A 72089-nucleotide genomic window follows, 5' to 3' on the forward strand; every position below is an offset into this window, starting at 1 on the left:
CACACAGCTGTACATTTCAATGAAACATGGTGAAGCCCCAAAATTACCCTTGCTAGAAGCATGTGTTTCAGACAAGTGGATGGCTGCAAACTTTCTACTTTTAAACTCGGACAAAACAGAGATGCTTGTTCTAGGTCCAAAGAAACAAAGAGATCTTCTGTTGAAACTGACAATTAATCTTAATGGTTGTACAGTCGTCTCAAATAAAACTGTGAAGGACCTCGGCGTTACTCTGGACCCTGATCTCTCTTTTGAAGAACATATCAAGACCATTTCAAGGACAGCTTTTTTCCGTCTACGTAACATTGCAAAAATCAGAAACTTTCTGTCCAAAAATGATGCAGAAAAATTAATCCATGCTTTTTCTCACTTCTAGGTTAGACTACTGCAATGCTCTACTTTCCGGCTACCCGGATAAAGCACTAAATAAACTTCAGTTGGTGCTAAATACGGCTGCTAGAACCAAACAATTTGATCATATTACTCCAGTGCTAGCCTCTCTACACTGGCTTCCTGTCAAAGCAAGGGCTGATTTCAAGGTTTTACTGCTAACCTACAAAGCATTACATGGGCTTGCTCCTACCTATCTCTCTGATTTGGTCCTGCCGTACATACCTACACGTACGCTACGTACGGTCACAAGACGCAGGCCTCCTAATTGTCCCTAGAATTTCTAAGCAAACAGCTGGAGGCAGGGCTTTCTCCTATAGAGCTCCATTTTTATGGAACGGTCTGCCTACCCATGTCAGAGACGCAAACTCGGTCTCAACCTTTAAGTCTTTACTGAAGACTCATCTCTTCAGTGGGTCGTATGATTGAGTGTAGTCTGGCCCAGGAGTGGGAAGGTGAACGGAAAGGCTCTGGAGCAACGAACCGCCCTTGCTGTCTCTACCTGGCCAGTTCCCCTCTTTCCACTGGGATTCTCTGCCTCTAACCCTATTACAGGGGCTGAGTCACTGGCTTACTGGGGCTCTCTCATGCCGTCCCTGGAAGGGGTGCGTCACCTGAGTGGGTTGATTCACTGATGTGGTCATCCTGTCTGGGTTGGCGCCCCCCCTTGGGTTGTGCCATGGTGGAGATCTTTGTGGGCTATACTCAGCCTTGTCTCGGGATGGTAAGTTGGTGGTTGAAGATATCCCTCTAGTGGTGTGGGGGCTGTGCTTTGGCAAGGTGGGTGGGGTTATATCCTTCCTGTTTGGCCCTGTCCGGGGGTGTCCTCGGATGGGGCCACAGTGTCTCCTGACCCCTCCTGTCTCAGCCTCCAGTATTTATGCTGCAGTAGTTTATGTGTCGGGGGGCTAGGGTCAGTTTGTTATATCTGGAGTACCTCTCCTGTCCTATTCGGTGCCCTGTGTGAATCTAAGTGTGCGTTCTCTAATTCTCTCTTTCTCTCTCTCTCGGAGGAGGACCTGAGCCCTAGGACCATGCCCCAGGACTACCTGACATGATGACTCCTTGCTGTCCCCAGTCCACCTGGCCGTGCTGCTGCTCCAGTTTCAACTGACCTGAGCCCTAGGACCATGCCCCAGGACTACCTGACATGATGACTCCTTGCTGTCCCCAGTCCACCTGACCGTGCTGCTGCTCCAGTTTCAACTGTTCTGCCTTATTATTATACGACCATGCTGGTCATTTATGAACATTTGAACATCTTAGCCATGTTCTGTTATAATCTCCACCCGGCACAGCCAGAAGAGGACTGGCCACCCCACATAGCCTGGTTCCTCTCTAGGTTTCTTCCTAGGTTTTGGCCTTTCTAGGGAGTTTTTCCTAGCCACCGTGCTTCTACACCTGCATTGCTTGCTGTTTGGGGTTTAAGGCTGGGTTTCTGTACAGCACTTTGAGATATCAGCTGATGTACGAAGGACTATATAAATACATTTGATTTGATTTGAAATAGGAGACACAAGCGAGTTGAGTCATCTACTTTATGAAATTACAGCCTGATGAGCTTGCATCTCTGAATTAAACTTCAATTGCGCTGCTTTCATTTGTCTTGTTTAAGTATACAGACACATGCCACCGTCCACCGGCATGTCTACTAGGCTACTAAAATTTTGCAGTCTGGCTTCCTTTTTGAAAACTTGACAATGACTAACCAAAAAAAAGAAACCTGCATCAAAACACAATACAAAGGAGAAACATGTAGGCCTATTACAGAACTATTTTAGCAGTAGCCTTGGCTGGCTAGTGTTAAGGGTTCCGTCAATTCGAATCTGGTATCAGAACAAGTATGACACTTGTTTGAGGAATTCTAAATTCCTATATGTTTTGTAGCCAAAACCAAATTCGCACTCTCTCTATTTCATTAATAAGTTGTACATTTATTAATTATGCATGAAATAGATCGAGACCAGTCTTAAAAGTCAGGTAATAGCGTTTAATTCAAGTGAGTACTGACCCAAAATACAAAGAGCATTTGATTTTAAAGAGAGAACATAAAATGACGTCATCAGTTTCACACACTCTCTCCGATCCCCACAATAACGCAGTGTCTTCAGGTCTGGAGATCTTCTTCTACTCCCCTCATAAAACAAACATTCCAACCTGTCTAAAAGATATACTTTTCTCCACTAATGGAAACTCAAACAAACATTCTTATCTGTCTGAAAAGATATATGCCCTCCTTTCTCCCTTAAACCCGCAAGGTACAGACAATTAATTTGTTTTACTTACATTTTCAGTAACAGCTTAACCAAGAACCCATACATTTCATACCATAACATAATAGTATTAAAATAAATGGTTCTTAAAGAAATGTATACATAATTAATCATTTCAACTATAATTTCCTCCAACACACTGAGTCACCGATTGTATACTATGTACTTTTTATTAGCTAAGCAATAAGTGGTAAATGCGGATTTCGTATATATGGGCTCTCTGTCACACCTCGCAGGACAAACAGAGAACTGGCCAACACCCTAACGGTATCTTCTTTAATACATGGACAGAAGTAGTTCCTGCTTCCAAGCTGGCCTGTCAGGGTTGGGTTTAACATGGTAAGAACTTTCCAGTATACACCTCCATCCTTCCCCCTTTCCCAAGGCAAATGGATGAGTAGCCAATACAGGCCTAGCATGGCCACAAATAATACAGTCCTTCCTTTGTAATGTCTTGGCAGTATATCGCATGTATGCCAATCACATATTTTCCCTACCGTCATATCCAGTTTCAGTACGGCAATTGGTCACTATCTGTGATATCCTTAACATTAATTACCTGGATAGGGTTTGGTATTTTGGTTGGTGGAGGCAGGGTTGGGCCTGGAGTGGTGGAGGAGTGTTTCTGGGTCTGGCTCTGGTTCGTCTGGGACCGCTGTGGCCTCGGCAGCACCAATTCTAATCTGGTATCAGAACAAGTATGACACTGAGTCACCGATTGTATACTATGTACTTTTTATTAGCTAACACACACAGACACCCTCATGATAGGCCGAGCATATTTTCAACCCTCACAATAGTCAATGATATTTTGAGTGCACCATAAAAAACGAAACCTGCATCAAAACACAATACAAAGGAGAAACATGTAGGCCTATTACAGCACTATTTTAGCAGTAGCCTAGGCTGGCTAGTCAATGATATTTTGAGTACAATGTGCATTCAACCGCATCCGGTGATCCATGCGGTGCAAGAAAATATGTTTAAATGGTACAACAAACCCATTTCTGCGTTTTTGTTATTTGGAATTATTAAATACTTTTCGATTAGGGTCGCAGCATATTATGCACTGCAAGTGTAACAGTATGGCTTCTGTCTCTCTCCTTGCCCCAACCTGGGCTCGAACCATGAACCCTCTGTACACATCAACAACTGACACCCACAAAGCATCGTTACCCATCGCTCCACAAAAGCCACGGCACTTGCAGAGCAAGGGGAACCACTAGTTTAAGGTCTCAAAGCGAGTGACGTCACCGATTGAAACACTATTAGCGCGCACCACCGCTAACTCGCTAGCCATTTCACATCGGCCACACAAGCATAGCAGCAAAGGTTAAATGCTATATACAGCATCCTATGTGCATAAGTGGGCATTATAAAGTGTCATATTTTTCTAATAAAACAATAGCCAGTTATGGGTCACAGTTGCACGTTTCTTTGTAAAACAAATAGGTTATGTCTGGTCTGCAATTTTTTTTTCTCAATGTGGCCCCTGGCTGATTGAGTTTGGCACCACAGGGCTAGTGTATCTATTTATGTAGCTAGCTATTTAGCCTAACGTTAGCTAGCTAGCTGCTGGGAGGATGTCATGTCATTGGAGGATTGGGTGAGTGACCAACTTTTTACCCTTTTCGTTTTTTGGTGGCTACAGCTAGAGATGCAGGTGTCATTTGGTGAGCTAAGAGGAAATGTGAATCGCTTTGCTAGCTAGCTATACTGAACTTGAATGACTTATCCACAGTTGGCATATCTAGTTGTCAATCAAATATATTTGAAAGGCAGGCAAGTTCCCATTCAGTTGTCAAAACGTGGGTTGGTACAAGAATGTATTGGCAGGCAAGCTGCAGAAGGATGAGCAGGCTACTTTTCCCCATCGTTTATCAGAGTGATTTTTGACAGCCAACTAGCTGAAAAAGTCTGAGAGGGTTAATATTAGAATTGAGCTCATCTCGCTCTCATTAGTTGTTGATCTTGTTGTTGTTTGTGCATATGCTCCCTCCCCCAGTTGCCTATCTTTTCATGGTTGTTTGATCAATAGAACTGAAGTTCCCAAATGTAAGAGAACTCCTGTTCTATTTACATATTTGCAGGAATCCATTCGGTGTTTTTGGCGAATGCGCTCTAATGATCTAAAGTCGCGCTGTTGCTACTGCCTGTAAACCCACAGTTTAGTTCAATGTGAATGATGGCAGTCCCATGTGGCAAATTGCATATAGGCCTACTGTAGCTCTGATTGGCAATGACGCACTGGTCTGTGTAAACTTCGATCCTGGACAATACAGATGTTTTTATGAGGTTTTATTTACTGTCTATTCATTTTTCGAACATACGGCTGTTTTCCCATTCTATATTGCTAGAGAATTTTCACAAATTCCTTAGTATACGTAATTCCCAAAAATTCTATGAAGTTATGAAAGTGTGAAGTGCTCACTTGACAGAAAAAAAGTAAGATTCTTCCTGGGGGTGTATATGAACAAATTTTAATAAGATTTCATGTTGCTAAAATGCTGTCAGATCCATTTTAACTGACTCTTTCTATTACATTACACATAATGCTGCCTACAGTTTTCGAGAGCTAGACCAGAGCTAGCTAACAAGCTAGCTAGCTAACAACCTTGTGTGTGCAGAGCGGCATTAAAATAAAAACACCTTACCTTTTTGTAGTTAATAAATCCAATTTGAAACGTGATAATTATAGTATCCTTAATTAGTATTGAAAAAGTGAATCCATTGTTCAATAATAAAATAATCTCTCACTCTAATTTCTGAATCAGCCCTGTAATGTTAGTAGCTACAGTAGACTATGCATGCTTTGGAGGGAGGGGAGGGGAGGGGCATTTTCTTTTGTGGGACTGGTAAAATATCGATTAACCGGTTCCCGTGCTTTTAAAATAACAATTCTGTTCCGGAACAGTATAAATCCCTTTCGTTCTCAGTTCTGGTTCTGTTCCAACCACTGCATTAGATGAAACATTAACTGTTATTACATTAAAGCTCAGGTTTTAAAAACTATTGTGGTCATGTTGCCTCTAACATGTGAACTCTTGTTCCTGAGGCATCTGTGAGGCCTCTGCAGTGGCCTCGTGAAAGGGGTTTGGGAGTTCATTGTCAAAGCAGCTCCATCTGGCCTCTCCACTCTTCCTGCAGCACGAGTATGTCAGGTGGGATGGAGAGTGTTGCTGTACAGCTATTTTCAGGTCTCTCCAGAGATGTTCAATCGGGTTCAAGTCCGGGCTCTGGCTGGGCCAGTCAAGGACATTCAGAGACTTGTCCCGAAGCCACTCTTGCATTGTCTTGGCTGTGTGCTTAGGGTTGTTGTCCTCTTGGAAGGTGAACCTTCACCCCAGTCTGAGGTCCTGAGCGCTCTGGAGAAGGTTTTCAACAAAGATCTCTCTGTTCTTTGCGCCGTTCATGTCTCCCTCAATCCGGACTAGTTTCCCAGTTGCTGTTGCTGAAAAACATCCCCACAGCATGATGCGGTCACCGCCATGCTTCACCGTAGGAATCGTGCCAGGTTTCCTCCAGACGTGACTCTTGGCATTCAGGTCACAGAGTTCAATCTTGCTTTCATCAGACAAGAGAAACCTAGACCAATTGTTGGTGTATTGTGTCCTTTGTTGGCAAACTCCAAGCTGGCTGTCATGTGCCTTTTACTGAGGAGTGGCTTCCATCTGCCACTCTACCATAAAGGCCTAATTGGTAGAGTGTTGTAGAGATGGTTGTCCTTCTGGAAGGTTCTCCCATCTCTACAGAGGAATTCGGGAGCTCTATCAGAGTGACCATTGGGTTTTTGGCCACCTCACTGCCCAAGGCCCTTCTCCCCCGATTGCTCAGTTTGGCTGGGCAGCCAGCTCTAGGAAGAGTCTTGTTGGTTCCAAACTTATTCCATTTTTGAATGATGAAGGCCACTGTGTTCTTGGGGAACTTCCATACTGCATAAATATTTTGGTACCGTTCCCCAGATCTGTGCCTCGACACAATCATGTCTTGGAGCTCTACGGACAATTTCTTCGACCCCCATGGTTTGGTTTTTGCTCTGACATGCACTGTCAACTGTGGGACCTTTTTATATAGACAGATACATGCCTTTCCAAATCATGTCCGATTAATTTAATTTACCACAGGTGGGCTGCAATCAAGTTGTAGAATCATCTCAAGGATGATCAATGGAAAAAGGACGCACCTGAGCTCAATATCGAGTCCCATAGCAAAGGGTCTAAATTCTTATGTAAATAAGGTATTTCTGTTTTACATTTTTAAGAAATTAGCAAACATTTCTAAAAACCTGTTTTCAATTTGTCATAATGGTAGTGTGTGTAGATTGAGGCCATTTTTTTATTTAATCTATTTTAGAATAAGGCTATAATGTAACAAAATGTGGAAAAAGGGAAGGGGTCGGAATACTTTCTGAATCCTAAAACTGAACAAAAATATGAAAGCAACATGCAACAATTTAAAAGATTTTCCTGAGCCACAGTTCGTATAAGGAAATCTGTCAATTTAAATTAATTCATCAGCCCCGAAGAGAGAATACAGTATTCGGCACGGGTCAAAAAGTGATTGAGGTATTTTATGGGTCATGTGGTTATGCCCGTATATGTACATCCTGTCCGGAAGTTCTCACGGTATCGATTGAGTGTTTATGTAACCTGATAGTGCAACTGTTTATGTTAAAGCCTGTGTTTAAAGCTGTCAAGGTGATTGATGGGTAGTGACCTTGTTGAACTGTGGAATGTGTTTGAACATTTAATGCATCTGTTTAGGGTAAAGCCTGTGTTTACATTAAAGCTGCCATAATGAGTTCCATCGTTTCAGTTAATTAACAGAAGGAAAAAACGTATCTTATGTCCAGACCATTTACTCATGTTTGGGGCCACCAATAATATTAAAATGGTGTGTCACTCAGGGCTTTATGAGGTGAAGTAGCAAGAATAAAGTCGGCCAATAACTCCATGAATGAAGTGCAAAGTCAGCTGTGGGTGAATAATAGCCAGTTATGTGTCACGCCCTGACCTTAGAGATCCTTATTATTCTCTATGTTTGGTTAGGTCAGGGTGTGACTCGGGTGGAAAATTTGAAAATGTTTTCTATTTCTTTGTTTTTGGCCGAGTGTGGTTACCAATCAGAGGCAGCTGTCTATCGTTGTCTCTGATTGGGAATCATACTTAGGTAGCCCTTTTTCCCACCATTAGACAGACGGCGTACACATCACAGACAAACTGAATTGGTCCACCCACACAGACAGCATGTGAAGAAAGCACAGTAGCGCCTCTTCAACCTCAGGAGGCTGAAGAAATTCGGCTTGTCACCAAAAGCACTCACAAACTTCTACAGATGCACAATCGAGAGCATCCTGTCGGGCTGTATCACCGCCTGATACGGCAACTGCTCCGCCCACAACTGTAAGGCTCTCCAGAGGGTAGTGAGGTCTGCACAACGCATCACCGGGGGCAAACTACCTGCCCTCCAGGACACCTACACCACCCGATGTCACAGAAAGACCATAAAGATCATCAAGGACAACAACCACCCGAGCCACTGCCTGTTCACCCCACTATCATCCAGAAGGCGAGGTCAGTACAGGTGCATCAAAGCTTCTATCTTAAGGACATCAGACTGTTAAACAGCCACCACTAACATTGAGTGGCTGCTGCCAACACACTGAGTCAACTCCAGCCACTTTAATAGTGGGAATTGATGGGAAATTATGTAAAATATATCACTAGCCACTTTAAACAATGCTACCTAATATAATGTTTACATACCCTACATCATTCATCTCATATGTATACGTATATACTGTACTCTATCATCTACTGCATCTTTATGTAATACATGTATCACTAGCCACTTTAACTATGCCACTTTGTTTACATACTCATCTCATATGTATATACTGTACTCAATACCATCTACTGTATCTTTGTAGATCCAGAGCCTATGCCGCTCTGTATCATCACTCATTCATATATCTTTATGTACATATTCTTTATCCCCTTACACTTGTGTCTATAAGGTAGTAGTTTTGTAATTGTTAGCTAGATTACTTGTTGGTTATTACTGCATTGTCGGAACTAGAAGCACAAGCATTTCGCTACACTCGCATTAACATGTCATCAATAAAAAGATGATGTACGCCTACCACGCTGCGCCTTGGTCCACTCTTCCTACCACCAACGAGAGCCATTACACTGGGGGAGGTTGCTGTGCACAGCACAGAATTACACGCTCTATGGCCCACCTATAGCGTTAGTCAGTCGAGCATTCCTTGACTTCATTCCAAGAATATTCAGTCATTATACGCCTAGAACAAAACAAAATGTGCACTTTGTGCCAAAATGCCCAGTTTTCTATTGTACCATGACAACTTTGGTAAGCACACAGGCTATAGCTTAAACAAGCACTAGCATACTCACTCACTCGCACACTCACATGGTCTCCATGCAGGCAGTATCCAACAGGCCTCATTCAGAAACTGACATCCTGGCAAGAACACATAATGGCATCAGTAAATGTTTCATTTAAAAAAAAAAGTTACCGGTATTGCAAACCCAAATATTAATGCTGAACTGTATTATGAAAGCACATTGTGATTTAGCCTACTTGTTAGAACTTTGTATCAAAATACAAATAAATAAATCATGTTTTATTGTCACATACACCGGAGAGGTGTAGTGAAATGTGTTTTAAATGTTTTACCTGTCCATGTTGAATTTCCTAGTTATCGTAGTTCCATCTGCAACTGGAAACAGGCGTTTATTTATAAGATGCCGGTGCCTTCCAACTCTAGAATGAAGGATGTATCTCCAAGTAAAGGTAGGCTGAAAGTGTTCCCCCATCCATAACCCATCCTACGCTAGAACCCTTTACAGAGTAGTCCTACAGGGATCTAACTAGAGCTAGAGGTTCATTTGGTGGGTGCTATATTTTTTTTCTTCTATTTCACATGTACAAGTGTGTAATTTATGTTAGTTTTTTTTCATTTCCCACTCCCTGAGACACCCTCAGAGAGTGGGGTCACAGCCAGGGACTGCCATTGTGGATGGTGAAATTAGGGTTACGGTTAAGTGTCTTGCTAAAGGGCACAGATTTTTCACCTTGTCACTCTAACCACTAGGTGTAGTGAAATGTGTTTTAAATGTTTTACCTGTCCATATTGAACTTGCAACCTGAGAAAGTAGATCATGATTGCAGTAACTTTCTCTGTTATCAACCTAATATCTGTGAAACAATGAAATGTGTGTTCAGCACAATGTTAATCTTTCCTTTTAACAATGTCAAACAATCTCCATCCATTTGATAATTTGTGTGTGTTGGGTTTAAAGTTCCTGTAGGGTGTGTCTAAAACAATGTTTTCATTCACCACCCTGAATATAAATACTGTAATTGTTATTCAATAGCATCACATACAATTTACTCAGCAGCTAATGAGCTAAAAACCATGAGTCACATCTGTCTATGAAGACCAGCTCAGAAAACCAATATGTTTAAGGTGAAAATAGTCAGGAAACATTGCAGAAAATAGAACCAAACATTGGTTCCACATCCTTTGAAATGAATGCATATTACAGTAAGAGATGTAACCATTACATTATTATGTTTAACAACACATTTGTGAGCAGATGCATTGTGGAAATTGTGGTAAGCAAGTTAGGTCTAAAATATTTAGTATACAAGCATGTGGACACACCTTAAAATGAGTGGATTTGGCTACTTCAGCCACACCTGTTGTGTATTATATCGAGCACACAGCCATGCAATCTCCATAGACAAATATTGGCAGTAGAACAACCCGTTCTGAAGAGGTCAGTGACTTTCAATGTGGCACCGTCGTAGGATGCCAAATTTCCAATAAGTCAGTTTGTCAGATTTCTGCCCTGCTAGAGCTGCCCCGGTCAACTGTAAGTGCTGTTATTGTGAAGTGGAAAAGTCTAGGAGCTACAACGGCTCAGCCACTAAGTGGTAGGCCACACAAGCTCACAGAACGTGACCGCTAAGTGCTGAAGTGCGTAGCGGTTGCAACACTCACTACTGAGTTCCAAACTCCCTCCGGAAGCAACGTCAGCACAATAACCGTTAGTCGGGAACTTCATGAAATAAGTTTTCATGGCTGAGCAGCCGCACGCAAGCCTCAGATCACCATGCGCATTGCCAAGCTTTGGCTGGAGTCGTGTTAAGCACGCCTTCATTGGACTTTGGAGCAATGGAAATGCGTTCTCTGCAGTGATTAATCCCACTTCACCATCTGGCAGTCCGACAGATGAATACAGGTTTGGCGGATGCCAGAAGAACGCTACCTGTCCAAATGCATAGTGCCAACTGTAAAGTTTGGTGGAGGAGGAATAATGGTCTGTGGCTGTTTGTCATGTTTTGTGTGAAGGGAAATCTTAATGCTACAGCATATAATGACATTCAGGACGATTCTGTGCTTCCAACTTTGGGAAGGTCCTTTCCTGTTTCAGCATGACAATGTCGCCATGCACAAAGCGAGGTCCATACAGAAATGGTTTGTGGAGATCGGTGTGGAAGAACTTGACTGGCCTTCACAGAGCCCTGACCGCAACCCCATCAAACACCTTTGGGATGATTTGGAATGCCGACTGCGAGCCAGGCCTAATCGCCCATCATCAGTGCCCGACCTCACTAATGCTTTTGTGGCTGAATGGAAGAAAGTCCCCGCAGCAAAGTTCCAACATCTAGTGGAAAGCCTTCCCAGAAGAGTGGAGGCTGTTATAGCAGTGAAGGAGGGACCAACTCCATATTGATGCCCATGATTTTGGAATGAGATGTGCAACGAGCAGGTGTTCACATACTTTTGGTCTAGTAGTGTAACTCAACCAAAGTAGATCGTTTTAAGACTGTTTTATACATCAGTTGGGGTCTCTATAAGCTGCAATATGAGGTCCTGAACCTAGCATGAAAGTGAATCCTTGTAGCTGTGTGGGCTAATATAGTCAAAAAGGTTGCTTTGGGGTAAATTGTGCCATTTGGCGAGGGGCAAGTTGAGCCAATGGCTAATCATGCTTACCCTGTCCCTATGCTCAATTTACCTCATGCCCAAGGTAAGTTGCACCAAGAGACCACTTTTTTTGGGCAAGCTATGTTTTTAAACTGTCATATTAGCTGCTGGACGTCTTGCATGTCCAAAAATCTTTGAAGGAAATAGTGATTTCTAAGCAATGCGGCCACATGTAGAAGAAGATGACAGCACTTCAGTCACACAGCGCGGCCATAAGAAAGATATACACACATACAAGAGGCATTTCTCACTCGGTACAAAAAGTGGATTTAATGTCTTTCTGATTATTTCCTAGTTATCGTCGTTCCATCTGCAACTGGAAACAGGCGTTTATTTATAAGATGCCGGTGCCTTCCAAATCTAGAATGATGTATCTCCAAGTAAAGGTGGGCTGAAAGTGTTCCCCCATCCATAACCCATCCTACGCTAGAACCCTTTACAGAGTAGGCCTACAGGGATCTAACTTAGAGCTAGAGGTTCATTTGGTGGGTGCTATATTCTTTTCCTTCTATTTCACATGTACAAGTGTGTCATTTATATGTGTTTTTTTTCTCCATTTCCCACTCCCTGAGACACCCTCAGAGAGTGGGGTCACAGCCAGGGTCTGCCATTGTGGATGGTGAAATTAGGGTTACGGTTAAGTGTCTTGCTAAAGTGCACATAGACAGATTTTTCACCTTGTTACTTGTCACCACTAGGCTAACCCATTTCATTTGTGAAGACAGGCCACTTTCAGCAGTTTGATGATGGTAATACATAGGTCTACACTTTACAATAATCAATTTCACCTAATGTCATAAGGATGCTGGATGACCAACTCAACTGCAATCTATTTGTTGGGGATGATATGCCATTAGATATTACATCTACTGAATATTACAATACCATTTCACAGAAGCTACCAAATGTCATCAATTTATCTATTTTTCATATTTATCAGTATGTTTTACTTAAACGCCCAATGCAGTCAAAAACGTGATTTTCCTGTGTCTTATATAATGGCCAGTTTATTAGGTACACCACCCAATTCACACAAATGCTTTGCTCATGTGGCCGTGGCATGCTATATAAAGCAGTCAGAAAGGCATCAAGGCATTCAGTTACTGTTCGATTGAACGTTAGAATGGGCAAAAGGAGTGACCTAAGCGATTTTGAGTGTGGTGTGATCGTCGGTGCCGGGCGTACTGGTATCTCAGAAACAGCCGGCCTCCTGAGCTTTTCACAAGCTAAGGTGTCTAGAGTTTACTGAGAATGATGCGACAACCAAAAAACATCCAGCCAGGGACAGTCCTGTGGGCGAAAACAGCTTGTTGATGAGATGGCAAGAATCGTGCAAGCCAACAAGCGGGCCACAAACAGGCAAATAACAGCACAGCACAACAGTGGTGTGCAGAACGGCATCTCGGAAAGCACAACTCGTCGGTCCTTTTCAGAGATGGGCTATTGCAGCAGACGACCACACCAGGTTCCACTCCAATCAGCTAAAAACAAGAAGCATTAGATCCAGTAGGCAAGCCATCACCAACACTGGACAATTTGAGGAATGGAAAAACATTGCCCGGTCCGACAAATCCCGGTTCCTGTTGCTGATGGCAGAGCCAGAATTTGGCATAATCAGCAAGAGTCCATGGGCCCATTCTGCCTGGTATCAACTGTACAGGATGCTGCCGGTGTTGTAATGGTGTGGGGAATGTTTTCCTGACACATGTTCGGTCCCTTGATACCAATTGAGTAACGTTTCCATGCCCTGAAGAATTCAGGCTGTTCCGGAGGCAAAGGTACTAGATGGGTGTGTCACGCCCTGGTCTTTGTATTTTGTGTTTTCTATATTTATTTGGTCAGGCCAGGGTGTGACATGGGTTTATTTTGTGTTGTGTTATGTATGGGTTTTCTTTCGTAGGTTTTGGGATTGTGGCTTAGTGGGGTGTTCTAGCAAAGTCTATGGTTGCCTGAGGCGGTTCTCAATCAGAGGCAGGTGATTCTCGTTGTCTCTGATTGGGAACCATATTTAGGCAGCCATATTCTTTGAGTGTTTTGTGGGTGATTGTTCCTGTCTCAGTGTTTTGTCATTTCACCAGATAGGCTGTATAGGTTTTCACGTTCCGTTTGTTGTTTTGTATTTTCGTGTGTCATCTTCATTAAACCGTATTAACCACGCTGCATTTTGGTCCGACTCTCCTTCAACGGAAGAAAACCGTAACAGGGTGTACCAAATAAACTGAGTGTATACTTCCACACTTTGAAATGGGAATAAAATCGTGAAATTGTTGATAATGCCTTTTTAGTGTAAGAGCTGCTTGAAAAGACGGTCTGAAATTTCAGCCTGTGGCATTTTTTGCCAGCCTGGTGTCATCACCAGGCAATAAATTAGTTATTAGTCCAATAAGAAATTGTATTTCTGACCAATTTAATTGAAAACAATGACAGTAAAGTACTTAATTGGTACCCAGAAATGATTTGATATTGAGATAAAAATGGCTGCATTGGACCGTTAAACTCTGCATTGTTGTGGATACAGCAAATGGTTTTGAGTTGCTAATAGAATACACATTAACAGCAACCAAGCATCCGGACTGTGTGGGTGTATGTCTATATAAGATCTGATCAGTGATAAGATCTGGACAAAAGGGTTTGTCATGTACAGAGGTGACACCTGTCTTGGCAGGTGGCACCTGATAAAGGTACTGCTCTGTACTGATTGGCTGTAATCTGGAAGCCCAACCAAATATAAGGCATGCACCCAGGAGCCCAACAAGCCAATCATCCAGGTAAGAGATTTCAAATTTAAAAAAAAAAAGTTTTTTGACTAGTAGGTCTAAAAAAAAATCATTGTATTACTAATTTCCCTTGACAATACTATGTTTGGGATGTTTCTGAAGTTATGTATTCTACCATATGTAGAATCCATTTGGCATGCCCTTTAGATGTTTTACTGCTTATACATTCCTGTCAATCTCACAAAGGTTGTTATGTGGTGTCAGGGGATAACCATTTGTATTTGTTTTTGGCCGTAAGGATGAAGGGGTCGCTGCAATGTTTCGCGGTTCTGCTGCTTAGTGGTAAGTACTAGATAGTAAGCAAGCTATTTTTTGTGGACATGACTGTACGATACTGTATTATAAACTGGGAGGTTCGAGCCCTGAATGCTGATTGGCTGAAAACCGTGGTATAGCAGACCGTATACACAAATGACAAAATATACTATTTACTGTTCTAATTACGTTGGCAACCAGTTTATAATAGCAATAAGCCACATCGGGGGTGTGTGGTATTTGGCCAATATACCATGGCTAATTACTTTATCCAGGCACTCCGTGTTGCATTGTGCATAACAACAGCCCTTAGCCGTGGTATATGTAAGGGATAATCAACGAGGGGTTCTACGAGAGGTCCTACGAAAAATAATTAACAACATTATTTTCCAGATTGTTTACCGTGCAAATATACAGTGCGTTATAGGGAAATATTGCATGCTCTAGAATGCCCTTCAAGCCAATCAGAAATAAGTATTCAACAATGCCATGGTAATAATCAAATATATTTTTGAACTATCTGTGGCTTAATGGTCATATACCACACCCTCTCGGGACTTATCACTTAATTATACCATGGAATTGTGGCATACTTTTTCTGATTGGCTTGAAGGGCATTCTAGAGAATGTATTATTTACCTGTATATTTGCACAGTAGAATTCAATGGCCATAGTTCATTTTTACAAGTTTTGTTTGAGCTGCTTTTGAAAGCAAAAGTCGAATTGAAAACAGTATTGGTATTGTTGAATAGATTTTCATAATAGCACGCTCGGTCTGATGGTTTTGGTTAACTAAACTAGGAAGTCTGTTTGGTTGGTTACCTTGGCAACTACTGTAGGTAGTACACTTGCTAGTTACTTCAGTGGATGTTGAACACATTTCTACTGGCAAATGTGGTAAATTATAGCCATGATGTAAAATGGATCATCAACTCGGGGAGAACCTCTGCTACCTGAGAATTCCTGAGAAGACAATTCAAACTTTTGCAAAGAGTGTTGAGAAGAAGAGTCACTTCGGGGGCTGCCCTACAGCACTAGATGATCGAGGGATACTACAGTGTGTAGTATAGTATACTACAAATTAGATAGTAAGGGACAGATTGCTATTTCCAAATCAAATCAAAGTTTATTTGTCACGTGCGCCGAAAACAACAGGTGTAGACATTACAGTGAAATGCTTACTTACAGGCTCTAACCAATAGTGCAAAAAAGGTATTAGGTGAACAATAGGTAAGTAAAGAAATAAAACAACAGTAAAAAGACAGGCTATGTACAGTAGCGAGCCTATAAAAGTAGCAAGGCTACATACAGACACCGGTTAGTCAGGGTGATTGAGGTAGCATGTACATGAATGTATAGTTAAAGTGACTATGCATATATGATAAACAGAGAGTAGCAGCAGCGTGAAAAAGAGGGGTTGAGGGGGGCACACAATGCAATAGTCCGGGTAGCCATTTGATTACCTGTTCAGGAGTCTTATGGCTTCGGGGTAAAAACTGTTGAGAAGCCTTTTTGTTCTAGACTTGACACTCTGGTACCGCTTGCCATGCGGTAGTGGAGAGAACAGTCTGTTACTGGGGTGGCTGGGGTCTTTGACAATTTTTAGGGCCTTCCTCTGACACCGCCTGGTGTAGACATCCTGAATGGCAGGCAGTATAGCCCCAGTGATGTACTGGGCCGTACACACTACCCTCTGTAGTGCCTTACGGTCAGAGGCCGAGCAAATACCGTACCAGGCAGTGATGCAACCAGTGCTCTCGATGTTGCAGCTGTAGAACCTTTTGAGGATCTCAGGACCCATGCCAAATCTTTTTAGTTTCCTGAGGGGGAATAGGCTTTGTCGTGCCCTCTTCACGACTGTCTTGGTGTTTTTGGACCATTCTAGTTTGTTGTTGATGTGGACACCAAAGAACTTGAAGCTCTCAACCTGCTCCATTACAGCCCCACGATGAGAATGGGGGCGTGCTCAGTCCTCCTTTTCCTGTAGTCCACAATCATCTCCTTAGTCTTGGTTACGTTGAGGGATAGGTTGTTATTCTGGCACCACCCGGCCAGGTCTCTGACCTCCTCCCTATTGGCTGTCTCATCGTTGTCGGTGATCAGGCCTACCAATGTTGTGTCGTCTGTGAACTTAATGATGATGGTGTTGTTTACTGAGGGGGGGGGGGGGGGGGGGGTTTACTAGCATGTTCCTCCCCTTTATCAAGGTGTTTAGTACTTTCCTTATGCTTTTCCATGTGCTAACTTTTACTATACCACAGGTCACTATAGTCTACCTATCTAATGGTCTATCCTCAAATCAAATCAAATTTATTTGTCACATACACATGGTTAGCAGATGTTAATGCGAGTGTAGCGAAATGCTTGTGCTTCTAGTTCTGACAATGCAGTAATAACCAACAAGTAATCTAGCTAACAATTCCAAAACTACTACCTTATAGACACAAGTGTAAGGGGATAAAGAATATGTACATAAAGATATATGAATGAGTGATGGTACAGAGCGGCACAGGCAAGATACAGTAGATGGTATCGAGTACAGTATATACATGTGAGATGAGTATGTAAACAAAGTGGCATAGTTAAAGTGGCTAGTGATACATGTATTACATAAAGATGCAGTAGATGATAGAGTACAGTATATACGTATACATATGAGATGAATGATGTAGGGTATGTAAACATTATATTAGGTAGCATTGTTTAAAGTGGCTAGTGATATATTTTACATAATTTCCCATCAATTCCCATTATTAAAGTGGCTGGAGTTGAGTCAGTGTGTTGGCAGCAGCCACTCAATGTTAGTGGTGGCTGTTTAACAGTCTGATGGCCTTGAGATAGAAGCTGTTTTTCAGTCTCTCGGTCCCAGCTTTGATGCACCTGTACTGACCTCGCCTTCTGGATGATAGCGGGGTGAACAGGCAGTGGCTCGGGTGGTTGTTGTCCTTGATGATCTTTATGGCCTTCCTGTGACATCGGGTGGTGTAGGTGACCTGGAGGGCAGGTAGTTTGCCCCCGGTGATGCGTTGTGCAGACCTCACTACCCTCTAGAGAGCCTTACGGTTGTGGGCGGAGCAGTTGCCGTACCAGGCAGTGATACAGCCCGCCAGGATGCTCTCGATTGTGCATCTGTAGAAGTTTGTGAGTGCTTTTGGTGACAAGCTGAATTTCTTCAGCCTCCTGAGGTTGAAGAGGCACTGCTGCACCTTCTTCACAATGCTATCTGTGTGGGTGGACCAATTCAGTTTGTCTGTGATGTGTACGCCGAGGAACTTAAAACTTACTACCCTCTCCACTACTGTTCCATCGATGTGGATAGGGGGGTGTTCCCTCTGCTGTTTCCTGAAGTCCACAATCATCTCCTTAGTTTTGTTGACTTTGAGTGTGAGGTTATTTTCCTGACACCACACTCCGAGGGCCCTCACCTTCTCCCTGTAGGCCGTCTCGTCGTTGTTGGTAATCAAGCCTACCACTGTTGTGTCGTCCGCAAACTTGCGTGGCCACGCAGTCGTGGGTGAACAGGGAGTACAGGAGAGGGCTCAGAACCCACCCTTGTGGGGCCCCAGTGTTGAGGATCAGCGGGGTGGAGATGTTGTTGCCTACCCTCACCACCTGGGGGCGGCCCGTCAGGAAGTCCAGTACCCAGTTGCACAGGGCGGGGTCGAGACCCAGGGTCTCGAGCTTGATGACGAGCTTGGAGGGTACTATGGTGTTAAATATCGGGCTGTAGTCGATGAACAGCATTCTGACATAGGTATTCCTCTTGTCCAGATGGGTTAGGGCAGTGTGCAGTGTGGTTGAGATTGCATCGTCTGTGGACCTATTTGGGCGGTAAGCAAATTGGAATAAAATTTAAATATGTCCGTAAACACACCAGCCAGCTGGTCTGCGCATGCACTGAGGGCGCGGCTGGGGATGCTGTCTGGGCCTGCAGCCTTGCGAGGGTAAACACGTTTAAATATTTTCCTCACGTCGGCTGCAGTGAAGGAGAGTCCGCATGTTTTGGTTGCGGGCAGTGTCAGTGGCACTGTATTGTCCTCAAAGCGGGCAAAACAGTTATTTAGTCTGCCTGGGAGCAAGACATCCTGGTCCGTGACGGGGCTGGTTTTCTTTTTGTAATACGTGATTGACTGTAGACCCTGCCACATACCTCTTGTGTCTGAGCCGTTGAATTGAGATTCTACTTTGTCTCTATACTGACGCTTAGCTTGTTTGATTGCCTTGCGGAGGGAATAGCTACACTGTTAGTATTCTGTCATGTTTCCGGTCACCTTGCCCTGATTAAAAGCAGTGGTTCGCTCTTTCAGTTTCACTCGAATGCTGCCATCAATCCACGGTTTCTGGTTTGGGAATGTTTTAATCGTTGCTATGGGAACGACATCTTCAACGCACGTTCTAATGAACTTGCACACCGAATCAGCGTATTCGTCAATGTTGTTGTTTGACGCAATACGAAACATATCCCAGTCCACGTGATGGAAGCAGTCTTGGAGTGTGGAATCAGATTGGTCTGACCAGCGTTGAACAGACCTCAGCACGGGAGCTTCTTGTTTTAGTTTCTGTCTGTACGCAGGTAGCAACAAAATGGAGTCGTGGTCAGCTTTTCCGATAGGAGAGCGGGGCAGGGCCTTATATGCGTCGCGGAAGTTAGAATAGCAATGATCCAAGGTTTTTCCAGCCCTGGTTGCGCAATCGATATGCTGATACAATTTAGGGAGTCTTGTTTTCAGATTAGCCTTGTTAAAATCCCCAGCTACAATGAATGCAGCCTCAGGATATATGGATTCCAGTTTTTCAAAGAGTCAAATAAAGTTTGTTCAGAGCCATCGATGTGTCTGCTTTTGGGGGAATATATACGGCTGTGATTATAATCGAAGAGAATTCCCTTGGTAGATAATGCGGTCGACATTTGATTGTGAGGAATTCTAAATCAGGTGAACAGAAGGACTTGAGTTCCTGTATGTTGTTGTGACAACACCACGTCTCGTTAACCATGAAGCATACGCCCCCGCCCCTCTTCCTACCAGAAAGATGTTTGTTTCTGTCGGCGCGATGCGTGGAGAAACCAGCTGGCTGCACCGACTCCGATAGCATCTCTCCAGTGAGCCATGTTTCCGTGAAGCAAAGAACGTTACAGTCCCTGATGTCCCTCTGGAATGCTACCCTTGCTCGGATTTCATCAACCTTGTTGTCGAGAGACTGGACATTGGCGAGAAGTATGCTAGGGAGTGGTGCACGATGTGCCCATCTCCGGAGTCTGACCAGAAGACCGCTTCGTCTGCCCCTTTTACAAAGTCGTTTTTTTGGGGTCGCCGGCTGGGATCCATTCCGTTGTCCTGGGTGAAAGGCAGAACACAGGATCCTGCACTCTATCCACCATTCATAGTAACAATAGTGGTAGGTGGATCGTTTGTCCAGATCTGCAATAGACTAACTAGCAATCATACCACACATAAAAGCATTCAAAACGGCATCCATTGTAATATGACTCCATAAGAACCAATAGGAAAAGCTGATATGCAGCGGAGAAGCCAGGTGCATCATTGCGCATGAAAGAATAGTCAAGATGTGACACACAGCTGAAAAATATCCCCTATTGATGTTGTTTAGGGACAATACAATTTTCCTACCTAGACTAGCCTACAACACTACATTGCAATGAATGATAGCATTATTGTTTTCAAGGAAGTACAACAGTGAAAATGTCATTTGAATAACTGCAAAAAAAACTATCTGAATGTTTATTTCCATTTAGATCACTTGTGAGTATACTCTCGACTGTAGATAAGGCACAGTAGCAGACCAGTCTGGCTGTATTTTTTACTTCTGTTACTGAATGCACTCTCTGTTGCAGATCATCATTTTCCCAAGTTGTCCTATAGCAATGTGGCCACATATGCCTCCAGCAGGCCCAGTTATTCAGGAAAGCTTAGCACAATATATCCTAAATATTTATAATTTCACTTAGAAATTATATTACCTTTTTATATGTGGCACAGCACAACCAGTCACAATGTTTTAATCTGATTAGGCTACTTCAAAAGTCTCTTGAAGGCCTGCGCATTCCTCCCAAATATAATTGAATCCTCATCAAAATGGCTTGACATTGATTAGGTTTCCATCCAAAATTTTTATGAGCGTAAAGTATCCTACACGTCGGATAAAGAAAAATGTCACAACATCATGAGAAAGCATGCAGTTTATTAAGCTACAGATGAAATAATTTACAATGAACTTCACAGGGTGGTGAAAGTGCATAGTGATGAGGTTGATGCTCCTTTCCAATAGTTATCTAGGGTCTTATTATGGTGAATGATAATCGATGCTTGGCTAACATTTGACAAATAAAAAAATCTTGCACTTTTGTCCATAATAATCTCATCATGTAGTGGGCAAATCTGCTAACTGTTGGCTAGAGTGCACATACCAATACCAGAGTGGGCACATTCAGTATAGACTACCAATAATCAACATTTTTTGTGCCAAAACCATCAGTAGGCACAGAGGTGATAATGCGATGGAAACCCATTTAACTTGTATTTTTTATTCGGTATGTGGGAATTTAACCTCAAAATAAATGGTATGCGGACTACATATTCACGCACAGACTTTTTTCTGCAACAAGTCAATTTGATGGAAACACAACTCTGAAAAGGAGCCAGGGTTTCCCGTAGCCGATAGACCTAATTGCAGGCTTTTTTCCTACAGAAAAATACAAAGCTGATAACAATACAATGCTTATCGCCAGCATATCTCTCTCTCTGGGGCTAGGCCTAAGCTTCTCTTTTTTAGATGAATATCATACAGTGGAAACATTCAGTGCTTTCAGAAAGTATTCAGACCCCTTGACTTTTTCCACATTTTGTTACGTTACAGCCGTATTATACAAATGTATTAAATCATCCCCCCCCTCATCAATCTACACACAATACCCCGTAATGTTTTTTGGACATTTTTGCAAATGTGTAAATGTGATATTTCAGTTTTTCATGTTCTATATAAGTATTCAGACCCTTTACTCAGTACTTTGTTGAAGCACCTCTGGCAGCGATTACAGCCTTGAGACTTCTTGGGTATAAAGCTACACGCGTGGTACACCTGTATTTTGGGAGTTTCTCCCATTCTTCTCTGCAGATCCTCTCAAGTGCTGTCCGGTTTGCCGGGGAGCGTCGCTGCACAGCTATTTTCAGGTCTCTCCAGAGATATCCATATTTCTCTCGATCCCGACTAGTCTCCCAGTCCATGCCGCTAATAACATCCTAACAGCATGATTCTGCCACCACCATGCTTCAACGTAGGGATGGTGCCAGGTTTCCTCCAGATGTGACGCTTGGCACTCAGGCCAAAGTGTTCAATCTTGGTTTCATCAAACCAGGGAATCTTGTTCTCATGGTCTGAGAGTATTTTAGGTGCTTTTTGGAAAACTCCAAGCGGGCTGTCATGTGCCTTTTACTGCACTATCAACTGTGGAAACTTCTATAGACGTGTGTGCCTTTCCAAATCATGTCCAATCAATTGAATTTAGCACAGATGGATTCCAACCATATTGCAGAAATATCTCAAGGATGATCTATGGAAACAGAATGCACCTGAGCTCAATTTCGAGTCTCATATGTAAATAATGTATTTTGGTTTTTAATTTTTAATACTTTTGTAAAAAATTCTGAAAACCTCTCTTCACTTTGTCGTTATTGGGTATTGTGGGTAAAATGTTGAGGATTTTTATTATTTAATCAATTTTATAATACATCTGGAATGTAACAAAATGTGGAAAAATTGAAGGCGTCTGAATATTTTCAGAATCCACTGTAAGCCGATAGGCCTATGCATGCATAGACTATAAGGTTTTGCATATGCTACACATCAAAACCCAATGAATAGTGTTTTTGATGTTGTTATAGGCTGTTTTTAATAACTTCTTCAGGATCGGTGGGTGCCCTAATGCGATTAGCATGAGGTTGTAAGTAACAAGAACATTTCCCAGGACAAAGACATATCTGATATTGGCAGAAAGCTTAAATTATTGTTCATCTAAATGCACTAATTTACAGTAGCTATTACAGTGAAAGTATACCATGCTATTGTTGGAGGAGAGTGCACAGTTTTGAACAAGACAAGTTATTAATGAACCATTTGGGCAGTCTTGATACAACATTTTGAACAGAAATGCAATGGTTCATTGGATCAATCTACAACTTTTCACATACACTGCTGCCATCTAGTGGACGAAATCGAAATTTCAGCTGGGCTGGAATAATATTTCAAAGATGATGGTACAAAAGAAATACAAAATATCATTGTTTTTTTTCTTTGTATTATCTTTCACCAGATCTTTTGTTATATTCTCCTACATTCATTTCACATTTCCACAAACTGCAATGTGTTTCCTTTCAAATGCTATCAAAAATATGCATATCCTTGCTTCAGGGCCTGAGTTACAGGCAGTTAGATTTGGGTATGTCATTTTAGGTGAAAATTGAAAAAAGGGGTCCGATCCTGATGAAGGACATTTAAATGTGCCTCATTTGGCCAATATCCCTTGGTTATAGGCGGCACTGGCTGTGCCAGGTCAGATCTGAAAGGATGTCTGATAAATTTCTCAAATATCCGGTAAATTAAAATCTTCACGGTCACATTGTTTAGCAGAAACACTGGAATACATACAGTGCCTTGCGAAAGTATTCGGCCCCCTTGAACTTTGCGACCTTTTGCCACATTTCAGGCTTCAAACATAAAGATATAAAACTGTATTTTTTGTGAAGAATCAACAACAAGTGGGACACAATCATGAAGTGGAACGACATTTATTGGATATTTCAAACTTTTTTTAACAAATCAAAAACTGAAAAATTGGGCGTGCAAAATTATTCATTACACTATTCACACTATTCTATCTGCACTATTAACTTTACCTTCAGAATTTATGTTGCTTCAAAAATAGATAGTGTGATGTTGGTGGCTTGCGTAATTATTATCCTTAGTGAACTTAATTTTTTAAAACATTTTTAAACATTTTTGAAACATTGTTTTCTAGGACTTTGCTCTGCTGGGCCGGCAGGGAAAGAGTTTGCCACAGCCTTCATGCAAAATTATATTGAAGACTATAAAGGCTCAAGCTTTAAGATTGAAGTGGCATCTCCCCCCACCTCCCTCCAACCCACTAAGGTCAAGGTAACTGCCCTTGGGAAGGTCTATGAGAAGACAGTTGACCCTGGTAAAAGCGTGTCCTTTGACCTACCCAAAGGAGTAGAGATGATTGGCAGTAAAAAGAACTTTCCCACTGTCCTGATCGAAGCTTCCCAGGAGGTCACAGTGTTGTCACTCAACTACAAAAAGGAAACTGCTGACACCTCTGTTGTCTACCCTGTGAAGGACTGGGGAACAGAGTACTTCATCTTCACCCCCATGTCGACCGCTGGTGATAGGTTCTCCAAAGAGTTTTCCATCATCAACTACAAAGAGAAGAACTTTGGGGTTGAGGTCTATCTGACTGGCCCGGTGACATTCCAAAGGCAAAAGTATTTTGCAGGCAGCATGCTGACAATCGATCTTTTGCCCTTTGAGAGTGTACAGATTCAGAGCCAGTTTGATCTGAGTGGCACCAACGTGATCTCTAAGTTTCCAGTAGGAGTTCTCTCAGGACACAGCTGTACTAAGAAATATACTGGCTGCAACCACGTCTATGAGCAGCTCCAGCCCGTTAAGAGTTGGGGGAAGGAATTCATTGTTGCACCACTGCCTTTCCATAAAGACATCAACAGATATGATAGTCTTTATATTCAAACATCTCAGTTCACTCAAGTCAAAGTCATTCAAACTGGTATCGATTTCCTTACACTACCAATGTTCCCAGGACAATCGTTGGAGCTCATTGTCACCTGGCCAAATTCCTATTACTTGATTGCTGACAAAGGCATTCAGGTCCTGTATGAGTTCAACGGAGGTGACATAGGAAAGAAGCAATACTACGACCCTTTTCTGTTCACCATTCTACCAACTGATCAATTCAGCACTTCATACTCTCTAGAAGGGCAAGCTGGCTTCCATAACATGTTCGTAATGGTGGCTCTTACCAAGGACCTGGGTGGGTTCACGGTAGACAAGCTCCCAATGCCCTTAAAAATTGAATGGCACAAAGTGGACGGAACTGAGTACTCATGGGCTGAGGTCTTGTATGGTACTGGAGCTAGCTTCCACCAGATAGCCCACCCTAACTCCCCATTCGCTATCTACAGCATTGGTGGAGCTTATGCCAATGGCTATGGATCGCCTGCCTCTGGTAACCCAGGTATGTCAATCAAGTGTGTCATATTGTGTTCCAAGCAACAGGGATTCTCCCAAGGGTGACTGGTGAACACTAGCTGTGACAGTGTAACCATACTTTTCTTATAATTTCTGCCCTTAATCCCCCCAAAAGATGCCCCTGAATGCCCAGAGAACAGCCACTATGAGGTGTGTGGAAGGGGCTGTCCTGCCACCTGTGAAGACCCAGAAGGTCCCTCCATGTGCAATACCAGTTGTGTGAAGAGCTGTATGTGTGACAAGGGCTATGTGCTTAATGGAACAAAGTGTGTGCCCCTGTCGCAATGTGGTTGTCTTTACAATGATAAATACTACAAAAATGGCCAAGTCTTCCATCCCAATGGGCTCTGTCAGGAGGAGTGCACATGCAATGGCAAGGTATGTTTACTTTGATCTTAGTAAGGTATGCCTAATGTCATGTATTTGCCTTTTGGTCCATTTTCTGTATTTTGTTTAAATTCTGTAAATACTTCAAATGTAGCTGTATGTATATTAACATTTTGGAACGATGCATGGTTTAGTTGAACATCTTAATATATGAGCAAAGAAACATATTTGCCCTTGATCTAATCAAGTGTTAATCTATACATCTAAACAATAAAAGTTATTTGATGTGAAGGATATTTTCATGGCTTAATTATGTCTTATTTTATTGATCAGGTGAAGTGTGTGAAGTTCAGCTGTGGCCCCCATGAGACGTGTGAGGTGAAGAATGGGGTAAGGCATTGCCAGGCTGTTGGAAAGGGAGTCTGCACCATCTCAGGTGACCCACATTACAAGACCTTTGACAACAGCTTATATGACTTCCAAGGTACCTGCACCTACACTGCAGCTCAAAGCTGCTATCTAGAGGGCACACGCCTCAACCCCTTCTCTGTTGTGGTGGAGAATGAGAAGTGGTACGCCATGTCAAATAATCCAAAGGTATCTGTTGCCAAGCTTGTGGCGGTAGAAGTCTATGGTAATACCCTGGTTCTAAGGAAGAATCAAGCAGGAATGATAATGGTTAGTATTTCATTTGACTGTATGACAAATGCACACATACTCTTTTTGTGTTTGATTAATTAACATGAGACAATTCCGTAATCACATTGAGAAAATAAGAGGGCATAAAGTATACAACTAACCTAGTGCATATAATTAGAAGAGGCTTGATACTAGCCATTTGTTATGGTCATATTTGATATGCCATTCATCCAGGTAAATGGAATTATGATGAGCCTCCCTGTGAATCTTAACAATGGAGCAGTGCAGGCCTACCAAGAGGGCACCTACGATGTCATCACAACAGACTTCGGCCTGAGAGTCACCTATGACCTTGTGTACCACATCATTGTCACCGTCCCTGGCAACTACCGGGGCAAGACCTGTGGTCTGTGTGGCAATTTCAACGATAACAAGAATGATGAGTTTCAACTGCCTGATGGGAAAGTAACCAAGGACCTCCTGACCTTTGGGGCAGCCTGGAAGATCAGTGTGCCACATGTGGTTTGTGAGGATGGCTGCAGTGGAGACTTCTGCCCCAAGTGTGAGGCAAAGAAGAAACTCATATTTGAGGCTGACTGTAGCATCATCACAAACCCTCATGGTCCCTTCGTCGCCTGCCACAATGTGATAGACCCCACCTCTTACTTCAGAGATTGTGTCTATGATGTCTGCTTGTCTGAGGGAGACCGTAAGGTTCTCTGTCATAGCATATCAGCGTACATGATTGACTGCCAGGACTTTGGGGTGAACATCAGTAACTGGAGAACAGAAACCTTCTGTCGTAAGTATTTAGTAGTCTGTGGATTGGGACACATTTGGCTTTGGCTTTCTTTTGTATATATATTCGGTCTGTATATTCTGATGATTGTTTTCAGCAACATTTCATCAGGTCAAATTCCTGGTACATGTAAATGTATTTGGCGAATAAAGGTGATTTTGATTCTTGAGTGTTGTGACTGGACACAATATTGCATGTCTAATCACTTAGTCTATTCCTGTGTAGCCCTGGACTGTCCTGCCAACAGCCATTACCAGAGCTGCTCTGAGATCTGTGCCACCCCATGTCCCGGCCTCTCTGACATTATCACCTGCCCCACCACCTGTGCTGAGGGCTGTGCCTGCAATGTAGACTACTACTTCAATGGGACAGGCTGTGTTAAGTGGGACATGTGCAGCTGTTACCACAAAGGACACACCTACAAGGTGGAGTTTACCTAGAACATACACCAACAATGTGTAGTGTTTACATTACAGTAGAAGAATATGTACCACAAATACACATTATTGTCAGATGGATATATTTCAGTAAATATGTGTATACTGTAATGTATTGTAGTGGATAGTCCAAGAAGGTATTATTCAATGTAAATGCAAAGATAAAATGTATGTATCTATATGATAAGAACTGCATCCTTATAACGCTGCCACAATAACAATGTACTGTACCTATTTTTCTCCCTCAGATTGGTGAGTCTGTGTTGTCAGAGGATTGCCAGGAGCTCTGCACCTGCTCTGCCTCTGGTGATGTGAAGTGTGAGGCCACCAAGTGCAAGGCTGATGAGAGCTGCCAGGTCAAGGATGGTCAACGTGGCTGCTATCTCAAAAAGTGTTTGTTGGAGACTAATGGTGCCTTCACCCTTTTCAATGAAAGAAGTGGCGCAATCACAGCCATGGGGGCCTATGAGATCATCAAAGTTTGTGACAATGCTCTTGTGGAAGAGTGGTTCAGAGTGGTGGTGACCTTGCAGGACTGTGGGAAGACTGGCCTCAAGAGCGTTGTTGCTGTGTACGTCTACTTTAATGACCTGATCATCACTGTCAACAGCAAGCATGAAACATGGGTGAGTCACCTCGTATATTTATTATTAAATATTGTTTATGGATAACACCAATTGCCTTCAGTATCTAGGATTGTCAGATGGTTTACTATTCCATCAGTGTTACTTTCTCTTTCAATGTTGTTCACAGATAAACGGTAAGAAGGTGACTCTACCACGCCTGATGAGTAATGAGGTCTCAGTGAAGGTTAATGACAAGACAGTGATGATTGAGAGGATGTCAGGCCTTCAGGTGTCATACAGCCTCTCTCAGGAGATCATAGTGACAGTGAGTGCCCACATGGCTGACAAGGTGTGTGGAGCTTGTGGAAGACTGAATCCTTCAGGAGACATCCCGGGCCCTAGTCTCAACCGGACTATGCAGGAATACATGGATGGCTGGAATGCACCGGACTTCCCAACCTGCAGGTGAGTAACTGTATAAATCTGGAACTGATTCAAATCTGAAAAGCAATCAATAACATTCAAGTTGTGAATATGTATACTTAATTAGGGTTAAAGCTACCTCAGTTGTATGCTCTTTGACCCCTTACAGTGGCGGCCTTTGAACACCATGGAACATTCTTTCGTCCACAAGACATTTTAACTACCCAGATTAATCACCTCTGATAGAGAATCAGTCTTCAATAAATGTTTGTGATAACTTTAATTCTATTCTTACCGAACAATTGCATTTTGTGAAATTATTCTGTAAAAACCAAACAATAAAATGTCGACAAGAAAAGCATCAAGAACTGATGTATTGTCTCTATTGTACTTCTCCAGATGATAATTCATTCCATGGTCTTTTACTATGTTCTGCATAGGGGATTACATTAGGGACAGGCTATAGAAAATAGTTGATTATGTACACAGAAGTATATGGCCTCCTTCAGATGTCATGGGAGGACATAGAGTGTGCAAGGGGTATATAGACTTCCACTATCTTCATATTTCACTGTTTTAAAATTACATTTAAAAAGGGATTACAGCTGTGAATAATTAGATTCTTTCAACATTGTCAAACTCTTATGGCAACATTTATCCATTGTTTTTGTCAAAATTCCTCAAGCTCATTACATTTGGTTGGGAAACTAACTTTTTACCTGGGATTTGCTCCTTTCATATGTATTTTGATCCTGAAAAACTCTAGTCCCTGCAGGTGACAAGCATGCCCATAACATGATGCTGGACATTAATACAGTAGTTACTATATTATAGTAAAAGTATGTTTACACTATAGTAAAATGTAAACACTATAGTCATGTCCGCAACACTACAGTCAGTAAATACTGCATTAGTCCTCAAAAACACTACAGTGAGTACTGCTTTTTGCAGACCTTATTAATGTAATGGCTTCTAAAGGTGCCTCCACCAAGTATCAACTTTGGGGTGTGAAGACATCTTAGTTTTATACATTTGTATTAATTAGAATATTCTATAATTTTCATCCAGAGATTTCATCCTTTATTTAATTTTAAGGCAGCAAAATGTGAAGACTGTGCAAGGGGTGTGTTTTCTGGGCATGGCATGTTTTATATGAACAAGGAACAAGCTTGGGGCGGCAGGGTAGCCTAGTGGTTAGAGCGTTGGACTAGTAACCGTAAGGTTGCAAAAGTTCAAACCCCCGAGCTGCTGACAAGGTACAAATCTGTCGTTCTGCCCCTGAACAGACAGTTAACCCACTGTTCCTAGGCCGTCATTGAAAATAAGAATTTGTTCTTAACTGACTTGCCTAGTTAAATAAAGGTAAAATAAAAAAAATTGGCTGGTCACCACAGTATTATTTCCTTGAAGTATCATACCCATTTATGAAGGGAGATTTTATTTTTTATTCCAAGAATGTGCATTCGGAAGGATACTTTTATCACAACACTAATTCATAATTCAGTATAATTTAGATATCAAATTACATCTAGAGATAATTAATCCAGCAAATCCAGTTTAGTACTTTCTATTACATAGTACATATTTTGAATTGACTTAATTACCATTGTAATGATTTTACCATTCCAAATCACTTTCTGAAATTGTTTTATAAATCTGAGGCGAGGGTTTGGCAGAAAATGTCATTCCTTCTAAACATATTTGAAATACTGTTTGTTACAAATATTTGACAAATGGTCACAGGGATTTAGGCAAAATGTATTCTTGGTGGGATTATTCAATAGCAAATTGTTCTTCAGTTGTAGCACAGTCAGTTCTCTCATATCACTGTAAAAGAGAAAGGGAGAGTTGTTTTGAGTGCATATAATTTCCCACTGAAATCTGTCGTGTAACACCTGCTGCTATATTTTCAAAAGACGTTCAAACCTTCATTATGGAAGTTAAAACAAGTTTCAAGTCCATAATCCCACAAACGTCATTGTTTGACACCATGCTGGTAAGGCTCTATATTTTGATTCCTTTAGACTGAATTACAGTCTCATATATTGAAGGTTAGGTTCATAATCATATAACACTATGGTGAAGTGGCTCACCATTAGAAGAAGTCAGAGGCTACATACTCAACCATGTACCCCTGCTTTAAGGGGTTGGATGGGATAGAATTCCCGTATACCATCCTTGACCTGGCAGCTCCCTTCACTCTAGCATGCCATGGACTGTGACAGAACAGCTCCAGATTTCTGGCAGATGTGGACCGCAAAGCAGTTGTCTGACATCACAGATTGCCCTATCTAAAAAGATCACAGACACATATCAGTGAGACTTTTTTTTCACATAACACTTGAATAATAGGTTATCCGAATGTGAAAACAGAAAGTTATGTTGGATTGAGTGTCAACCTGGACTCTGGTGTAAAAGTAACATAGCAAATGAAAATCCGGGATACTCAAATTAGTATGTGTTAATGGGATTTATATGTTCATATGAATGATTAGAATTTCTACCCTGAAACCATATGATTGTATGAAATTGATTAGAATCATGATGAAATTGATTAGAATCATGAGATTATTCTAATGATGTGTGTGGTTTTAGTTAGTAGAATTATATGTCCGCGAGTGTAGTTTTTTGTCAGAATTAGAGTATAACAATATATCTGTACGATATGTCTATTATAGTATCTTAAAAACAGTCTGTCTGACCAAGATTTGGTGCCGACCTTGGCTGGGGGCCACTGAGAGTACTTCCCAGGGTTTCCCTATCTTGAGGGAGGACAGGGAGTGATTTTCACAGACTCCCATAATCATTGTCGGTTGGGTAGCAGGACACTGTGTGCGTAGGATACCTAATGTTTGTGTGTGGAAGTATGTGTGTAAGAAGCCAGTATAAAATGAATGGTTTTGTACAACTAACCAGCGCTCTGGTGAATAAACCTTGACTATTTTAGCTGGGCCTCCCTCTGTTTCATTTCAATCAGTATCTTACAAATCCTGATTAGCAGACTGAGTAGATTAATTGAATTGGTTTATGAACATTGAGAACATAATTCTCATAACAGTATGTATGATATGTTAATTTTGGTATGTTATGTATTCATTTGTGAAAAGGGCAAGACAAAGCCTATTCCCCCTCAGGAGACTGAAAAGATTTGGCATTGGTCCTCAGAACCTCAAAAGGTTCTACAGCTGCTCCATCGAGAGCATCCGGTTGCATCACTGCCTGGTATGGAAACTGCTCAGCCTCAGTCTGCAAGGCACTACAGAGGGAAGTGCGTACAACCCAGTACATCACTGGGGCCATCAAAGGGCTACCCAGACTCCTCTTTTACGCTGCTGCTAGTCTTTGTTTATTATCTATGCATAGTCACTTTAACTCTACCTACATGTACATGTTACCTCAATTACCTCGACTAACCGGTGCCCCCGCACATAGACTCTGTACTTGTACCCCCTGTATATAGCCTCGCTATTATCATTTTACTGCTTCTTTTTAATGATTTGTTACTTCTATTTAAACATTTTACTTCACACATTTTCTTCTTAACTGTTAAATCATTGTTGGTTAAGGGCTTGTAAAGTAAGCATTTCACTGTAAGGTCTACAACTGTTGTATTTGGCGCATGTGACAAATACAAATTTGATTTGATCATCATCCATTTAGTATGATATGTTACAAATTACAATTCACATCACGTTACGAATTGCAATTCGTACAATATGTTACGAATTTGCAATATGTGTGACATGTTCCAAATTACAATTTGTTAGGGCTAAAGTAAGATAGGTGGCTAAAGTTAGCTAGGTGTCTAATGTTAGCTAGGTTTCTAAAGTTAGCTAGGCTAGGGTTTAGGGGGTTAAGGTTAGGGGATGGGTTAGCTAACATGCTAAGTAGTTTCAAAGTAGCTCAAAAGTAGTAATTAGCCATACCAAACGTAACATATAATTCTAATTTGAGCATCCCGGAATTTATTTGAGTAAGTTACATGTACAGTATGTCTATTCTATGAGACCAGCCTGAGAGAGTTTGGTCTACCATTAGTACAAACCCTAAACTACTTATGGCAAAAGGTTGGGGATTTCCAGCTTTTGAGCTTTACACCAAAGTGCTGACAGTCTAACTTGTAACGAGCAACACTGTGGTAAGGAGCGACATTGTGGCAAAGCATATTACCTCTCCCTCAGCCTTACAGATGTCACAGTGGAAGTCTCTGAAGTAAGAGGGGGGTCTATCTTATGGTGCAGGCGGCAAAGGGTCCTTTAGGATCCGTGATGATACCACAGTCAGCACCAAACACTCCTTTCTTCTTAGTGTTACACTTGGGGCAGAAGTCTCCGCTGCAGCAGTCTTCACAAACCACCCCAAGCATGCTGACCTTCCAGGTAGCCCCAAAGGAGTTGACGTCTTTGGACATCTGTTCACCAGTAAGCAGGAACTCATTATTCTTGTTACCAATAAAGTTCTTATCTCTGTAATTGTCAGGGATGGTGGCGGTGGCATACACAAAGTCTGTCAATATGACATCATTCGTGCTGTCCGAATAAAACTGCACAATTGTATCAGCTCAGTGGGAGGTTAGTCAAGATGACGTTCACCTGGGGATGACGTTCACCTGGGGAAGACGTGTTTGAATTAAACCTGTTTGGGATAGGGGGCAGCATTGGGAAGTTTGGATGAAAAGCATGCCCAGAGTAAACTCTGTTACTCAGGCCCAGAAGCTAGAATATGCATACAATTAGAGGATTTGGATAGAAAACACTGTACAGTTTCCAAAACTGTTAAAATAATGTATGTGAGTATAACAGAACTCATATGGCAGGCAAAAACCTGAGAAAAATCCAACCATGAAGTGGGAATTCTGAGGTTTGTAGTTTTCAAGTGAATGCCTATCCAATATCCAGTGTCTGTGTGGTCAGATTGCACTTCCTAAGGCTTCCAGTAGATGTCAACAGTCTTTAGAAGTTGTTTCAGGCTTCTATTGTGAAAGGGGAGAGAATAAGACCACTCAGAGCAAGTGGCTCAGCTGAAAGTTTGTCACTCATGGCCGTGGGCATACCGTTGCTTATCTTTCTTTCTATTGTCAACGCTGTTGTCCGGTTGAAATAATATGGAATATTTATGATAAAAAGATCCTAATGATTGATTATAGACATCGTTTGACATGTTTCTACGAACTTTAATGGAACTTTTTGGACTTTTTATCTGGATGTGTGCCCGCGCGTTGTGCATATGGATTACTGAACTAAACGCGCAAACAAAAGGAGGTTTTTGGACATAAATATGAACTTTATCGAACTAAACAAACATTTATTGTGTAACATGTATTGGAGTGCCACCAGATGAAGATCATCAATCATACATTTTTGTGGCTAGGCGCTGTCCTAACATAATCGCATGGTGTGCTTTCGCCGTAAAGCCTTTTTGAAACAAGAAGTTTATCTTTAAAATGGTGTATAATACTTGTATGTTTGAGGAATTGTAATTATGAGATTTCTGTTGTTTGAATTTGGCGCCCTGCAATTTCACTGGCTGAAGGCCAGGTGTTCCGCTAGCGAAACCCCCTTCCCAGAAAGGGTAAAGAGAGATTATCGTTCAAAACAGATTTTCACCTCATTCTCACTCACTTCTGGTCTGCATTTAAACTCACCAAAAAATGTTTATGGATGTCTCTTTCATCGATATGGATGTAGCATTCTTGACAATTTATTTTGTATTTTTATTATCATTAAAGTGGAACTGACAGCTTTTTAGCAACATGAAATGTTATTGAAATCCGTTCCATATACACCCCATGAAGAATATGACAAGCAAGCATTTTAGATTATGTTTTTCACAAATTCATACAAGGTTTGGGAATGATGTATAGTAAGGCATTTGTGAAAAGTCAATAGCAATATAGAGTGGGAAAGCAGCCGTGCATTTGGACAATTAATAGACACCTAATAAAAAATCTGTCTCGTCCAGGACCAGCGTCTACACAGACTGGTGCGCCATAGCAAATCAGAGCCACTGTAGGCCTATATACAAATAAGGCATTTGTGACTTGTTTCAGGAAAATAGGTATATGTTGCACGCCACTACTTCACAGGAGATCCATTTGAACGTAATTTTTAAAAACATTTTATTTATACGTCTTTAGGCATAAATGCCTTCTGGAAGTGTGCTTGGGGTCATTGTCAATTTGGAAGACCTATTTGTGACCAAGCTTTAACTTCCTGACTGATGTCTTGAGATGTTGCTTCAATATATCCACGTAATTTTCCTGCCACATGATGCCATCTATTTTGTGAAGTGCACCAGTCCCTCCTGCAGCAAAGCACCCCCACAACATGATGCTGCCACCCCATTGCACCACGTTTGGGATGGTGTTATTCGTCTTGCAAGCCTCCCCCTTTTTCCTCCAAACATAAAGATGGTCATTATAGCCAAACAGTTCTATTTTTATTTCATCAGACCAGAGGACATTTCTCCAAAAAGTATTATCTTTGTCCTCATGTGCAGTTGCAAACCATAGTCGAGGCAAGGAAACACTGTCACTATCGATATATCTATGATACTCGAGATTTTCAATAAGCATTTCTCTACGGCTGGCCATGCTTTCCACCTGGCTACCCCTACACCGGCCAACAGCTCTGCACCCTTCGCAGCAACGTCTGAGAACCCTTAAGATTGGAAAGCTGCCATAGTCATCCCCCTCTTCAAAGGGGGTGACACTCTAGACCCAAACTGTTATAGACCTATATCCATCCTGCCCTGTCTTTCTAAAGTCTTTTGAAAGCCAAGTTAACAAACAGATCACCAACCATTTCGAATCTCACCGTACCTTCTCCACTATGCAATCTGGTTTTCGAGCTGGTCATGGGTGCACGTCAGCCACGCTCAAGGTCCTAAAAAATATCATAACCGCCATATATAAAAGACAGTACTGTGCAGCCGTTTTCATTGACCTGGCCAAGGCTTTCGACTCTGTCATTCACCGCATTCTTATCTGCAGACTCCATAGTTTCTCCATTGTTTCTCAAATGACTGCCTTGCCTGGTTCACCAACTACTTCTCAGATAGAGTTCAGTGTGTTAAATCGGAGGGCCTGTTGTCTCGAACTCGGGCAATCTCTATGGGGGTGCCACAGGGTTCAATTCTCGGGCCGACTCTCTTCTCTGTATATATCAATGATGTCGCTCTTGCTTCTGGAGAATCTATGATCCACCTCTACGCAGATGACACCATTCTGTACACATCTGGCCATTCTTTGGAAACTGTGTTAACCTCTCTGGGGTAGGTGGGATGCTTGCGTCCTACATGGCCAATAGCCAGGGAAAAGGCAGAGCACCCAATTCAAATCAATTCTATAAATATCTAACTTTCATTAAATTACACATGCAAGATAGCAAATTAAAGCTACACTCCTTGTGAATCCAGCCAACATGTCAGATGTCAAAAAGGCTTTTCGGCAAAAGCATAAGATGCTATTATTTGATGATAGCACAACAGTAAACAATGAGAGTAGCATATTTCAACTCTGCAGGCGCGACACAAAACACAGAAATAAAATATAAATCATGCCTTACCTTTGACGAGCTTCTTTTGTTGGCACTCCTATATGTCCCATAAACATCACAAATGGTCCTTTTGTTCGATTAATTCCGTCGATATACAGTGGGGCAAGAAAATATTTAGTCAGCCACCAATTGTGCAAGTTCTCCCACTTAAAAAGATGAGAGAGGCCTGTAATTTTCATCATAGGTACACTTCAACTATGACAGACAAAATGAGGGAAAAAATCCAGAAAATCACATTGTAGGATTTTTTATACATTTATTTGCAAATTATGGTGGAAAATAAGTATGGTCAATAAGTATGGTCAACATAAGGCATATGTTTTGTCCATTTGCAATATGATTTCATGGGAAGTCAAAAGTCAAAAATAGCAAAAAAATTGAAAAAAACGTATCACTCCCTTAAAAAAACGCTTTCTGGACCATTTTTCGAAATTCTTTAGATTTTTGTGTCAATTACACATGTATAAGAACTGTATCAACATTCTTTAGTCATATTTCATTATTATCATCATTTAAACAAACTTGTGCATAACTTGTCCATTTGCAATATCATTTCATAGGAAGTCAAAAGTCAAAAGTCAAGACCCAAGCAAATGTAACACAAGTCAAGACCCAAGAGTAACATTTAAAAAATTGAACATCTTTTCAAAAACTTACCATCCCCTTAAAAAAGTGCTTTCTGGACTGTTTTACGAAATTCTTTAGCTTTTTTGTCAATTACACATTTATAAGAACTGTATGAACATACTTTGTCATATTTGATTATCATCTTTTTTTTAAACTTGAATGATTTCATAGGAAGTCAAAAGTCAACGTCAAAAGTAACTTTTTTTGGGGTGGCCAAATGCCATAAGACATGTCCAAATGCAAGTGCCAAATCTGGATGTTATGTCCATTTGCCATGTACGATCAATGGAAGTCGGTTTACAAACCCAAAGTCAGTGAACCATGTCCAAAAGGCATTTATTCTGCCAAAATGATATATAGCACTATGTTAAGCCATGAATCAACCTAGATGGTCTATTCGTCATGTATGATGAGGGAGAAGTGGGACTGTTGTTATTTAATGATTTTTTTAAACGTCCAAAATGACAATGACAATCCCTATTGGATGGGCACGGGTGGGGGTGCTCCCTACCCAACCGTGGACCCTTTGCTACCCAGTAATGCATTAAAAAACATTTTATAAATGTGCTCCTGGTAACCCGTTCCAATCACCAGGTGCACAGCTGTGCATTTGCAGTATGTTTCAATGTGCATTTCCCATCACGAATTTGTCATGCTCAAAAATACTGAAGAAATGCAAAATTAACTGGCTTGTTGATTTCATCATGTCCATTTGGTGATGTTTTTTCACTGTTGAATCATATTGCAAATGCACTCTGCATTTGCAATATGTTTCAATGGGCATTTACCATCACAAATTTGTCATGCTCAAAAATGCAAAATTGACTGGCCTGATGAACTCTGGATGGCCGAGCAGTGATAGTGGTTCCTCTCCATCGCTCGTTGTGTTGATTTCAGAATGTCATTTTGGTGATGGTACTTCACTGTTTAAACATATTGCAAATGGACAAAAGTCAAATAGCAAGTCATCAGTCAATTAGATGTCATTCTGGCACCAAACTGATACAAACTGACACCATACCCACCTTTTCCAACTCGTTTATAAGCAAACTATCACATATTTCAGAGCAGGCCCAAAATTCACAGCGCCTTCTGTTCAAACCATAAGAAAAACGTAAAACACGTAGTTACGTTCTAGCTGTGGGTCCAGTTCTGACATTAAATGTAGGCCTAGCTGAGGCGACCCCGAATCCCAAGTTTCGGCTTGATAGGGCATTTGGAGCCCGAGTAGAGACCTAATAGGTGTTGAAAATCCACATTTTCCGGGCGTTGCTACGGGGTCCTTGAATGAGCTATCGGACAGAAACGTTCGGGTCCGTCTCTATGGGCCGATGCGGTTGCAATACACCTAGTCTTGTGACTCTGGGACATTTCTAAATGTTGTCATTTTCGTGATGTCAAAATGAATTGAAGTTATTGCAAATGTACGAGGCTGTTTCTCGGTCCGAGAACCTTCTAGAGCCACATAACTCATCACGCACAATCGACCTGAGCTCTAGAACAGGTTTCTAAAGTTTCAGAACTCTAGGTCTGACGGTTCGAACAAAGTTAACTATTGCAGGCTCTGTCTGTCTCTACGCACCACACTATGTCCCTCCGTCCAAGCTGTGTGTGAGTTTTTCATGGAAATTTTATGGGAGACATGACTGATTTACAGTTCATGAGGGTTGCCTAATCACACATGAAGTTTTGGAAAGATCTGACTTTTTTAACCTTCGAAACAGCCCCTATGACACATATTTTGGCACTTCCGGTTGGCACAGGAAGCTAAAAGTAAACACATATCCTCGTTGGGGTGGGCTGTTAAAGAATCCTGAGTTTTAAGTCTTTACGTTAAGAACTGACTGACTTACACAGGGTTGAATGCACTATTTCTATCAAACATCAGGTTGGGTATGGAAAAACACTTTTAGGGTGATTTTAACCACTTCCAGTTGCTTCAGGAAGCTTAGAATCGACACAGGTAGACCTCATAGTGGCCTGATGGATTGTCATCGAAGACAGGTTCATAAGGAATTATTAACCCACATAGGCTCTAGGTTGAATTTAGGGGAGCAGGCAATGTATTCCTATAATACATTTGGGGCGGCAGGGTAGCCTAGTGGTTAGAGCGTTGGACTAGTAACCGGAAGGTTGCAAGTTCAAACCCCCGAGCTGACAAGGTACAAATCAGTCGTTCTGCCCCTGGACAGGCAGTTAACCCACTGTTCCTAGGCCGTCATTGAAAATAAGAATTTGTTCTTAACTGCCTAGTTAAATAAAGGTAAAAAAATAAGGAGAAATGTCATGAAAAAACTCAGATTTACTGTTAAGGGTTCATGCCACACGGTCAAGTTTGCACAGATCGGGAGGCCCTCAGGAACGTACCTGAGGTCGAATTGTGCTTCTCACCCTTACGGTTCTCTCACTGTCACCCAAATGAAATTTAGGTCCAGACTTCATTTTGGGCCTACCTTTTTCATGGTCGATGCACTCAGAGCGAGCCACGGTCAAGCGGGGCATCTCGTTGAACTCGGCACGTTCTTGAGAATATGTAAATGCCATTGCAGGCTCTGTGTGTCTTTAAGCACCGCACTTTGTCACTCCATCCTTGCTGTGTGTGTGTGTGTGTGAGAGAGAGCTTTTCTTTGACATCTGTTGGGAAAAATGACTGATTTACAGTTCATGAGGGTTGCCTAATAACACATATGAAGTAACCCTTCGAAACAGCACATATGACACCATTTTAAGGCACACCTATGGAATATTGAGTTTTAAGTCTTTATGTTAAGAACAGAAGGTTGAATGAGTGTGTGTTATTTCAGAAAATCACAGAAAATCACAGAAATCTCGCATAGCTCGGAAACACAATTCAAAAAGATTTGTCTGAACACGCTGCAACTGGATCTGTAACTTTTTAAAAAAACTTTTTGAACATCAATTTAACATTGTACGATTTTTCTCTTAAATTACAATAGATAAATGGCTGGTTCTTAGGTTCATTTACTTTGATGTGAAGCGGAAAAATGATTGCTCTATTTTCATTTTTGACCTTTAATCATAGAAAAATGGCCATAACTCAAAAACCGTTGAGGCCTAGATGCCATCTTGTTCGGGGCCAACTGCCCATTACGCCAAACCTATGCTCACCAAGTTTCGTCTTCGAAATCTTTTCCGTTTAGGAGATAAGGCCACGTCGTGATTGGTGATGTTTTGTACATTTGCAATATGATTCCAATCGCCCTCTTGTGGGATTTACCGGGAGAGCGGAAAAATGACCAAATTTTGAAAATTTTATAAATGGAAACCGAATGTCCGAGAGAGTTCGTTTGATGACTTCCTGTTGCACGGCCCGATGCCGTCCGCGAATTTTAGAAACGTTGTCGGACGTCTAGTAAGGGACCATACATTTGCAATGTGGACTTTCTCACTGACCATATGGTGAATGTCACCAAATGTTCCCTTAAGGTATGTGATGGACAGCTGGAGGCATTTTGAAAACATGTAAATGGACTTGTTGTTCACAAGTGTAGCAGGTGTAGCCCATCATGCAAACAATGTTTCCATGATGGGCTATTAGTAGGACTATAGACTCCTCATACATCAATTTATTTACAAAATTGTAGTTTAATAGCCTGACAACTGTAGGTGAGAAAATCCCCCCAATTGCAATGTATTCGATGCTTAACTTCTTGCGTCGAGCAATCCCGTATCCGGGAGCGTAATCATAGCCTCAAGCTCATTACCATAATAGTTGACCTTTGTTGTACCACAATTATAGAATATTCTATTTGTTTCTACAAAATGCAAAATAGGCACATATGACTGAAGTTGTTGAGTATTGTGAGGTTGACAGTGTTTTGATATGCAGTTGGGTAAACGGTTAACAGCTCAAATGTTTTGCATGTTTATCCATGTAATGTTTCAGAACAAGTTATCCTGATTATTGATTTGAACCCTGTTAAGAACTCTTTTTATTTATTTAAATATTTTTTATATATATTGACTTTCAAACATATATATATCAATAGTCCTAACTATTCATGAAAATCGCAAATGAAATTAAATAAATATATTGGCTCACAAGCCTTTTGTTAACAACACTGTCATCTCAGATTTTCAAAATATGCTTTTCAACCATAGCTACACAAGCATTTGTGTAAGAGTATTGATAGCTAGCATTATAAGCCTAGCATTCAGCAGGCAACATTTTCACAAAAACAAGAAAAGCATTCAAATAGAATCATTTACCTTTGAAGAACTTTGAATGTTTTCAATGAGGAGACTCTCAGTTAGATAGCAAATGTTCAGTTTTTCCAAAAATATTATTTGTGTCGGAGAAATCGCTCTGTTTTGTTCATCACGTTTGGCCAAGAAAAAAATACGAAAATTCAGTCATTACAATGCCAAACATTTTTCCAAATTAACTCCATAATATCGACAGAAACATGGCAAACGTTGTTTAGAATCAATCCTCAAGGTGTTTTTCACAAATCTATTCGATGATAAATCATTCGTGGCAGTTGGGTTTCTCCTCTGAAGCAAATGGAAAAATGCACGCAAGCTGGAGATTACGCAATAATTTCGACGGAGGACACCAAGCGGGCACCTGGTAAATGTAGTCCCTTATGGTCAATCTTCCAATGATATGCCTACAAATATGTCACAATGCTGCAGACACCTTGGGGAAACGACAGAAAGTGTAGGCTCATTCCTGGCACATTCACAGCCATATAAGGAGACATTGGAACACAGCGCCTTCAAAATCTGGGCCATTTCCTGTTTGAAATTTCATCTTGGTTTCGCCTGTAGCATCAGTTCTGTGGCACTCACAGATAATATCTTTGCAGTTTTGGAAACGTCAGAGTGTTGTCTTTCCAAAGCTGTCAATTATATGCATAGTCGAGCATCTTTTCGTGACAAAATATCTTGTTTAAAACGGGAACGTTTTTCATCCAAAAATGAAAATACTGCCCCTAGAGTAGCAACAGTGCTGTAGGTCTTTATTTATTTTTATTTAACCTTTATTTTACTACATAAAGGTCTACTTACTCTACTGGCGTTTTGACCCAGTTTATGGTCATTGTCTGCATTTGGAGAAGAAAAAATGTTGGCTTTGATCCATGCCTGGGACTGCAGCATGCAAAGTTCTTTGTTTGTCAGACGAATCATTGGGTCGAAACTACAGAACAGTACAAAACAAGAGAACACACATGGTTAATGTTCTGAAAAAATATAATGATATATATACAGTGGGGCAAAAAAGTATTTAGTCAGCCACCAATTGAACAAGTTATCCCATTTAAAAAGATGAGAGGCCTGTAATTTTCATCATAGGTACACTACAATTATGACAGACAAAATGAGAAAAAGAAAATCCAGAAAATCACATTGTAGGATTTTTTATGAATTTATTTGCAAATTATGGTGGAAAATAAGTATTTGGTCAATAACAAAAGTTTATCTCAATACTTTGTTATATACCCTTTGTTGGCAATGACAGAGGTCAAATGTTTTCTGTAAGTCTTCACAAGGTTTTCACACACTGTTGCTGGTATTTTGGCCCATTCCTCCCTGCAGATCTCCTCTAGAGCAGTGATGTTTTGGGGCTGTTGCTGGGCAACACGGACTTTCAACTCCCTCCAAAGATTTTCTATGGGGTTGAGATCTGGAGACTGGCTAGGCCACTCCAGAACCTTGAAATGCTTCTTACAAAGCCACCCCTTCGTTGCCCTGGCGGTGTGTTTGTGATCATTGTCATGCTGAAAGACCCAGCCACGTTTCATCTTCAATGCCCTTGCTGATGGAAGGAGGTTTTCACTCAAAATCTCATGATACATGGCCCCATTCATTCTTTCATTTACACAGATCAGTCGTCCTGGTCCCTTTGCAGAAAAACAGCCCAAAAGCATGATGTTTCCACCCCCATGCTTCACAGTAGGTATGTTTTTTTTGAATGCAACTCAGCATTCTTTGTCCTCCAAACGCGACGAGTTGAGTTTTTACCAAAAAGTTATATTTTGGTTTCATCTGACCATATGACATTCTCCCAATCTTCTTCTGGATCATCCAAATGCTCTCTAGCAAACTTCAGACGGGCCTGGACATGTACTGGCTTAAGCAGGGGGACACGTCTGGCACTGCAGGATTTGAGTCCCTGGCGGCGTAGTGTGTTACTGATGGTAGGCTTTGTTACTTTGGTCCCAGCTCTCTGCAGGTCATTCATTAGGTCCCCCTGTGTGGTTCTGGGATTTTTGCTCACCGTTCTTGTGATCATTTTGACCCCACGGGGTGAGATCTTGCGTGGAGCCCCAGATCGAGGGAGATTATCAGTGGTCTTGTATGTCTTCCATTTCCTAATAATTGCTCCCACAGTTGATTTTTTCAAACCAAGCTGCTTACCTATTGCAGATTCAGTCTTCCCAGCCTGGTTCAGGTCTACAATGTTGTTTCTGGTGTCCTTTGACAGCTCTTTGGTCTTGGTCATAGTGGAGTTTGGAGTGTGACAGTTTGAGGTTGTGGACAGGTGTCTTTTATACTGACAACAAGTTCAAACAGGTGCCATTAATACAGGTAACGAGTGGAGGACAGAGGAGCCAATTAAAGAAGAAGTTACAGGTCTGTGAGAGCCAGAAATCTTGCTTGTTTGTAGGTGACCAAATACTTATTTTCCACCATAATTTGCAAATAAATTCATTAAAAAGAAAAAAAAATTCTGGGAAAAAAATTCTCATTTTGTCTGTCATAGTTGAAGTGTACCTATGATGAAAATTACAGGCCTCTCTCACCTTTTTAAGTGGGAGAACTTGCACAATTGGTGGCTGACTAAATACATTTTTGCCCCACTGTATATATATATATACATGTACATATATATATATATGTACATATATATATATATATTTACATATATATATAAAAATAAAAAAAACTGAGCATTTCTGTCACGCCCTGGTCTTAGTATTTTGTGTTTTCTTTATTTATTTGGTCAGGCCAGGGTGTGACATGGGTTTATTTTGTGGTGTGTTTGTGTATGGGGGTTTTTCGTAGGTTTTGGGATTGTGGCTTAGTGGGGTTTTCTAGCATAGTCTATGGTTGCCTGAGGTGGTTCTCAATCAGAGGCAAAAAACCGTAACAAGAAAACCGTAACAATTTCCATAAGTCCACTCAAGTTTCTTCAACTGTCTAATGACTGTGATTAGAGCGATGTTGATGTTGTGCCGTGATGCCAGCAGATTCCAGATGGCCTTTGCCGATCGCTCATCATCTTCAACCATCAGTGAGTCGATCACTTGAATAGTCTTGCTGGAAATGGAATACAATGTAAAAATGATTTAAGCATTATTTTTTAGCATAATTAGGCCTACAGTACACTATCGTAGCCTACTGTCCCTGATCATTTTCCTGGGCTTTCGTGTTCGGCATAAAACAAGCATCTGATGATAGCGAGTGCTGCTAAAATAGTCAAATATGCCAATTGCTAAATAGATCTCTTGGATTACAATGTTTGCTTTGTTACCCTTTCTTCCATCAAGTCATATATCCACTATTTTGGGAATGACTTCTTAAATAACATTTTGCCATATGATGATCAGCTGAAGCCAGTTAGCCTATCATTCATAACTGTTTGACTTTCAGGACTACACTCTTTTTTTTGTTCCTAAAGGGGTACAATTGCTTGTCACTGGGGTGGTACCCTGTAAGGTACGTCCTTTGTACCTTTAGTTATAGGTACATAATTGTACCACAGTTCATACCTCAGATAGTAACTTTCTTACATACAGTGCATTCGTAAAGTATTCAAAACCTTTATTCACATTGTGTTACGTTACAGATAAAATTGATTAAATAGTTGTTTTCTCATCAATACCCCATAATGACAAAGCAAAAATATGTTTTTCGAAATTTGTGCAAATCTATACAAAAATAAAACTGAAATATCACATTTACATAAGTATTCAGACCCTTTAGTCAGTACTTTGTTGAAGCATCTATAGCAGCGATTACAGCCTCATGTCTTCTTGGGTATGACGCTACAAGCTTGGCACACCTGTTTGGGGATTTTCTCCCATTTTTCTCTGCAGATCCTCTCAAGCTCGGTCAAGTTGGATGGGGAGCATTGCTGCCTAGGTATTTTCAGGTCTTTCCAGAGATGTTCAGAGGGTTCAAATCCGGGCTCTGGATGGGCCACTCAAGGACAATCAAAGATTTGTCCTGAAGTCACTCCTGCGTTGTGTTGGCTGTGTGCCTAGGGTCGTTGTCCTGTTGGAAGATGAACCTTTGCCCCAGTATGAGGTCCTGAGTGCTCTGGGGCAGGTTTTCATCGAGGATCTCTCTGTACTTTGCTCCGTTCATCTTTCCCTCAATCCTCACTAGTCTCCAAGTCCCTGCCGCTGAAAAACATCCCCACAGCATGACGCTGCCACCACCATGCTTCACCAGGTGCCAGGTTTCCTCCAGACGAGATACTTGGCATTCAGGTCAAAGAGTTCAATTTTGGTTTCATCAGACCAGAGGATCTTGTTTCTCATGGTCTGAGAGTCCTTTAGGTGCCTTTTGGCAAACTCCAAGTGGGCTGTCTTGTGCCTTTTATTGGGGAGTGGCTTCCATCTAGCCACTCTACCATAAAGGCCTGATTGGTGTAGTGCTGCAGAGATGGTTCTGTCCTTGTTCTCCCATCTCCACAGAGGAACTCTGGAGCTCTATCAGAGTGACCATCGGGTTCTTGGTCACCTGCCCGCTAAGGCCCTTCTCCCCTGATTGCTCAGTTTGGCCGGGCGGCCAGCCTTGTTGGTTCCAAACTTCTGCCATTTTTTAATGATGGAGGCCACTGTGTTCTTCAATGCTGCAGAAATATTTTGGTACCGTTCCCCAGATCTGTGTCTCGACATAATCCTGTCTCAGAGCTCTACGGACAATTCCTTTGACCTCATGGCTTGGTTTTTGCTCTGACATGCACTGTCAACTGTGGGACCTTATATAGACAGGTTTGTGCCTTTCCAAATCATGTCCACTTTACTGAATTTACCACAGATCAACTCCAATCAAGTTGTAGAAACATCTCAAGGATGATCAATGGAAACAGGATGCACCTGAGCTCAATTTCGAGTCTCATAACAAAGGGTCTGAAAACTTATGTAAATAAGGTATTACTGTTTGATATTTTTAAGAAATTAGCAAACATTTCTAAAAACCTGTTTTTGCTTTGTCATTATGGGGTATTGTGTGTAGATTGATGAGGAAAAATGTGCATTAAATCAATTTTAGAATAAAGCTATAACGTAACAAACTGGGGAAAAGGGAAGGCATCGGAATATTTTCCGAATACACCGAACAAAATATGAACGCAACATGCAACAATTTCAAAGAGTTACAGTTCATATAAGGAAATCTGTCAATTGAAATAAATTCATAAGGCCCTAGTCTATGGATTTCACATGCCTGGGAATACAGATATGCATCTGTTGGTCACAGATTGATACCTTAAAAAAAAGGTAGGGTCTTGGATAAGAAAACAGTCTGTCTGTATCCGGTGTGACCACCATTGGGAAAGGGAAAGGGGAGACCTAGTCAGTTGTACAACTGAATGTATTCAACTGAAAGGCTTCTTCCGCATTTAACCCAGACCAGGTCGCAGTTGTAAATGAGAACTTCTTCTCAACTAGCTTACCTGGTTAAATAAAGGTGAAATAAAATTTGAAAAAATAAAACACTTATGTCCAGACCATTTACTCATTTTCAGGGCCATACTATTAAAATGGTTATGGTGTGTCACTCAGGGCTACAATAATGAGGTGAATTAGCAAGAATGAAGTCTGCCAATAACTCCATGAATGAAGTGCAGTTAGCTGTGTGAGTGAATAACAACAGCCTGTTATGCTGACAAGGAAAAATACCTGGGGGGGGGGGGGGGGGGGGGTATTTTTCTGACTAACGCCTATTGCGTTAGTCAGTCGAGCATTCCTTGACTTCATTCCGTGAATATTCAGTCATTATACGCCTAAAACAAAACAAAATGTGCACTTTGTGCCAAAATGCCCAGTTTTCTATTGTACCATAACAACTTTGGTAAGCACACAGGCTATAGCTTAAACAAGCACTAGCATAATCACTCACTAGCACACTCACATGGTCTCCATGCAGGCAGTATCCAACAGGCCTCATCCAGAAACGGACATCTTGGCAAGGACAAATAATGGCATCAGTAAATGTTTCATTTCAAAAAAGGTTATTGCAAACCCAAAAATTAATGTTGAACTGTCTTATGAAAGCACATTGGGATTTAGCCTACTGGTTAGAACTTTGCATCAAATACAAATAAATAAATTCTATATGTTTTATTGTCACATACACCGGATAGGTGCAGTGAAATGTGTTGTTTTAAATGTTTTACCTGTCCATGTTGAACTTGTAACCTGAGAAAGTGGATCATGATTGCAATAACTTTCTCTGTTATCAACCGAATATCTGTGAAACAATGAAATGTGTGTTCTGCACAATGTTAATCTTTCCTTTTAACAATGTCAAACAATCTCCATCCATCATTTCACAATTTGTGTGTGTTGGGTTTGAAGTTCCTGTAGGGTGTGACTAAAGCAACGTTTTCATTCACCACCCTGAACCTAGATACTGTAACTGTTATTCAATGGCATCACATGCAATTTCCTCAGCAGATAATGAGCTATAAACCATGAGTCAAATCTGTCCATGAAGACCAGCTCAGAAAACCAATAAGTTAAAGGTGAAAATAGTCGGGAAACATTGTAGAAAAATAGAACCAAACATTGCTTCCACATCCTTTGAAATGAATGCATATTACAGTAAGAAATTATGTAACCATTACATTATTATGTTTAACAACACATTTGTGAGGAGATGCATTAGCCAAGTGGGCTCGAACCCAAGTGGTAGGAGACAGTGGGGTAAGACGTGCCAAAGGGTTAGTTGAGCCATTCCTTGTTTCTAGGAAACCACACACAAAATGAATAATATGACCATTAAAAATGTAGAGCTCATCATTGCATGGAGTCTGTGAAGGCAGAAACCATATGGAAAATATGGTAAGCAAGTTAGATTAGTTAGTTAGTTAGTTAGATAAAACAGATTTTAGATGAATATATTGTTTTATAGGTTTCATGATGCTTGTACACTATATATACAAAAGTATGTGGACACCCCTTCAAATGAGTAGATTCGGCTATTTCAGCATCTCCCATTGTATATAAAATCGAGCACACAGCCATGCAATCTCCATACACAAACATTGGCAGTAAAATGGTCCCCACTGAAGAGCTCAGTGACTTTCAATGTGGCACCGTCATAGGATGCCACCTTTTCAATAAGTCAGTTTGTCAAATGTCTAACCTGCTTGAGCTGCCCCGGACAACTGTAAGTGCTGTTATTGTGAAGTGGAAACATCTAGGAGCAATAACGGCTCAGCCGCGAAGTGGTAGTCCACGCAATCTCACAGAAAGTGACCGCAGAGTGCTGAAGTGCATAGCGTGTAAAAATCGTCTGTCATCGGTTACAACACTCACTACCGAGTTCCAAACTGCCTCTGGAATCAACTTCAGCACAAGAACTGTTCGTTGGGAGATTCATGAAGAACGCTATCTGCCCGAATGCATAGTGCCAACTGTAAAGTTTGGTGGAGGAGGAATAATGGTCAGGGGCTTTTTGTCATGGTTCGTGCGAGGCCCCTTAGTTCCAGTGAAGGGAAAGCTTAATGCTACAGCATACAACGTCATTCAGGATGAATCTGTGCTTCCAACTTTGGGGAAGGTTTTTTCCTGTTTCAGCATGACAATGCCCCCATGCACATACAGAAATGGTTTGTTGAGATCAGTGTGGAAGAACTTGACTGGCTTGCACATAGCCGAACATCAACCCCATCAAACACCTTTGGGATGATTTGGTCATTGCCGGACCTCATTAATGCTTTTGTGGCTGAATGGAAGAAAGTCCCTGCAGCAATATTAGAACATCTAGTGGAAAGCCTTCCCATAAGAGTGAAGGCTGTTATAGCAGCGTAGGAGGGACCAGCTCCATATTAATGCACATGATTTTGGAATGAGATGTGCAACGGGCAGGTGGTCACATACTTTTGGTCTAGTAGTGTAACTCAACCAAAGTAGATAGTTTTAAGACTGTTTTATACATAAGCTGCAATATGAGGTCCTGAACCTAGCATGAAAGTGAATCCTTGTAGCTTTTTTATGGGTTAATATAGTCAAAATGGTTGCTAATATAGTCAAAATCGTGTAATTTGGCTAGGGGAAAGTTGAGCCAATGGCTAATCATGTCCCTATGCTCAATTTACCCCATACCTGAGGTAAGTTGCACCAAGAGACCACTTTTTTGGACAAGCTATGTTTTAAAACTGTTATGTTTACATGAATTCTGATACAGGAATACACAACATCCAACATCCTGAAATATATGTAAATATATGTTGATATCATTGTTTAAAATAATACTATATTTCCCTTGACCTTGATTTCCCTTAATGCTGAATGTAAAAAAATGGCTCAACATACCCCACTCTCCCCTATATCTAAAGCTTGTGTCTGAGGTCAAGCAGATGATCTATAGACAATACAGTACAACACCATTAAACTTACCTTACCTGGCGGTGCCTTCCAAATCAAGAATGAATAAAGTATCTCCAAGTAAAGGTAGGTTGAAAGTGTTCCCCCATCCATAACCCATCCTACGCTAGAACTTTACCCAATAGGCCTACAGGGATCTAATTAGAGCTAGAGGTGCTTATATTTGTGTCCTATTTTAGACGTACAAGTATGTAATTCATACGCGTGTGTGAATTGGAAATGTTTTTTTTTTCATATCCTACTCTCTCTGAGACACCCTCAGAGAGTGGGGTCACAGCCAGGGTCTGCCATAGTGGATGGCGGCCCTGGTGAAATTAGGGTTAATTGCCTTGCTGAATGGCACAGACAGATCTTTCATTTTGTACCTCTAACCACTAGGCTATCTGCCGCCCATTTAATTTGTGAAGACAGGCTACTTTCAGCAGTTTAATGATAATAATACATAGGTCTACACTTTACAATAATCAATTTCACCTAATGTCATAGGGATGCTGCATGACCAACTCAACTGCAATCTATTTGTTGGGGATTGTATGCCTGAAATGTCAGCCTGTGACATCACCAGGCGGTAAATTAGTGAATAGTCCAATAAGAAATTGTATTTCTGACCAATTTAATTGAAAACAATGACAGTAAAGTACTTAATTGGTACCCAGAAATGATTTGATATTGAGATAAAAATGGCTGCATTGGACCGTTAAACTCTGCATTGTTGTGGATACAGCAAATGGTTTTGAGTTGCTAATAGAATACACATTAACAGCAACCAAGCATCCGGATTGTGTGGGTGTATGTCGATAAAAGATCTGATCAGTGATAACATCTGGACAGAAGGGTTTGCCATGTACACAGGTGACACCTGTCTTGGCAGGTGTCTTGGCAGGTGGCACCTCTTTACTGATTCGCTCTTATTTGGAAGCCCAACCAAATATAAGGCATGCACCCAGGAGCCCATCAAGCCAGTCATCCAGGTAAGATATTTCAGATTTTTTGTAAGTTTGTAGAAAAATAATTGTATTGCTCATTTCCCTTGACAATACTATGTTTGGGGTGTTTCTGATGTGTCTAAAGTTGTCTTTACACTAGCCTACCATATGTAGAATCCATTTGGCATGCCCTTTAGATGTTTTACTGCTTATACATTCCGATCCTTCTCACAGAAAGGTTGTTGTGTGGTGTCAGGGGATAACCATTTTGTATTTTTCTTTGGGCCGTAAGGATGAAGGGGTCACTGCAATGCTTCGTGGTTCTGCTGCTTACTGGTAAGTAGTAGATAGTGAGCAAGCAATTTTTTGCGTACATGACTGTAGAATACTGTATAATAAACGGGGTGGTTCGAGCCCTGAATAGTGATTGGCAGAAAGCCATGGTATAGCAGACCGTATACACAATTGAAAAAAAACAAAACGATTTACTGTTCTAATTACGTTGGCAATCAGTTTATAATAGCAATAAGCCACCTTGGGGGTTTGTGGTATATGGCCAATATACCATGGCTAATGACTTTTTCCAGGCACACCTTGTTGCGTTAAGTACAGCCGTTAGCCTTGGTATATGAGGGGATAATCAATGAGGGGCTATGCATTCTATGGAAAATTATGAACGACGTGGAAGGTGTGTTCCACGACGCGCTAGCAGAGTGAGACTGGCCTGCCACGGAGTTGCATTATTTTCCAGATTATTTACTGTGCAAATATACAGTGCGTTAATAATGGAAATTACTGAACACACTAGAAAGCCCTTCAAGTCAATCAGAAAAAAGTATTCAACAATGCCATGGTATAATCTTTTTTTACTTTTTTTTTTACTATCTGTGGTATAATGGCCATATACCACACCCCCTCAGGCCTTATCACTTAATTATACCATGGAAATGTGGCGTATTCCTTTCTGATTGGTTTGAAGGGCTTTCTAGAGTGTGCATTATTTACCTACATGTGCATTATAACACACAGGATATTTACATGAATTTAATGGCTATAGTACATTTTTCCAAGTTTTGTTTGAGCTGCTTTTGAACGTAAAAGTCCAATTGAAAACAGTATTGGTATTGTTGAATTATATTTTACTAATAGCAAGCTAGGACTGATAGTTTTGGTTAGCTAAACTAGGAAATATGTTTGTTTGGTTACCTCGGCAACTACTGTAGGTAGTAAACTTGCAAGCTACTTCAGTGGATGTTGAACACATTTCTACCGGCAAATGAACACATTTCTAGTGGCAAGTATGTTCAATTATATTATATAGTAAGTACTACACATGAGAGAGAGAGAGAGAGAGAGAATCTCACCATAGTAGTTCAGGAACAAAAAATAGCAAGAGGCAATGAAACTAACAGCCTTTATAACATGAGATGTTTGGATTCCAAATCTGAGGTGTTGACATGATAGTATTCCTGTAAGGTTAACCTCCAATCAGATATCTACATGATGTAATCACAACATAACCTCCGCTACCCAGAGGTGTGACAATGGGGGTTGGTGAGATCAACACAGAGAAGGCTGAATTCCTGAGAAGACAATAAAACCTTTTGCAAGGAGTGTTAATAAGAGTCACTTCGGGGGCTGCCCTACAGTAGGCTGGACAATAGAACGAGTCAAAATTCACCCAAGGCTGAAAAATGGCAAAAGAACGTTGGCTAAGCTGGAACACTAGCAAGAGCCCATAGCCATGAATGGAATAGAACGTTCGTGGAGCCTGTTTTGATTGGAGTGACACTTAGAATTCCATTTCCTCAAAATCGCACCAAAAAATTTAAATGTTTTTATTTTACCACAACAATCTGTTCTTAGGACGAAAAATAACAACTTGTATAGAAAGTTAACATCCGCACCTCGATGGTGCCAAAGTGTGCTTATGTCTGCATGAAGAGGAAGTAGAGAAATATTTAAACTTTTGACTATTTCTGGTCAAGCGATCGATGACAGCAGAGTTCGTTGCCCAACCTTATGTAATTAGAAAGAGGAGATTATCCTGATGAAAATGGTGTCCGACTTGAAAAAATCTAAATATACACATTGGAGATATTTGGCGAAATATACCAGCAAGCATGCCTCACAATGTGGGGAGCTCAGCGTTCCATGGGCAAAAGGTCATTTCAGGGCTAGCGTTTGATGACAACAGAGTACGCTGCCCAGCCTTACAAAATTAGAAATGGAGAGATTCTCATATTTAAAATGGTGTCCAGTTTGAAAAAATCAAAATATACATATTGTGAGATATTTGGCAAAATAGACAGACACACCTATATTTCCCTATAGTAAACAATGGGACGACCTCAGAGTTCTTTAGCTTGTTGTTAATATTTTAACTACCAGCAACGTGGGCAGATCTCATTGCCAACAATAGCAAAACAGGCATTGTGACGTAGAAGCTGGGAATAGAACGTTCGGAAGGCGAGTTGGTGACACAGTGCTCAATAGAACTATTAGGTTGAAAACTATTAGGGTGAAAAATGCCCTAAAACAAGGCCTGTTTTTTCTGGATTACTTCAAAACTACGGCAAGCACCTGTGCATATGGGAATATTATGAAACTGGGCCCACTGTGGATGCAATGAACTAGTTATTATCTGAAAAAAGCATGGTTGAAAATGCCGTGTGTCCAGCCTACCGACAGGACTAGACGATCAAGGGATACTACAGTGTGTAGTATAGTATTCTACAAAATTAGATAGTAAGGGACAGATCGCTATTTACTACTGGGGAAGAGGGGTGATCCAAAATAGGGTGGGTTGTAAAACTTTTTTTTGTTCCTCTGGGGGGATTTTTAAAATTTATTTGGGTACAGGGGAGGGTAGTGCATTTTTCCCCCGGTTTACATTTGCTATTTGCAGGTTTTACTTGCATGTGTCTCCCCTTTATCAAGGTGTTTAGGTACTTTCCATACGCACTACGCTTTTCCATGTGCTAACTTTTACTATACCACAGGTCACTATAGTCTACCTGTCTAATGGTCTATCCTGCACTCATAGTAACCATTCATAGTAACAATAGTGGTAGGTGGATTGTTTGTCCAGATCTTCAATAGGCTAACTAGCAATCATACCACACATAAAAGCATTCAAAACTGCATCAATGGTAATATGACTCCATAAGAACCAGGTGCATCATTGTGTATGAAAGAACAGTCAAGATGTGACACACAGCTCAAATCTCCTCTATTGATGTTGTTTAGGGACAATACAATTATCCTACCTAGACTAGCCTACAACACTACAATGCAATGAATAATAGCATTATTGTTTTCAAGCAAGTTCAACATTCTACTCTAGGCTGCATTGAAAATTAAATTGGAATAACTTGAATATCATTTTAGATCAGTTGTGAGTATACTCTCGACAGATAAGGCACAGTAGCAGTCTGAAAGTATTGGCTCTATTTTTACTTCTGATAATGAACTCTGTCTGTTGCAGATCATCATTCTCCCAAGTCCTTCTATAATAATGTGGCCACATATGCCTCCAGCAGGCCCATTTATTCAGGAAAGCTTAACACATGCCCTGTCTCCTCTCCAATCTGAGCGGTTATTCTTTGCGCACCTAGAACCAACGCTTCAACATAGCCTAAATATTTATCATTTAACTTATAAATTGTATTACGTTTTATATGTGGCATAACACAACCAGTCACAATGTTTTAATCTGATTAGGCTACTTCAAAAGTCTCTTCAAGGCCTGCGCACATTCATCCCAAATATAATTTCATCCTCATCAAAATGGCTTGACATTGATTAGCGTAAAGTAGCCTACATGTCAGATAAAGAAAAATGCCACAACATCATGAGAAAGCATGAAGGTTGTTAAACTACAGATTAAATCAATTATGATGAACTTCACAGGGTGGTGAAAGTGCACAGTGATGAGGTTGATGCTCCTGTCCAATAAATATCTAGGGTCTTATTATGGTGAATGATAATCGATGCTTGGCTGCCATTTGGCAATAAAAGTAATCTTGCACTTTTGTCCATAATAATCTCATCATGTAGTGGGCTATACCTTCACTGTATCTGGGAACTGTTGGCTAGAGTGCACATACCAATATCAGAGTGGGCACATTCAGTATAGACTACCTATAATCAACATTTTTTTGTGACAAAACCATCAGTAGGCACAGAGGTGATAATGCGATGGAAACCCATTTAACTTGTATTTTTTATTCGGTATGTGGAATTTAACTTCAAAATAAATGTTTATGCGGCTACATATTCACGCACAGACTTTTATCTGCAACAAGTCAATTTGATGGAAACAATTCTGATAGGAAAATGGTCCAGGGTTTCCCTTAGCCGATAGACCTAATTGCCGTCTTTTTGCCCCCCGAAAAATACAAAGCTGATAACAATATAATGCTTATTGTTATACAACATTTTCTGATAAATGAATGAATTAGACGCCTTCTGAAGCCTACATCTATTTCTGAGTAGCAGACACAGTAGCCATCTAACAAAGTAATGCATGTCAGTGTTGTATGTAGCATGCCACCAGCATATCTCTATCTCTCTCTGGGGCTAGGCCTAAGCTTCTCTTTCTTTATGTAGGCTATATATTTTTTAGATTAATATCATACAGTGGAAACCTACAGGCCAATTCTTCTCTGCAGATCCTCTCAAGCGTTGTCCGATTGGACGGGGAGCGTCGCTGCACAGCTATTTTCAGGTCTCTCCAGAGATATTCATCTTTCCCTCGATCCTGACTATTCTCCCAGTCCATGCCGCTAATAACATCCTCACAGCATGATTCTGCCACCACCATGCTTCAACGTAGGGATGCTGCCAGGTTTCCTCCAAATGTGACGCTTGGCACGAAGGCCAAAGTGTTCAATCTTGGTTTCATCAGATCAGAGAATCTTGTTTCTCATGGTCTGAGAGTCCTTCAGGTGCCTTTTGGAAAACTCCAAGCGGGCTATCATGTGCCTTTTACTGAGGAATGGCTTCTGTCTGGCCACTCTCCCATCGAGGCCTGATTGGTGGAGTGCTGCAGAGATAATTGTGCTTCTGGGAGGTTCTCCCATCTTCACAGAGGAACTCTGGCACTCTGTCAGAGTGACCATCGGGTTCTTGGTCACCTCCCTGACCAAGGCCCTTCTCCCCCGAATGCTCAGTTTGGCCGGGCGGCTAGCTCTAGAAAGTGTCTTCCAAACTCCTTCCATTTAAGAATTGTGGAGGCCACTGTGTTCTTGGGGACCTTCAATGCTGCAGACATTTTTTGGTACCCTTCCCCAGATCTGTGCCTTGACACAATCCTGTCTCGGAGCTCTATGGACAATTCCTTTGACCTCATTGCTTGGTTTTTGCTCTCACATGCACTGTCAACTGTGGGACCTGATATAGACATGTGTGTGCCTTTCCAAATCATGTCCTATCAATTGAATTTACCCCAGATGGACTCCAATCAAATTGTAGAAGTATCTCAAGGATGATCAATGGAAACAGGATGTACCTGAGCTCAATTTTGAGTCTCATAACAAAGGGTCTGAATACTAAAGTATTTCTTTTTTTTAATGCATTTGCAAAAATGTCAAAAAAACCTTTGTCGTTATGTGGTATTGTGTGTAGATTGTGGAGAATTTGTATTTATTTGATACATTTTAGAATAAAAGCTTTAACGTAACAAAATGTGGAAAAAGTGAAGGGGTCTGAATATTTTCAGAATACACTATAAGCCTATGCCTAGGCTATAAACTTTTGCATATGCTACACATCAAAACGCAAGGATTTTTGTTGTTGTTGTTATAGGCTGTTTTTAAGGACATTTAAATGTGCTAATATCCCTTGTCTATTAACGGCGCTGGCTGTGCCAGGTCGGATCTGAAAGGATGTACATTTCTCAAATATCCAGTAAATTAAAATCTTCACGGTCACATTGTCTAGCAGAAACTCTGTAATATATATAGTGTTTTTATACATATTTTAGAATATTCACATGAAAATGTTTCTCCAATTGGATGGAAACCTAGCTGTAGACACCCTAAAGACTATGGCAAGTGCGCTAGTCCAGTATCAATTTGATTATACCTGCACATCATGGTTCACCAGCAGCCCCAAGCATAAAGAATAGCCGATAGCTACAGACCAGACAAACAAGCTTGAAAGAATTCTACTTAAACTCCCCCCTCATTCTTATCTGGAGGTTGAGCATATTTTCTTGTCTGTATCTCTGCAATGTGTCTCTCTCTGTAGCCTAATTGTATATAGTTATGTCCCACAATGGTAATAAGTCCCTGACTTTTATTGTGCAATCCCAGTCACTTTTAAAATTTTTGGCTATATATGTATTTTGTTAACTGATAAAATCAATCATTCCTAAGCTGTGCAGCATCAATGTGATGAATGGACAGAGACATCTGTTACAAAACACCAAGAAGTTTAATGACATTGTGAGATTGTCATGCCAAGCCTTAGATACTGGGTAAGCGTACAAGGTAGGGAGTGCGGCTGTCCATGACTAAAAAAATTAAATTCTTACAGCATGGCAAAGATTCAAAACAGCCAAAATTGTAAAATTGCTTTGTTGGAGTTGCGTGAGGCTTAGAGCTCACAACTCAAAAGGCAACAGAAATAGGATTTGTCTTCTTTCTGTAGATATATATGGATTGTTTATAAAGCCAGGCACATTTAACCGTTAGGCTATTGATTACAGACCTAATTAAGTTGGGTTTTCCTCTCTCCTCACTTTTCTTAGACAAGGCAAGGGTTGTTTTTTCTTCTCACTCGGCTGCTGCCTCCGCCGCATTGTTCTCAACACCAATATACTGGTTAACTTTTCCATTATTCACATAGCAACATGGTCTAGGAAAAGGTACCAATTCAACTGCGCATAGAAGATTAAGCTATGTTTCAGAACTGCGGACAGCGACCGCTATCTAATGCGGGTGAAAGCACATTGGTCATAAAATAATACAACTTTTTATTAGTGTTTGCACCCAGGGTTGCAAAATTCGAGGAATGTTCTATACATTCACTGGTTTTCCAAAAATACTGGTTGGAAGACTCCGGATTTCCTGTTTATTCCATCCTGATTCAGGTTCACCTCTAAACTGTATTTTGGGAAAACCAGGGAATTTACTGAAAGTTCCAGTAATTTTGTAACCCTAGTTGCACCATTGTTCTTACATAATATAACCATATACAATTTCAGTAGCACATGTCTTAGAGTGATGGACTGTGCCATCCCTACAGCCTCCACAATGGATTAGTCCACTGAGACAGGCGCAAATCAGATTGGTGTCTTGTGCACTATGAAAAAATATATTTGTTTGAGACAAAAATATATTTGTTTGAGAAATAAAGAAATCTCAGTCGACCAAAATGGGGCCAGCTCTAGTAGGGAGGGATGTATTTTCTCTTTATCCAGATTAACAGTCTACTATTTTGGTGTTGAACAAGCAATCGATGGCATTGAAGTGCCCAAAGTCGGTTTGTTTTGTTAATTGGTTGTGTGGTGCATTGGCACAGAAACCTGTCGGTGGAAAATTTGTTGCATATATTTTATATAATTATAAATATGTAGAAAATCTGATTATTGGTCACAGTGTAATGAAACTGTCACGTCTGCACCCGCTCCCCCTCTCTGGTGCTCGAGGCCGGCATTGCTGCTCATCATTATGCACACCTGTCACCATCGTTACACGCATAAGTGCTTCTATGGACTCACCAGGACTCCATCACATTAATAATTACCTCCCCTATATCTGTCACTTCCTCAGTTTCTTTCCCGAGTCAGCATTAATGTCATTATGTTTCCCATGCCCGACGCTGTTCGTGTTTTGTTTCCTCTCTTTATTCATTAAATATTCACTCCCTTGTACTCGCTTCTCGTCTCCCAGCGTCTGTCCTTACAGAAATAGACAGGAAGAATGAGCTCGTCTGTGGTGGTTGGTGAACACTCAACCTTCTTGCCCGTAGCCCTGTGTGGGGGTCTACTGTGCCACAAAAGCATAAAGTCATACCAACATTTATAAACACAGGATCGCTACAGTTATTGTTATGTGTTCTTGTCAACATTATTTTGAGTTAATTATATGAGGGGGAGGGTGTTAATTTTATTTTACAGTACAAGGGGAGGGTCATGTGGAAATATTTGGGGGGATGCATTTTTGGGGGGATGGCACCTTGAGTTGGACCTGCCTCTCCCCCCAGTAAATTTCAAACTGTCCCTAAGTTCTACACATGATCTAGGGATACTACAGTGTGAAGTATACTATGGTATACTGTATTACACTTTACTACGGAATTTTATAGTAAACTGTAGTAATTTTTCATGTGGGGTGTTGTTTTTCTCCTGAAAATGACCAAGGTTGTCTTTGTCTTCAAGCTAAACTGAGTCAGATAAAAGTTTTTTTCCCTTACTAAATCATAATATTGTCATTATGTAGCACTATGTAGCATTAACCGTACTATTAACTTTACCTTCAGAATTTATGTTGCCTCAAAAATAGATAGTGTGATGTTGATGGCTTGCATAATTATTATCCTTAGTGAACTGAAAACAATTTCCGTAGATTTTATGAACATTTCTGAAACATTGTTTTCTAGGACTTTGCTCTGCTGGGCCGGCAGGGAAAGAGTTTGCCACAGCCTTCATGCAAAATTATATTGAAGACTATAAAGGCTCAAGCTTTAAGATTCAAGTGGCATCTCCCCCCACCTCCCTCCAACCCACTAAGGTCAAGGTAACTGCCCTTGGGAAGGTCTATGAGAAGACAGTTGACCCTGGTAAAAGCGTGTCCTTTGACCTACCCAAAGGAGTAGAGATGATTGGCAGTAAAAATAACTTTCCCACTGTCCTGATCGATGCTTCCCAGGAGGTCACAGTGTTGTCACTCAACTACAAAAAGGAAACTGCTGACACCTCTGTCGTCTACCCCGTGAAGGACTGGGGAACAGAGTACTTCATCTTCACCCCCATGTCGACCGCTGGTGATAGGTTCTCCAAAGAGTTTTCCATCATCAACTACAAAGAGAAGAACTTTGGGGTTGAGGTCTATCTGACTGGCCCGGTGACATTCCAAAGACAAAAGTATTTTGCAGGCAGCAAGCTGACAATCGATCTTTTGCCCTTTGAGAGTGTACAGATTCAGAGCCAGTTTGATCTGAGTAGCACCAAAGTGATCTCTAAGTTTCCAGTAGGAGTTCTCTCAGGACACAGCTGTACTAAGAAATACACTGGCTGCAACCACGTCTATGAGCAGCTCCAGCCCGTTAAGAGTTGGGGGAAGGAATTCATTGTTGCACCACTGCCTTTCCATAAAGACATCAACAGATATGATAGTCTTTATATCCAAACATCTCAGTTCACTCAAGTCAAAGTGATTCAAACTGGTATCGATTTCCTTACACTACCAATGTTCCCAGGACAATCGTTGGAGCTCATTGTCACCTGGCCAAATTCCTATTACTTGAGTGCTGACAAAGGCATTCAGGTCCTGTATGAGTTCAACGGAGGTGACGTAGGAAAGAAGCAATACTACGACCCTTTTCTGTTCACCATTCTACCAACTGATCAATTCAGCACTTCATACTCTCTAGAAGGGCAAGCTGGCTTCCACAACATGTTCGTAATGGTGGCTCTTACCAAGGACCTGGGTGGGTTCACGGTAGACAAGCTCCCAATGCCCTTAAACATCGAGTGGCACAAAGTGGACGGAACCGAGTACTCATGGGCTGAGGTCTTGTATGGTACTGGAGCTAGCTTCCACCAGATAGCCCACACAAACTCCCCATTCGCTATCTACAGCATTGGTGGGGCTTATGCCAATGGCTACGGATCCCCTGCCTCTGGTAACCCAGGTATGTCAATCAAATGTGTCATATTTTGTATCAAGCAACAGGGATTCTCCCGAGGGTGACTGGTGAACCCTAGCTGTGTGACAGTGTAACCATACTTTTCTTATAATTTCTGCCCTTAATCCTCCCAAAAGATGCCCCTGAATGCCCAAAGAACAGTCACTATGAGGTGTGTGGAAGGGGCTGCCCTGCCACCTGTGACGACCCAGAAGGTCTCTCCATGTGCAAAACCAGTTGTGTGAAGGGCTGTACGTGTGACAAGGGCTATGTGCTTAATGGAAAAAAGTGTGTTCCCAAGTCACAGTGTGGCTGCCTGTACAATGATCGCTTTGTGAAAGCTGGAGCATCCCTCTGGGTTGATGAGCACTGCATCGAGAGGTGTACTTGCAACTCATCCAGCTTGAAAATGGAATGCAAGAGCACTGGCTGTCCTCTTGGGCAAGAGTGCCAGATGGTTGATGGGAAGAGAGACTGCCACCCGATGGCCTATTCCACATGTATGGTGTCTGGTGACCCACACTACCGCACCTTCGATGGCCACCATTACAGCTTCCAGGGTACCTGTGTGTATCAGATGGCTGGCGTTTGCACCAACAACAAAGCCCTTGAGCACTTTGATGTCCTAGTGCAAAATGATGGCCGTGGTAAAAAAGCAGGGTCCAGCACTAAGTTGGTGGAGGTTGTTGTTTATGGACACACCATTATCATCAGTAAAGAGCACAAAGGTTTAGTTCTGGTGAGTTATGTTGGGATATATTCACTCTTATAAACTGGGTGGTTCAAGCATTGAATGCTGATTGGCTGACAGCCATGGTATATCAGACCATAAACCACGGGTACGACAAAACATGGATTTTTACTGCTCTAATTACTTTGGTAACCAGTTGATAATGTCAATAAGGCACTTCGGGGTTTGTGATATATGGCCACTATACCACGGCTAAGGGCTGTGTCCAGGCACTCCGCGATTCGTCGTACATAAGAACAGGCCTTAGCCGTAGTTTATTGGCCATATACCACACCTCCTCGGTCCTTATCGCTTAATTATTCACTGTTTGTTGTAAATAGATATATCTGTATCTCTTCTTGATTCATCCATTCCACCCATATTCAAACATTCTACATTTTCTCTTCAGGTAGATGAAGAGCTTACCAACCTCCCAGTCAAACTGCTGAAAGGTAAGGTGCAAGTGTACCTGAGTGGTGGCTTTGCAGTGATTCACACTGACTTTGGGATGAAAGTGTCCTACGACTGGCACTCCACATCATTTGTCACCATCCCCCACACTTATTCTGGTGCAATGTGTGGCATGTGTGGTAACTACAACTTCAAACTCAACGATGACATGCAGATGAAGAATGGAAAGCAAGCCGCCACTCCAGAGGAGTTAGGTCAGAGCTGGAGAGTTGCAGAGATCCCTGGTTGCGTCCACGGCTGTAAAGACAAGAACCATTGTCCTAACTGTGACATCACGCAGAAAGAGAATTTTGAGACCAATGAGTTCTGTGGTAAAATCCGAGACCCCAAAGGACCCTTCCGCAACTGCCACGCCAAGGTGGACCCCAGCAGCTTCTTCGATGACTGTGTTTACGATGTATGCCTTAACAATGGCAACAAGAACACACTCTGCAGTAACCTCCAAACGTACACTGCAGCATGCCAGCAGAAAGGAGCTGAGGTCTTTGCATGGAGGTCCAAAGACTTCTGCGGTGAGTCAGACATTCCATTTTTCAAATTGAACTTATATCAGTATTATTCTTCAGTTGCTGCCCAAAATGCACTAATCAAATGTTCATTAATTCTATTTATCTCCAGAGTTCAAACACCCTGCGAATAGTCACTATAGGATTTGTGCAAATGGCTGCCCTGCTACTTGTAATAGCATGTCTGCCCCCACCAGCTGTAAGACTCTGTGTCAGGAAGGATGGGCTTGTGATGCTGGTTTCATTCTCAGTGGAGACCAATGTGTGCCCCTCTCGCAATGTGGTTGTCTTTACAATGATAGATACTACAAAAACGGCCAAGTCTTCCATCCCAATGGGCTCTGCCAGGAGGAGTGCACATGCAATGGCAAGGTAGGTTTACTTTGATCTTAGTAAGGTATGCCTAATGTCATATATTTGCCTTTTGGTCCATTTTCTGTATTTTTGTTTAAATTCTGTAAATACTTCAAATGTAGCTGTATGTGTATTAACATTTTGAAACAATGCATGGTTTAGTTGAACATTTAAATATTTGAGCAAAGAAACATGTTTGACCTTGGATCAATCAAGTGTTAAGCTATACATCTAAACAATAAAAGTTTTGATGTGAAGGATATTTTCATGGCTTAATTATGTATGTGTTATGTTATTTACCAGGTGAATTGTGTGAAGTTCAGCTGTGGCCCCCATGAGACGTGTGAGGTGAAGAACGGTGTCAGGGATTGCCAGGCTGTTGGAAAGGGAGTCTGCACCATCTCAGGTGACCCACATTACAAGACCTTTGACAACAGCTTATATGACTTCCAAGGTACCTGCACCTACACTGCAGCTCAAGGCTGCTATCTAGAGGGCACACGCCTCAACCCCTTCTCTGTTGTGGTGGAGAATGAGAAGTGGTACGCCATGTCAAATAATCCAAAAGTATCTGTTGCCAAGCTTGTGGCTGTGGAGGTCTATGGTAATACCCTGGTTCTAAGGAAGAATCAAGCAGGAATGATAATGGTTAGTATTTCATTTGACTGTATGACAAATGCACACATACTCTTTTTGTGTTTGATTAATTAACATGAGACAATTCCGTAATCACTTTCAGAAAATAAGAGGTCCTAAGGTATATGACTAACCTAGTGCATATAATTAGAATAGGCTTGATACTAACCATTTGTTATTGTCATATTTGATATGCCATTCATCCAGGTAAATGGAATTATGATGAGCCTCCCTGTGAATCTTAACAACGGAGCAGTGCAGGCCTACCAAGAGGGAACCTATGATGTCATCACAACAGACTTTGGTCTGAGAGTCACCTATGACCTTGTGTACCACGTCATTGTCACCGTCCCTGGCAACTACCGGGGCAAGACCTGTGGTCTGTGTGGCAATTTCAACGACAACAAGAATGATGAGTTTCAACTGCCTGATGGGAAAATAACAGAGGACCTCCTGACCTTTGGCGCAGCCTGGAAGATCAGTGTGCCACATGTGGTTTGTGAGGATGGCTGCAGCGGAGACTTCTGCCCCAAGTGTGACGCTAAGAATAAACTCATATTTGAGGCCGACTGTAGTATCATCACAAACCCTCATGGTCCCTTCGCCACCTGCCACAATGTGATAGACCCCACCTCTTACTTCAGAGATTGTGTCTATGATGTCTGCTTGTCTGAGGGAGACCGTAAGGTTCTCTGTCAAAGCATAGCAGCGTACATGATTGACTGCCAGGACTTTGGGGTGAACATCAGTAACTGGAGAACAGAAACCTTCTGTCGTAAGTATTTAGTAGTCTGTGGATTGGGACACATTTGGCTTTGGCTTTCTTTTGTATATATATTCGGTCTGTATATTCAGATTATTGTTTTCAGCACCATTTCATCAGGTCAAATTCACCAAATTTGGTGAATAAAGGTCATTTTGATTCCTGAAGTCTAAAGCAATTGAGTGTTGTGATTGGACACACTATTGTATGCCTAATCACTTAATTGATTCATCTGTAGCTCTGGACTGTCCTGCCAACAGCCACTACCAGAGCTGCTCTGAGATCTGTGCCAACCCATGTCCCGGCCTCTCTGACATTATCACCTGCCCCACCACCTGTGCCGAGGGCTGTGCCTGCAATGCAGACAACTACTTCAATGGGACAGGCTGTGTTAAGTGGGACCTGTGCAGCTGTTACCACAAAGGACGCACATACAAGGTGGGGTGAACATACACCAACAATGTGTAGTGTTTACTTTACAATAGAAGAATATGTTCCACAAATACACGTTATTATTAGATATACACTACTGTTCAAAAGTTTGGGGTCACTTAGACATTTCCTTGTTTTTGAAAGAAAATAAAATGTTTTGTCCATTTAAAATAACACCAAATTGATCATAAATACAGTGTAGACATTGATAATGTTGTAAAGGACTATTGTAGCTGGAAACGGCAGATTTTTTATGGAATACCTACATAGGCGTACAGAGGCCCATTTATCAGCAACCATCCCTCCTCTGTTCCAATGGCACATTGCGTTAGCTAATCCAAGCTTATCATTTTAAAAGTCTAAATGATCATTAGAAAACACTTTTGCAATTATGTTAGCACAGCTGAACTGTTGTTCTGATTAAAGAAGCAATAAAACTGTCCTTCTTTAGACTAGTTGAGTATCTGGAGCATCAGCATTTGTGGGTTCGATTGCAGGCTCAAAATGGCCAGAAACAAAGTACTTTCTTCTGAAACTCATCAGTCTATTCTTGTTCTGAGAAATTAAGGCTATTCCATGCAAGAAATTGCTAAGAAACTGAAGATCTCATACAATGCTGTGTTCTACTCTCATCACAGGACATTGCAAACTGGCTCTAACCAGAATAGAAAGAGGAATGGGAGGCCCCGGGGCACAACTGAGCAGGAGGACAAATACATTTGAGAATCTAGTTTGAGAAACAGACACCTCACAAGTCCTCAACTGGCAGCTTCATTAAATAGTACCCGCAAAACACCAATCTGAACGTCAACAGTGAAGAGGCGACTTCAGGATGCTATCCTTCTAGGCAGAGTCGCAAAGAAAAAGCCATATCACAGACTGGCCAATAAAAATAAAAGATTAAGATGGGCAAAAGAACACAGACACTGGACAGAGGAACTCTGCCTAGAAGGCCAGCATCCCAGAGTCGCCTCCTCACTGTTGACGTTGAGACTGGTGTTTTGCGGGTACAATTTAATGAAGCTGCCAGTTGAGGACTTGTGAGGCATCTGTTTCTCAAACTAGATTCTCTCATGTATTTGTCCAGTACATTGCCACAAAAACAATATACTATACCTATTTATCTCCCTCAGATTGGTGAGTCTGTGTTGTCAGACGATTGCCAGGAGCTCTGCACCTGCTCTGCCTCCGGTGATGTGAAGTGTGAGGCCACCAAGTGCAAGGCTGACGAGAGCTGCCAGGTCAAGGATGGTCACCGGGGCTGCTATTTCAAAAAGTGCTTGTTGGAGACTAATGGTGCCTTCACTCTTTTCAATGGAAGAAGTGGCGCAATCACAGCCATGGGGGCCTATGAGATCATCAAAGTTTGTGACAATGCTCTTGTGGAAGAGTGGTTCAGAGTGGTGGTGGCCTTGCAGGCCTGTGGGAAGACTGGCCTCAAGAGCGTTGTTGCTGTGTACGTCTACTTTAATGACCTGATCGTCACTTTCAACAGCAAGCATGAAACTTGGGTGAGTCACCTCATATATATATATATTTATAGATTGTTAAATATTGTTTATGGATGACACCAATTCCCTTCAGTATCTAGGATTGTCAGATGGTTTACTATTCCATCAGTGTTACTTTCTCTTTCAATGTTGTTCACAGATAAACGGTAAGAAGGTGACTCTACCACGCCTGATGAGTAATGAGGTCTCAGTGAAGGTCAATGACAAGACAGTGATGATTGAGAGGATGTCAGGCCTTCAGGTGTCATACAGCCTCTCTCAGGAGATCATAGTGAAAGTGAGTACCCACATGGCTGACAAGGTGTGTGGAGCTTGTGGAAGACTGAATCCTTCAGGAGACATCCCGGGCCCTAGTCTCAACCAGACTATGCAGGAATACATGGATGGTTGGAATGCACCGGACTTCCCAACCTGCAGGTGAGTAACTGTATAAATCTGGAACTGATTCAAATCTGAAAAGCAATCAATAACATTTAAGTTGTGAAAATGTATACTTAATTAGGGTGAAAGCTACCTCAGTTGTATGCTCTTTGACCCCTTACAGTGGCGGCCTTTGAACACCATGGAACATTCTTTCGTCCACAAGACATTTTAACTACCCATATTAATCACCTCTGATAGAGAATCAGTCTTCAATAAATGTTTGTGATAACTTTAATTCTATTCTTACCGAACAATTGCATTTTGTGAAATTATTCTGTAAAAACCAAACAATAAAATGTCGACAAGAAAAGCATCAAGAACTGATGTATTGTCTCTATTGTACTTCTCCAGATGATAATTCATTCCATGGTCTTTTACTATGTTCTGCATAGGGGATTACATTAGGGACAGACTATAGAAAATAGTTGATTATGCACACAGAAGTATATTGTCTCCTTCAGATTTCATGGCAGGACATACAGTGTGCAAGGGGTGTATAGACTTCCACTATCTTCATATTTCACTGTTTTAAATTAAATTTTAAAAGGGAGCTGTGAAAATGTTGGATAAGATTCTTTCAACATTGTCAAACTCTTATGGCAACATTTATCCATTGTTTTTGTCAAAATTCCTCAAGCTCATTAAATTTGGTTGGGAAACTAACTTTTTACCTGGGATTTGCTCCTTTCATATGTATTTTGATCCTGAAAAACTCTCTAGTCCCTGCAGGTGACAAGCATGCCCATAACATGATGCTGGACATTAATACAGTAGTTACTATATTATAGTAAAAGTATGTTTAACTATAGTAAAATGTAAACACTACAGTCATGTCCGCAACACTACAGTAAATACTGCATTAGTCCTTAAAAACACTACAGTGAGTACTGCTTTTTACAGATTTTATTAATGTAATGGCTTCTAAACGTGCCTCCACCAAGTATCAACTCTGGGGTGTGAAGACATCTTCGTTTTTTACATTTGTATTCATTTTCATCCAGAGATTTCATCCTTTTTTAAATGTAATTTTAAGGCAGCAAAATGTGAAGACTGTGCAAGGGGTATGTAGACTTTCACTGACTAGTGACTAGTGTTTTCTGGGCATGGGGAATGTTTTATATGAACAAGGAACAAGCTTGTATTTGACTAGTCACCACAGCATTATTTCCTTCAATACGCCATTATGAAGGGAGATTTTAATTTTTATTCCAAGAATGTGTATTCGGAAGGATGCTTTTCTCACTACACTAATTTATAATTTAGATATCAACTTACATCTAGAGATAATTAATCCAGCAAATCCAGTTTAGTACTTTCTATTACATAGTAAATATTTTGAATTGAATTACCATTGTAATGACTTTACCATTCCAAATCACTTTCTGAAATTGTTTTGAAAATCTGAGGCGAGGGTTTGGCAGAACATGTAATTCCTTCAGTTGTAGCACAGTCAGTTCTCTCATATCACTGTGAAAGAGAAAGGGAGAGTTGTTGTGAGTGCATATAATTTCCCACTGAAATCTGTCATGTAACACCTGCTGCTATGTTTTCAAAAGATGTTCAAACATTCATTATGGATGTTAAAACAAGTTTCAAGTCCATAATCCCACAAACGTCATTGTTTGACACCATGCTGGTAATGCTCTATATTTTGATTCCTTAGACTGAATAACAGTCTCATGTAGCGAGGGTTAGGTTCATAATCATATGATTATGGTGAAGTGGCACACCATTAGGGGAAGTCAGAGGCTACTTACTCAACCATGTACCCCTGCATTAATATGACTATTTACCTAGCAATCACCAATTATGTTGAATTTCCTCCCGCTACCGGGTTCCGTGCGCAGATAGGTTAAGGGGCGGATGGGATAGAATTCCCGTATACCATCCTTGACCTGGCAGCTCCCTTCACTCTAGCACGCCATGGACTGTGACAGAACAACTCCAGACTTCCGGCAGATGTGGACAGCAAAGCAGTTGTCTGACATCACGGATTGCCCTATAAGATCACTGACACATATCAGTAAGACCTTTTTTCACATAACAATTCAAATATCAAATATGTAAATATACATAAACTTTAAGTATCCAGCTTGTATTGCCCCACTTTAAGGGTGTGTCCACCAGCATAGCAGCTGCACTGGAACCAGCTAACACAGCCTGTGCCATTGAAATAAAAGTATTTGTTGCAGGCACATCCCTCAGCAAAGGTGGTGGAAAAGTTGATGGTGTCCGAGAGGCCGGGACATGGGGTTGCACAGGTTTCAGCACAGATTTGGTAGTAGCTGTTGGCAGGACAGTAGAATGCTGTGAACGTATGAGAAAATAACTCTTGTTTTGTCCTTTCGCATGAACATGACTTTTAACTATGACTGAATATTAGGTTATCCGAATGTGAAAACAGAAAGAAAGTTATGTTGGATTGAGAGTCAACCTGGACTCTGGTGTAAAAGTAACATAGCAAACAAAAATCCAGGACACTCAAATTAGTATGATATGTTCATTTTGGTATGTAATGTATTTATTTGTGGAAAGGGCAAGACAAAGCCTATTCCCCCACAGGAGACTGAAAAGATTTGGCATTAGTCCTCAGTTCCCCAAAAGGTTCTACAGCTGCACCATTGAGAGCATGGTTGCGTCACTGCCTGGTATGGCAACTGCTCGACCTCTGACCGCAAGGCACTTACAGAGGGTAGTGCGTACGGCCCAGTCTCTCACTGGGAACAAGCTTCCTACCATCCATGACCTCTATACCAGATGGTGTCAGAGGAAGGCCCTAAAAATGGTCAAATACTCCAGCCACCCTGGTAATGGATTGCTCTCTCTGGTACCGCACTGCAAGCTGTATCGAAGCGCCAAGTCTAGGTCCAAAAGGCTTCTTAACAGCTTCTACCCTCAAGCCATAAGGGCTACCCAGACCCCTCTTTTACACTGCTGCTACTCTCTGTTTACTATCTATGCATAGTCACTTTAACTCTACCTACATGTACATATTACCTCAATTACCTCGACTAACATTGACTCTATACCAGTACCCCCTGTATATAGCATCGCTATTTTCATTTTACTGCTGCTGTTGAATTATTTGTTACTTTTATTTTCATTGTTTTACTTATCTATTTATTTATTTAACGCTTAAAAAAAACTTTTATAGCATTTTTGGTTAAGGGCTTGTAAAGTAAGCATTTCACTCTAAGGTCTACAGCTGTTGTATTCGGCGCATGTGACAAATTCTAATTTGATTTGATCATCAACCATTTAGTATGATATGTTACAAATTACAGTTCACATGACATTACGAATTGCAATTCGTACAATATGTTACGAATTTGCAATATGTATGATATGTTAAAAATTACAATTTGTTGTGGCTAAAGTTAGCTAGGTTGCTCGGTGGCTAATGTTAGCTCAGTCACTAAAGTTAGCTAGGCTAGGATTAGGGGTTAAGGTTAGGGGATGGGTTAGCTAACATGCTAAGTAGTTTCAAAGTAGCTCAAAAGTAGTAAGTAGCCATACCAAACATAACAAATCATACTAATTTGAGCATCCCGGAATTGATTTTACTATGTAATGTCTAGTCTATGAGACCAGCCTGAGAGAGTTGTAGAAAACTTGGTCTAGCATCAGAATAAAACCCTTTTTAAGGCAAAAGGTTGATTACACCAAAGTCCTGACAGTCTAACATGTAAGGAGCAACACTATGGTAAGGAGCGACAGAGAGAACAAGGTAGTCGGCGCCCGTCAAACTTTTGATGGATGACTCTATGTCCGGATGACGCGTACATGCCCAAATATGGGCATCCGGTCAGGCCATCCTGGCGGAGATGTCCTGACAGGATCCTGGTGGGAAGGTGTCCTTTGAAGTTGTCATGATGATTGATGTGTAGGGACCTCGTTGAACTGGGGGGGGGGGGTGTGTTTGAACATTTCAAAGAGGATGGCCCCACACCCCCCTATTTTATTGCCCTTAGGGCTGTTGTCCATGAAGCAGTAATGTCCGGGGGGGATTATGTTGGTGGCAGACGCATTATAAATAAGACCCAGAACAACACATGTGGCCCCAGAACACTAAACAAGATTTAAAAAATAAAACCCAGAACATTAAACAGAAAATTATGTCTCCTAGGCCAATTCTCGGGGTGCTATGCGTCTCTTGTCACGAACCCAATGATAAAAGCATTGAGGACATTTTGTATGAGGCCCCTGAATGTTTTAAAGGAGTTTTGGACACGAGTGATAGACATATGACTTACATATTCCAACCTGAGGATTCAACTGTGAAGTTTTCACAGACAGCGGTCACAAACCCCTTTATCATGCAAAACCCAGGAGTTTTTCTCCTGCGAGAAAATGAGAGAATGGCTTAAGATAAGGCTCGCGCTCTGTCAAATTGAACAGCCTGAGTGGTACAACCCTGCTAGGCTATGCATTGGAAGAGCTTGTATGCGGGCGCAGTGATTTGAAAGCCATAAGGATCTCTTCAATGGCGTATTGCCCCGACTCCAAAGTGACAATTTTAGCATGTGAACAATATGATAGTACAAATTGCGACTAAATTTAAAATTTATTTAACCTTTATTTTACTAGGCAAGTCATTTAAGAACAAATTCTTATTTTCAATGACGGCCTAGGAACAGTGGGTTAACTGCCTGTTCAGGGGCAGAACGACAGATTTGTACCTTGTCAGCTCGGTGGTTTGAACTTGCAACCACTAGGCTACCCTGCCGCCCCGAAATCTGTCAGTTCATATGTATTTTCCAAAGCCGCAAGGATGTAAACTTTTTTTACGCCAGTGTTTTAGCTTTAAATGGATTGATTACCCTATATTCATAACCCTGATGAATAAGCTGGACAGTCTTTTCCAAAATCGTGAACAATTACGTCTCTGGCCGCTTCTATCCTTAAGACATACCCAAGGTCTACATACAAGACGTTTGATCTATCCATGGAGTGAAAACTTACGAAGCCTTGATGGAGCGTGCAAGAGAGTAGGTCTTGACGACGGTGAATTGGAGACAAATGGATGTCAGGGTTAACATACTGTATAGCATGGCCAGGGCCCTGCTATACAGTATGTTAACCCTGACATCCAGGAAAGGAATAGTAAAAATGTTTAAATAATTATAGCATGTTTTAAAAGGTCTGTACTAAACATTTAGAATTAAATAAAGGGTATTAATGCTATATCTCACCCCTTAACGAAAGGGAATCTCTCGTTTTCTCTCTCGCCCGGTCTGTCGCGGAGAAAATGCATTTCTGGGAAAATGGGCATGTGCGTTTCAAACAATGTTTTATTTTATACGAATACAGTCTTTCCTACAACAGCATATTATAAACATTTAAAGGTTATTAAAAGTGTACTACGGTGTCTGGTAATGATGTACAACTGTAGTCCTACAATGTTTATACATAAAACATACGTGCATGTTTAACCTCTCTAGGGTACGTGGGACGGTAACATCCCCCCTGGCCAACATCCAGTGAAATTGCAGAGCGCGAAATTCAAACTACAGAATTGTAAATATTTAACATTCTTGAAAATACACATGCAATATGTCAAATTAAGCTTGACTTCTTGTTAATCCAGCCACGGTGTCAGATTTCAAAGAGGATTTACGGCGAAAGCAAACCATGCAATTATCTGAGGAAAACTCCCTATCAAACAAACACAGACAATCATATTTCATTCTGCCAGGTGCGACACAAAACTCAGAAATAACGATGTAATTCATGCCTTACCTTTGAAGAGCTTCTTCTGTTGGCACTCCAATATGTCCATTAAACATCACAAATGGTCCTTCTGTTCGTTTAATTCTGTCGTTATATCTCCAAAATGTCAATTTATTTGGCGCGTTTGATCCAGAAAAACACTGGTTCCAACTCACGCAACATGTCTACAAAATATATAATAAGTTACCTGTAATCTTTGTCCAAACATTTCAAACAACTTTCCTAATACAACTTTAGGTATTTTTTTACATAAATAATTGATACATTTTAAGACGGGATAAACTGTTTCAATAGTGGATTAAAAAAAAGTGGAGCGAGCTTTCAGGTCACGCACCCCAACCAAAACAGTACACTAGACTAGACCCTCGTTCTGAACAGGGCTACTTCTTCATTTCTCAAAGGAAAAACATCAACCAATTTCTAAAGACTATTGACATCAAGTGGAAGCGACAGGAACTGCAAGCAATCTAGATCCCCATAGAAAACCCATTGAAAAAAGTGTGACCTAAAAAAAAAAACATTCCTGGATGGTTTGTCCTCGGGGTTTCACCTGCCAAATAAGTTCTGTTATACTCACAGACATCAATCAAACAGTTTTAGAAACTTCAGTGTTTTCTATCAAATACTACCAATGATATGCATATCCCAGCCTCTAGGCCTGAGTAGCAGGCAGTTTACTTTGGGCACCTCAGTCATCCAAACTTCCGAATACTGCCCCCTACCCCAAAGAAGTTAAATATTGCGCAGTAAAAATGTTTAACTAATAATATATATA

At 41.2% G+C, this 72089-nt stretch overlaps 1 protein-coding gene across 1 annotated transcript; it reads left to right on the forward strand.

Annotated features, from left to right (window-relative positions):
• The first annotated feature begins 14638 nt into the window (after positions 1-14638).
• Positions 14639-28575, forward strand: LOC116354415 (IgGFc-binding protein-like). The gene is made up of 9 exons (XM_031793865.1): positions 14639-14741; positions 23749-25002; positions 25132-25394; positions 25677-26021; positions 26217-26784; positions 27007-27206; positions 27467-27844; positions 27972-28249; positions 28377-28575. The coding sequence occupies exons 1-9, from the start codon at positions 14699-14701 to the stop codon at positions 28387-28389; spliced, it is 3342 nt and encodes a 1113-aa protein (XP_031649725.1). The 5' UTR covers positions 14639-14698; the 3' UTR covers positions 28390-28575.
• Positions 28576-72089: the final 43514 nt, after the last annotated feature.

This window comes from Oncorhynchus kisutch, linkage group LG17 (genome assembly GCF_002021735.2).
Source record: "Oncorhynchus kisutch isolate 150728-3 linkage group LG17, Okis_V2, whole genome shotgun sequence".
Taxonomy (NCBI): Eukaryota; Metazoa; Chordata; class Actinopteri; order Salmoniformes; family Salmonidae; genus Oncorhynchus; species Oncorhynchus kisutch.

Coding starts and splice junctions, on each gene's coding strand:
- LOC116354415 (XM_031793865.1), top strand. CDS start 14,699: ATGAAGGGGTCGCTGCAATGTTTCGCGGTTCTGCTGCTTAGTG. Junction 25,003..25,131: donor GCCTGCCTCTGGTAACCCAG/GTATGTCAATCA, acceptor TCCCCCCAAAAG/ATGCCCCTGAATGCCCAGAG. Junction 27,207..27,466: donor ACAAAGGACACACCTACAAG/GTGGAGTTTACC, acceptor TTTCTCCCTCAG/ATTGGTGAGTCTGTGTTGTC.